The sequence below is a fragment of the Grampus griseus genome (genome assembly GCF_964374135.1).
Source record: "Grampus griseus genome assembly, chromosome: 9".
Classification (NCBI taxonomy): Eukaryota; Metazoa; Chordata; class Mammalia; order Artiodactyla; family Delphinidae; genus Grampus; species Grampus griseus.
This window is the reverse complement of record NC_139003.1, coordinates 6721864-6790077: the sequence shown is the minus strand read 5'-3', so window position 1 is coordinate 6790077 and position 68214 is coordinate 6721864. Positions and strand designations below refer to the sequence as shown.

At 57.0% G+C, this 68214-nt stretch overlaps 3 protein-coding genes across 4 annotated transcripts; 2 read left to right on the top strand and 1 right to left on the bottom strand.

Moving 5' to 3' along the window:
- Positions 1 to 16569: 16569 nt before the first annotated feature.
- Positions 16570 to 24737, bottom strand: ZNF467 (zinc finger protein 467). 2 transcript variants are annotated; one of them, XM_082662348.1, is made up of 5 exons: positions 24483 to 24737; positions 22438 to 22513; positions 21842 to 21958; positions 20913 to 21026; positions 16570 to 18455 (listed from the first exon to the last, which is right to left on the bottom strand). In XM_082662348.1, exons 2-5 carry the CDS (start codon positions 22469 to 22471, stop codon positions 16951 to 16953), a joined length of 1770 nt encoding a protein of 589 aa, XP_082518474.1. In that variant the 5' UTR covers positions 22472 to 22513; positions 24483 to 24737; the 3' UTR covers positions 16570 to 16950. The 2 variants fall into 2 exon arrangements, with proteins under 2 accessions (XP_082518474.1, XP_082518475.1); XM_082662349.1 differs by lacking the exon at positions 24483 to 24737 and adding an exon at positions 22674 to 22753.
- LOC309827770 (SCO-spondin-like) lies at positions 24623 to 52147 on the top strand (the record flags this gene model as incomplete). Its single annotated transcript, XM_082662579.1, is given in 57 exon segments — positions 24623 to 24647; positions 26380 to 26455; positions 27904 to 28062; positions 28451 to 28557; positions 28679 to 28763; positions 28765 to 28777; positions 28781 to 28856; positions 29648 to 29827; positions 30053 to 30293; positions 30782 to 30926; positions 31735 to 31870; positions 32493 to 32923; positions 33121 to 33286; positions 33521 to 33642; positions 33644 to 33756; positions 34555 to 34744; positions 34865 to 34959; positions 35190 to 35327; positions 35329 to 35444; positions 35771 to 35905; positions 36545 to 36657; positions 36659 to 36885; positions 37023 to 37093; positions 37096 to 37137; positions 37483 to 37634; positions 37751 to 37842; positions 37908 to 38077; positions 38284 to 38517; positions 38725 to 38877; positions 39277 to 39609; positions 40202 to 40357; positions 40455 to 40546; positions 40630 to 40861; positions 40993 to 41145; positions 41258 to 41668; positions 41772 to 41881; positions 41885 to 41999; positions 43716 to 43827; positions 44110 to 44354; positions 45222 to 45424; positions 45623 to 45868; positions 45930 to 46014; positions 46150 to 46229; positions 46505 to 46657; positions 47177 to 47346; positions 47907 to 47953; positions 48064 to 48194; positions 49133 to 49257; positions 49874 to 49987; positions 49989 to 50053; positions 50302 to 50303; positions 50307 to 50380; positions 50382 to 50437; positions 50574 to 50690; positions 51190 to 51327; positions 51783 to 51910; positions 52013 to 52147. Coding segments are annotated over 57 exon segments (8031 nt in total).
- A 4110-nt stretch (positions 52148 to 56257) lies between these two features.
- On the top strand, positions 56258 to 67891 carry LOC309827769 (zinc finger protein 862-like; the record flags this gene model as incomplete). Its single annotated transcript, XM_082662578.1, has 5 exons — positions 56258 to 56453; positions 62619 to 62730; positions 63942 to 64046; positions 65544 to 66241; positions 67694 to 67891. The coding sequence occupies exons 1-5, from the start codon at positions 56430 to 56432 to the stop codon at positions 67889 to 67891; spliced, it is 1137 nt and encodes a 378-aa protein (XP_082518704.1). The 5' UTR covers positions 56258 to 56429.
- Between the last annotated feature and the right edge of the window lie 323 nt (positions 67892 to 68214).

The following is a 68214-nucleotide window of genomic DNA, read 5'->3' as shown; positions in this document are numbered from 1 at the left end:
TCAAATTTCCCCAATTGTCCCAATAATGATTTACAATTTATTTTTGTCCAAGATTCAACTAAATGTTATGCATTGCATTTGGCTGACACATCTCTCATCTCCTTTAATCTAGAACCGCCCCTACCCTTTTTTCTTCCATGACATTGACAATTCTTTTTTTTAATGAATGTACGTGATTTACAATGTTGTGTTAATTTCAGATGTACAGCAAAGTGATTCAGTTTTGTGTGTGTATATATATATACATATATATACATTATATATATATATTTTTTCAGATTCTTTTCCATTATAGGTTGTCACAAGATATTGAATATAGTTTCCTGTGCTATGCAGTAGGTCCTTGTTGTTTATCTGTTTTATATATAGTAGTGTGTATCTGCTTATCCCAAACTCCTAATTTATCCCTCTCCCACCACTTCCCCTTTGGTAAGATTTCTATCTCTGTGAGTCTGTTTCTGTTTTGCAAATAAGTTCATTTGTATCATTTTTTTTTTTAGATACCACAAATAAGTGATATCATATGGTATTTGTCTTTCTCTCTCTGACTTCTCTTAGTATGATAATCTCTAGCTCCATCCATCTTGCTGCAAATGGTATCATTTCATTCTTTTTTATGGCTGAGTAATATTCCATTGTGTATATATACCCCATCTTCTTTATCCATTCATCTGTTGATGGACATTTCGGTTGCTTCCATGTCTTGGCTATTGTAAATAGTGCTGCTATGAACATAGGAAGTGCATGTATCTTTTTGAATTAGAGTTTTCTCCAGATATATGCCCAGGAGTGGGATTGCTGGATCCTATGGTAACTCTATTTTTAGTTTTTTAAGGACACTGACAGTTCTTAATATGTCAGAGCGGTTGTCCTGTACAACACCCCATTGTCTGGTTTGGACTCATTGTTTCTTATGACTGGATTCAGGTTCAAGGCTCTCATCAAGACAAGGGAATGCTGAGCGCCTCTCACTGCTTCACTGCGTCAGGCAGTTCAGGGTCCCCAGGTCCAGGGAAAACATGAGGGAAGGAGAGGCGTCTGCCAGGAACTATGATTTCCAGCCTGCACAGCGCACCTCGCTCATGGCTGAGGGGACGTGGGACGTCGAGTCTCCTCCCTGACCCTGGGGAAAGGGATGGAAATCCAAGCAGAGGGGCCGGTGAGGATTCCATAGCCTTTGTCCAAGTTCCTGCCCCCAGGAAGGGAGAGAGGGGACAGCCTGGGAAGAGGGGCCTCAAGCGGCCCCAGGGGTGAGGTGGCCATGGACCACTGCGGAGTTGGCGATGGCTTGGCTACTGGTCCTCATGCTGCTGACCCCACCGGGCCCCGTCAGCATCCTCAGCTGTGTGGGGTGAGCTGGGCGAGCGGCAGCCTCTGTGTCCACAGCCAGCGCAGTGGCAGGAAGGGAGCCTCAGCCGCCCCCTCCGGCGCTCTCCCGCGTGCAAGTCAGGTGACCTACTGTTTACCCACGGCTGACACTTGGTGAGCTCGTCCCTCAGCGCCCACGTGGTGCCCAGCACAGGCGAAGTGCCCGGGGCTTGTTAGGTGTGACCACTCAGAGGGCCTCCCCTTGAGACTGGAAAAGGGAAATTTTAGACAAAATAAAAGAACTCTCCCTGCAGTGGAAGGTGGGGTTTAGACTCAATGTTCTCTGCTATCTTAGAGGTCCTGAAGCTAATGCTGTCAGACCTGACTGCCCCTCAGGGCAACGTGGGCGGCTGTCCTGCACCCACTCCCGGGACGCTCTGGCACTGCCACTGAGCCGGTGTCTGGCCCCGGGTCTGCGAGGTTGGACCCCTCATCTCCTCGGGCCCCGTTGCTCGCTCATCCTCACACAGGAGGCCCTGGTCTCCGAGGTGGACAGACGAGCCCGACTGCAGACTGATTACGTGACATGCGCTTGATGAAAAGCAGCTCTGTTGTGGGGATGAGACTTCATGTTCTCAGCGCTATGAGAGAGGGCTGAGCAGGGGAGAGAGAGAGCTGGAGAGATGCCTACACCAAGAGGGACATCGCAGTGTCAGAGTACTTAGACGGTACACGAACTTGGACCTTGGACGGTGTGACCTACAGTCAGTGCCCCTCACGTGAGCTACATCCCCCAGACCTACACATATTTCTAACAGGCAACTTTTCTCCTAAAATCCATCCTATTCTCGTTACTCTGTCATTACCACGGTTCTTCACTTGGGACCTTGCCACTTTTGCTGTGACTGCTGTTTATAGAGCCGTCCCGGTACATGGAGGAGAATATTCTGGAACACTCATGCAGGAGGCTTTCCCTCCGCTCTGCTGAGCAATCGCGAAGGTGACGCCTGTGAGCTAGTGTTTAAGACAAACAAAAACGACCTGATGCTAACGTTCACCTACAAAAAAACTAAACAGGGCTTCCCTGGTGGCGCAGTGGTTGAGAGTCCGCCTGCCAATACAGGGGACATGGGTTCGTGCCCCAGTCCAGGAAGATCCCACATGCCGCGGAGCGGCTGGGCCCGTGAGCCATGGCCACTGAGCCTGCGCGTCCGGAGCCTGTGCTCGGCAACGGGAGAGGCCGCGTCAGTGAGAGGCCTGCATACCGCCAAAAAAAAAAAAAAAAAAAAAAAATGGTGTAAAGAAGAAAATAAAAATACCCCACAATAGCTCACATTATTAAGTGCTAGTAAATGTGCCCGTCACCACAACAAACTTTACCTAATTTAATCCTCCAATCACCCCCCGCTGAGGAGGGGACTGAGGCTCAGAGAGAGTGAAAGACTTGCCTGCAGTCACACAGCGAGTAAAAGTGGTGGATTCAGAATAAAAACCTACCTCCGCCGGGTTTCCAGCCAGAACGTCTCACCTGCTATGCCAGGGCTCTCGGCTTTTGTATGTTTGAGGCACACTTTCAGACGGAATTCTGACACCCACTTGAAGGGATTTTAAGGTCTGAAACAACGTCATACAAGTCTGGGGAAAAACGCATAATCCCAATGACATTTTACCAACGTCTCCAAGAGTCCATAAAAGGATTCAGCTGTAACGCGATTTACTTGGTGGCCTTGTCTTTCTGTGTTGCTGTTGAAATATAATGATTCCTCGCTGAGCCCACATTCTAATTTAGACCCTGTGTTCTCTAGGAATGTGTCTTTGGCGCTGGCCTGACCTTCGTCCGCAGCATTTATTTGTCACTCGCCCCAGCTCTTTTCCATCACCAACCCAGTGCCCCGCTCCCTTTCCCCTACTGACCAGTTGATCCAGCTTTCCACACAGAAGGTGCCTATTGCGGTGCCTTCTCTCAGGTTAGGAGCTCTCAGCCATCCCTAACCTCCCCTTGCTGGTCTGCGAATTGCTCCCCCTCAAGATGCTCTCTCCCATCCCCAAAGAAGGAGCCTCAGAATCCTAAGAAGATGAATGTGCCCTAAGCCGCTCCCACTTGCCCAGGCCTTGGGCATCTGCTGACTGACTCAGCCCTCCCACCCCCCTCCGGGCTCCTGGGGGCCCTTCCTACCCCCATCAGCATCAATAAAAGCTCCTGTCTCCGATGGGGAAAAAGAAGAGCAACGCTCGTTGCCACTCGCTGAGCACTTGCTATGTGCCGCTCACAGCCATGACGCTCTGTAAGAACCGCGGTTGGAAAGATCAGAAAATAGTCCTTCCCTGGCTGAGTTTTATGCAATAAGATTCAATGTGTCTTTCAGTAGCGTGAGCTAATTTTAGACCCAGAATTCGCCAGGCCGTGTGCTCCATCATGTCATTATTATACACCAGTTCATTTCGTCCAGTGAAGTGTCACTTCATCCTCATCGTGCCGAGAGGAAATGGACGCTTAGAACAGTGAGTCACCTGCTCCGCCGTGTGAGCGAAAGGGCTGCGCTGGTGCCAGACAAGCTCCCCCCGGGGTCCTCTCTTCCCAGTCGTCCTGGAGGTACATTGAATCCCATCCACGTAAGAGTGCAGAGTCCTCTTGTCACGCTCCTGCCAGGGGCTTCCTCTTCCTTCACGGGCCCCACTCCAGGGAACGTGTTCCTCCTCTTCCATTTCTTGCTCGATGCTGCTGGAGCCCAGTCCATCAGAACTCACCTTTCCAAGTCTAGAGGGAAGGCTGCCTCACCAGCATGGGTCTCCCACGTTTGCCTGGAAACGGCTCCAGGTGGTCCAGGAAGAGTGGCATCCCTAGCGGCAGGCGTTGGCCCCGGAGCCTCAGTTATCACTTCTGCCCCTGTGGCATCATGGCTGGTTTGGTCTGGAGGATGGTTCTGGAAAACAGGCTGATGAAGACGACCTTGAAGGGCCACTGCTCCCGCCGCCTTTTCCTTTAGCGGTCAGGAATGCAACGATGCTCGGCATAGTGGCACCACCGGGGATGGTTACCACCTGGATGCCGGGCAAGGTGAGTTGTTAATAACCTTGACCCCAGCTGGAAACTTGCAAGTGTCAGACTCTGACAGCCGCTTGGAGGCCTGCACTGAACTGGGCTCCCTTTGAGCAGGGGTCTTAGGCCCTTCCACTGCTGATTCACCTGGAGGAATGGGGAGGGGCAAGTCTCCATCTTCTGAGAATCAGGGGTTAAGCAGAGAAGGAGTGGATGTTTTCACGGATCTGTGCTTTTCTCTTCCGCTGAACACCACGAGAATGGACTCTCTGGACCACAGTTCCGGCTCCCACCACTGATGGAGGGGGCGCTGGGCTCCAGCCTCCTTCAGCCTGTGGGGAAAAGCCAGGGGCCAGGAGAGCCATTCTTTCAACGAGAAACCAGGTCAGCTGGGTCCTCTGGTGGTGGGAGAAGAATAAGGGATTTCAGGAAGGGAAGGAGATCTGGGCAAGGGGCTGGAGGACCTACGTCATGTTTTTAATACTGTTTGTGTTAAGTCAAGGGTAGAATGTCAGGAAGCTTGTGATTGCAAGGTCGGAAGCCCAACTCAACTAACCAAGATGTAAAGGGAAATGTATCGGCTCATTGAATTCCCGGGAAAGGGTGTCAGATGGGTCCTTCTGGAGGCAGGTAGAGGTAGGGGGTAAGAGATATATTGGGAGGTAAGTCCTGTGAAAGATGAAAAAAGGGAGAAAACAGTCTTAGGCACAATGTGGATCTGACACCTCAGAAAGGAAAGTTGGGAGGAAGCAGAATCGTGCAGGTGGGACTTCAAACCGCGAGGCAGAGAGTCTCGGCTGACCCACAGGGCGCTGCGGAGCAGAGATCCACGGTGGGCAGGGATAGCCAGGCCTGAGTTCCCAGCCGCACTCCAGGTTGGCTAGGGACTTCCTGGGGAGGGCTTGGTCTCGGCTCACAAGCTGAGGTGGACTCTGCAGGCCGACCGTGCCCCACTCACCCACAGCGGAATGGAGTTGGTTTGGAAGGGAAACCCAAGCGGCGCATCTCCGTGGCTGCCTCTGAAAGCCAGGAATGCCATTTGGCCTCGGGAATGTCAAGAATCTATGGTTCATCTGATGCCAAGACTCTCTCCATCTCTCATCCCTGCTTTTCTCTGTGGTCAGCTCCATTCGCCTTCCCCGAAGACTAGCCTCGTCCGCACGATAAGAAATACGGCCTACAAAAGATCCCGACTTTGACAAGTACGGCCTTTGCTCCCCGGGAGGGTCTGACTCACACAGTCTCTGATGCAAAGCTCAGTGCCCTGCAAAGGGCCCCAGCTGGCCCAGCCGATGTTGGATTCTCACCTGGACAACTGGCCAGTAGGGAGGGCAGGACCTTGCGAGCACGTGGCAGCCTCACCCGGCCACGTCGGTGAAGCAGGAAGAATAAGGGGGAAGCTTTTCCCGGAAGGACAGCTGTGCTGGATGAAGAAGAACCAGACGTCTATTCCGAGCAGCCTGCACATCTATCTGGCCTCCACTTCCCCCGCCCCCCGCCTTACCTTCGCACCCTCTCAATCCACTTTCCGCCCCACCACTCTGCCGAAGCAGCTTTCTAAGTAACCGCCAACGATTTCAGAGTTAACCAGCCTGATGGTCCTGGAGGAACTGTCCGTATAAGAGTTGGCACGGGGCTGGATCTGGTCGCAGTGCCCCCGCGGCAGACGCCTCTTGGGCTTGTCTGTCCAGCCTGGGGGCTCACGGCCACCCCTCTCCCTGGGAATTTCCATCTCTCCCATAAACAGGGCAGAACACGACACTCGTACTACAACCAGGTGACCTCAGCCTCCTGGTCACAGCTGACCAAACCTGGCTGAACTTACCTTGAGCTTAGACCGTCCAATGTTCTCCTCTGGGAATTTGGAACTGAGAAAGTCGGTCGGTCATTTGACTGACGGTGACAGTGGGAACTTGGAGATGCAGAGGCTGAGGAGAGGCCGCTTTCACAGGCCACGTGAATAAAGCATCAGGAAAGCTGGAGTAGGAGAGGAGGGGCCAGGCCGACAGCCGGCACCAACCACCAGACTTGTGAACGGGGCCAGCTGGGACCGTCCAGGCCCTGTTGAGCCCCAAAGCCACAAGATGGCAGTGGCATGAAAGACCCCAGGTGGGGCGGGCCCAAAACCTCTTCTCGGGGCCCCGCCCAAGTTGCTAACCCGCAGAACTGTGAGCACGTGAGCGGTGCTTGTTTTCAGTCACTCAGTATCCGGGTGAAGGTCGCGCAGGAGTGGAACCTGGTCCAGTGGAGAAGGCGGGTCTGACAGAATGGGTTTGAACGGGACGATGGAAGAAAAAATAAAGTTGCTTCTTGCTTGCCAGCCACGCAGTGCGGCTCATTTAATGAACCAGTTACATTTGCAAAAGGCAGTCCCCACGGTGACACTGGATAGGTCCTCGATTTTTCCCAGGAATTCTCAAGTACCTACTTGACTTCAGATAGTCAGTTCGAGTTTTGGGGCATCTCCCCTGTCCCGCTCAGCAATGGTTCCCCAAACAACCACTTTCACAGAGCCGTTGAAAGCTCGGAAGATTGCTCTCTAAACCCTGACGGGTAGTGGCTAGCACGGGCCCCAGGAGGAGAGGAAGAGCCTGTGACCTTGACTGGGAATAGAAGTGGGGGTGAGGGGTGAGGACGGCTGCTTTGTTTCCTTCCTGAAACAAAGCACAACAAAGCCAGATGAGGCAGGGGTGTGCCTGCAGCTGCAGCTGCGAAATGAAAAGCCCCGGTCAGACTGTTCACGGGGAGGGGGTACCCCATGGGCAGGGAGGCACTGGGCTTCCTGGTTCCCGCCCAGCTAGGCCCTCCCGGGGGTGAACTCCAGCCCCCAGGCCCAGCCAGGTTGGGGGGCTTCCGTCTGGGCCCAGAGGTGAAGGTGTGTGGGTCCTTTGGCTAATTATGATTCTTGATCTGGTCCGAGCCCTTCAGCTCACTTAGCTGTGGGTTTGACTACCCGACCCTCCCAAGCCTGCTGAACAGGAAGGGGGTTGCAGAGCCCGGGTGTTTCCTCCGGCCCCATCGCAGTTTCCAAATTGCCTTTAGGCTCCTCCTGTGGCCGGGGCAGCCTAGGCGGAGGATCACACGGAGAGCCGGACACCTGCTAGCAGGGCCTGCCCTGGCCAGACCGAGGATTCTGTCTTCCCTTCTCTCCCACCCTCAGTCCCGGGCTGGGGGCCTCTCTCCCTTTCCAGGCCTCTGTTCTTTCATGTGCAGGATGAGGGGTTAAAATTTCAGAGCTTCAGAGACTCTGAAGGCCACGGGTGGGCTTGGGGTCGGCGTGGAGCGGTCCACGTGCCCTCTGAAATTATACGCAAACTGTCATTTCTCTGCACGTTTTTCTGGGGAGCGTTTCAAATGTCTTACCAACCTGCTTGGTGGTCCACAGAAGTTTAGGGACCGCTGGTCTAGGAAATTCCCAGGCCCCTCCAACACCAATGTTCTTGCTTTCCCTTCGCGTCCCCTCCCCCAAGTGAGGCTCTTGCCTCTTCTGGGTCTGTGTGTTTGTCTTCTCATCTGGTAACGTAGGTATAGGTGTATCTGGAGGAAACACAAATAAAGACCATATGTTACATCTGGCTGTTAAAACAGGGGAGACGTAAAGTATGTGAGATATACCTGACATCTAACTCTGAGAGTTGCACCTGAGCAGTCAGTTCAGCCGTAAGCATTCTGGCAGGGGGGTGGGGGTGGGGGGATGGGGGTGGGGGGTGGGGAGGGATGGGGGTGGGGGGTGGGGAGGGATGGATCGCTGAATTTTATTCTCTCTCCAGGATTTATGCTGCGGCCATTACCGTGACTTAGCCCGAAGCTATGACTCTGAAAAGGTGGATTCTAGGCGCCAAGGCTCTCAGGAGGGGAGAGATGGGTGGGCTCCTCTTCCAGCTACACAGGTCAACTAGCACCCAGGGAACTGGGTCCTAAGAGTCCACACGGTAAACAAGACGCCCGACCTGGAGCTGCCCCCAGTCTGCCTGGGGAGACGAGGCCCTCACATCCCTGAGAGCTCAACTGTTCTAAACCTCAGTTTCCTTACCTGTGAAATGAGGATAACCCAAGGGCACTTTGGAGAATTAACTAAGAGCCTAGGTCACGCTAAGCGCTCAGTAAGTTTTAGGTATTTGGAAACACAATGCTGCAGATAGCATCAGATGCGGCCTTGAGTACCTAAAGGAGGAGATCCCTGAGGCCGGGCCCTCGGGAAAGACCACCACCCCACCCGAGGAGGGGGTCTCCATCTGGGCTTGAAGAAGAGGTAGGATTTAAAAGGGAAGTGGAACCTACATGGGAAAAGAATCTAAAAGATTGGATATACACATGTGTAAAACTCATTCACTTTGCTGTACAGCAAAAGGTAACACAACATTGTAAATCAACTATACTCCAATAAAAATAAAATAAAATTGAAGTATAGTTGATTTACAATGTTGTGTTCATTTCTGCTGTACATATAAATAAGTAAATAAATACCTTTTTAAAAGATAAATAAATAAAAGGGAAGTTGAGCTGGGTGGGCTCATGATGGGGAAACCAAGGGAGGCAAAGAGGGGAGGTGGGACAGACTCGGCAAGATGAGGGCGAAAGAACACAAGATCAGTTGAGGTTGGGGAGGGTTTTTACCCAGGAGGTTTGGGAAATAAGTTAAAAAAGGTTTGTTGGGGCCAACTGCAGAGGGCTTTGAATTAAAACCCCAAATATTTATTGAGTGCTGGGGGACGGAAGCCAGGCTGGATGCCAGGGAAGCTCGCAACCCACAGAGGAAGACGGACGCATCCACAGCTGACCTAAGGCAATGCACCAGCTGCTGTGAATTCGGATACGCCTCGTGAAGAAGGTGCGCTTAAACTGTAGGAAATGAATGAAAGTTTTAGGCTGGGGCATAACAAGCTAAAAGCAAGACCCCCCCTACCAGTTGGAGGATACATTGGAAAGTGGGAGGAGCTGGAGGCCAGACGATGAGAGGAGGTGATAGTAGTCCAGGTGGTCGGCAAGCCTGGGCTTGGGCAGCCGCGCAGTGAGGACCAGTCAGCGTGGGGAGCACAAGGGCGCCGCGGATGCCCGGGCTCGCGTCCCGGAGGAGACGATCCGAGGACCAGCTACTCGGAGAGAGTTTGCCTCATCCACAAAAACACAGCCCTTCTGGGGGGAAGCTGGGCCACAGGGCCGAGTCTCAGGGGCCCTGAAAGCCCTCCAGGGAAACCTTGAGCAAAGCAACTCAGTGAGGGAAAGGAGCTGCCTGGCCGGGCTATAGGGGAGCCCAGGTCTGGCATCTGGAGAGCCTAAAGCAGAATCCGCTTGAAATGCCCCTAATGACCTTATGTAATGATGTTACATAAGCCTATGGTGTAAATCCAGGTCCTGGTATTGACCAAGAGCGTCCCTGCCATGAGGCTGACCTCCTCCTAGCCCGGGGCTCTGTTCTCTGTCAGGTAGTTGGGGAAGTGTTTCCGGCAATGCCCTGTCGTGAGGACCCCCAGCTTCTCCACCACCTGAGGCCACAGCACAGCGCTCTGCAGCCTTGCCCCAAATTACTGCTCCCAGGAGAGGATAGGATGTCACCCATCTGCAACAGAGTAGTCACCCCTGATTGTGAAATACAGACTTGTCTCTGGTTAACAAGATACCAATAAGGTAGAGTAGTTTGTTTCTCCCACCCTAAGGTGGGGTGAAGCTCTCCACCAGGTCCTCGGAATTACTTTCCTCCCGAAGGGCATCTGCCGTGCTGTGACCACACTATGCCAGGTCCCACCACAACTCCGAGGAGGGTTTTTGAGTCTCCTGGGGCAGAAAAAATGTTCACTATTGCAGACCAATTCATCCCGCTTCAGTCTGCCCATCCTCTCTCCCTCCAGATGCTGTGCAAAAGCCCCACCCCCACCCCAGCGCAGCCCATTTCTCTGAACTGCACCCCCTGCCCTTCAAACCCACTTACCCCTCAAGGCACACTCAGCCCCATGCCGTTCCTCCATCTTACGTCTCCCCACAAATAAACCCTAGAATAGGCACGTGCATGCGCGCGTGCAAACACACACGCGCGCACACATACACACACGCACACACACACACAGTTTTCAGAGACACTAAACAAAACAGTCACGTTTGAATGAAGACAGCTCAGTTCTCAGCTGCTCCTACAGTCTCCTAAAAGTCAGCTGTGCTCTTTCTTTGTTTACAGTCATGTCAAAGCTACTTTACTGTTTTAGAAGTAAGAAAATATCAATTTAAAACATTACTGTAGAAGAAAGGAACACGAAGAGACATTTCTGTTACTATCGCTGGGCTTTTTTGAACACTCTGATGTTTCTCCAGAGCTAGTTTCCCAGCCTGTCACGTGGAAGGCAAGAGCTCTGGGGAACACAAGTCGAGTCTGATCAGAGCTGTGCCGCTCGAGCCCCCTTCCCTGCGGGGTGGAGCCAGTCATCCCCTCCCAGCACCGGGAGCCTGCATTTCAGTGTGTCCTCCTCCAGGGTTGACACAGTATCTCTGTGAAGTTCCCTGCGATGGGTTGAAACGTGTCCCCTAAAGAGACAAGCTGAAGTCCTCACCCTGGGACCTGGGACTGTGACCTTATCTGGAAATTGGGTCCCTACAGATGCAGTCAAGTTAAGATGAGGTCACTGGGGGCTTCCCTGGTGGCGCAGTGGTTGAGAGTCCGCCTGCTGATGCAGGGAACGCGGGTTCGTGCCCCGGTCCGGGAGGATCCCACATGCCGCGGAGCGGCTGCGCCTGTGAGCCATGGCCGCTGAGCCTGCGTGTCCGGAGCCTGTGCTCCGCAACGGGAGAGGCCACAGCAGTGAGAGGCCCGCGTACCGCAAAAAAAAAAAAAAAAAAGGAAAGATGAGGTCACTGGGGCGGCTCTAGTCCAATATGACTGGGTCCTTCTAAGAAGAGAAGAGGGGCTTCCCTGCTGGTGCAGTGGTTGAGAATCTGCCTGCTAATGCAGGAGACACGGGTTCGAGCCCTGGTCTGGGAGGATCCCACGTGCCGCGGAGCAACTGGGCCCGTGAGCCATGGCCGCTGAGCCTGCGGGTCCAGAGCCTGTGCTCCGCAACAAGAGAGACCGCGGGATTGAGAGGCCCGCGCACCGCAATGAAGAGTGGCCCCCGCTTGCCACAACTAGAGAAAGCCCTCGCACAGAAACAAAGACCCAACACAGCAAAAATAAATAAATAAATAAATAATAAACTCCTACCCCCAACATCTAAAAAAAAAAAAGAAAAGAAAAGAAGAGAAGAGACACAGAGACAGACACACACACACAGGAAAGGCATGTGAGCACAGGAGGCAGTGGTTGGACGGACGAGGCTACAAGTCAAGAATCGCAAGCGTTGCCAGTAACACCAGAAGCTGGGAGGGAGGCCTGGAGCAGACCCACCCCAGAACCTTCGGAGGGAGCGTGGCCCCGCCCACACCTTGATTTTGGACTTCTGGCCTCCAGAACTGAGAGGATACATGTCTGCTGCTTTCCATCCTCCTCGTGTGGTGCTTTGTTCCAGGGCCCCTAGGAAACAAACACAGCGCCTTTGGTGAAGGAGTCCCGCAGCACAGACCCGGGCTGTTCAGCCCCCTACCCCGCCACCCGGCCGTGTGTGCAGGGGAGAGGCCTGTGGGGCAGGGAAGACAGGCAGGCAACAGCCAGGCGATTCTCAGATACTGGGGCCCAGAGACGGGCTGCGCTGGGCGGTGTCACTCAAGCCTGTGATACAGGCTGTTGTCCCAGTTACAAGCCGGTTACAGCCGACAGCCACCCTTCCCTACCGACTCCCATATCCCCGCCGCATGGTGACCCCATAATTCACCATCACTTCTGGAAAGGGAACATTCTGCAACCAATACACGAGCTTGCTTTCAGTTGCTTCCTGCTTTTTCTCAGGGGTCTGCCCCCTGGAAGTGTGGTTTGCTGCCTTGGGCCCAGGGTCAGGAACCCCTTTCCCTCTCCCTGGATACAGACACTCCTTAATACGGTGAGTGAATGTGACCACAGTACCCGGCTGGCCGAGAGCCCAGTCCGAGGAGGTGAGATCTCAGCAAGTCACCCCACCTTCCAGAGACCCCTCCCGACCCTCCACGTGCACTTCACTGCTGTTCACCCCTATCCCATGGCCCTTCGCATGCTTCCCTTCCACACTGATCACTAGATCCATCCACTGAGCCCCTGAGGACCAGGAACGTTGAGGGTCCTCTCTGCAAAGACACCGAGCTTGGTGTTTATACAGGCTCTAGGGAAACGCAAGTCAAAACCACAAAGAGGGCTTCCCTGGTGGTGCACTGGTTGAGAGTCCACCTGCCGATGCAGGGGACATGGGTTCGTGCCCTGGTCTGGGAAGATCCCACATGCCGCGAGCGGCTGGGCCCCGTGAGCCATGGCCGCTGAGCCTGCGCGTCCAGAGCCTGTGTTCCGCAACGGGAGAGGCCATAGTGGTGAGAGGCCCGCGTACTGCAAAAAAAAAAAAACCACAAAGAGAGATCACCGCACACCTGTTAGAATGGCTACTATCAAAAGAACAGAAAACAACCAGGGTTGGCGAGGAAAAATGGAACCCTTCTGCACTGTTGGTGGGAACGTAAAATGTGCTTTTTGAAAGTCCAGGCTCTAGGGTCAGACCACTGGGTTGCTTTCATCACATATGCTGTGTGACTTGTGCAAGTAACTTAGACTCTCTGAGCTTCTTTTACCTCATCAGAAAAACTTGACCAAGGACAACGATGCCCACTCATAGGGTGGCGGAAAGAAAAACAGAGCAACACTTGTAAAGCCCTTAATTTGTAGTGTACTTAGCACAGAGTATTGGACACATTTTAGTTTATAACTACTATTACTATTCCCAGCATCGAACAGTGTCAGACACACAAGCAGGTACTGTATACATGTTTGTTCAATGAATGAAGGAAGGAAGGAATGACCTTGTTCAAATGGCCTAATTGCTCTGTGCTCAGTTTCCACATCTATAAAATGGGGATAATAATGGTAGTTATTGTGAGTTTTGGCTATGTTAATATATATGTAAAGAACTCAGGTCGGGCCCCGGCACATAGCAAGTATTAGGTAAATATTAGCTACCATTACGATTAGCGGTAATCACAACAACCCCTTTTCATACTGCCTACCCTGTCCCTCATCCCTCGATAGTTTCTTCCGGGGTGGCTGACACAGGGAGGTCTTGTGCTGGGACCAGCTCGGTGAAGGGCTATGGGAGAAGGGAGTCCTGAATGTTCGATGCCTCGCTGGCAGAGGACCTGGAACAGGGCGCCCTGGAGATGTGAGTTCTCTCTGCACTGGCCCTGAGCTGGGTGACCTGTTCTCATCTCAAACTGTGTGCAAATACCTGATGCCCTGCAGCCCGGCGCCTCAACATAAGGTTTAGCACTTACGGGTTCCCAGTTCCTCCTGGTTCCTCCCACCTCCTCTCGGTCTCTTCCAGTTGTAGCCGCCTTCCGGACTCACCAGGACCTCCTCCTGGCAAAGCCATCCCTGACTGTTCCAGCCCAGGCCCTCCCCCTTCTCTGAACTCCTCCAATACCTGTATCTTGAAGAATAGAATAGAACACCTGGGCCCAGACCACCACATACGATGGTCCAGGTGTTTTATGAAACTCAAGCCTGTCTCCCTTCTAAGGTTTAGGTTTGTGAGTCAGGGATCTTGGCTTTTTCTTCTTCGGAGTGTCCCAAAGCAACCAGCTGCTTGTCTTATATCTGGACTGTCGATGCCACAACGACAAGATCTTCTGTTCAATTCCCTACAACGTTTACGCAAGGCTGGTTGGACTCCAAAGCTCACCCGTCCTTCTGGGTGGAGGATTGCAATGCCTGTCTCCCTGCCTTCTGAGCTAGCCGGCCGAGCAGGGGGAACATCTGGAATCTTTCTGACTCAAGATTCGCAGGGATGTCCGGCAGGTCACTCTAACTGGCATGTTCTCGTCCAACCCTGCAGATGGAGAGGAAGGAGATACAGGAGGAGGCCACTCGGAACGTTCTTTGTCTTACTAATTATGTGATAGGCAGACTTCACTAAAGCCTGGATTAAGGCTCTAAGTCTACCGACTTCATTCTGCTCTGATTCTATCGCTGCCAAGCAGCCTCTTTATCACTAACTTAGTTGCCCGAGCATAGTGTTACCTAGAAGAAAAATAGGAACATTTAGAGCATCTGAGTATTTTCTGATACAAGGCGCGCCGGCTGTGGGGTTTACAGCGATCTCCTGCTTTTTGAAAGTTCGAATTACGCCACTTCACTTTTATGAAAGACCTACGTTAGTACCTGCTTCCGCTAACTGCAAGGAATCTGAAGAGGAGTTTTGCTTTTATGAAAAGTGAAAATAGCATCTAGCATTTGTTTTGCCCTTATAGAGGCAGCGTACCCCAGGCAGTGAGAGAGACCCTGCAAAGCTCCTTCCTGGGAACCACACTCAGCATGCCAGCATCAAGCCGCCATGGCTTTGAACTGTGTCTGTGAGCATCTGTGCTTCTTCTCTATCTGTTCTGTGTATCCATTAGCAAGATGTGTCCAAAAGTGATTGCTTCTCCACTTTACGATGTTTCAGCTTATGGAAGCTTTCATAGGGACGCCCTACTTTAGGATAGCTGGGGAAACCTGTATTTGAAACACACCAGGCTGGCTCCTTCGCTGACCATTTCCCCTCCTTCTCAAAGTGGAAAGGAAACAACTTAGGAATGGAGCACGTGTGTGCTTTGGGTGCCAGTTCATTGGTGTGGGTGCTTGAAGGAGCCAGCTAAGCCGTGGGGATGCCCGAAGCCGGCAAGAGGCACTGTCCTCTGTTCACTACTGTGCTCTGTTCACTACTGTGCTCTGTTCACTACTGTGCTCTGACTCAGAGGGGCCGCCTGGCTCTTCGTCTTTTCCGCCTCCCCCAGCACAATGGTCATCACCAGAATGGCTGTGGGACGGGTCCCACCTAAGATTTCCCAGGTCTTGCATATTCAGACCAGTTGGACTTATAAGATTGGGATAGGAAGGAGGTGGGAACCCAGGAAAAGGACCAGGAGGAGGGGCTACCCACTTGCTCTTTGCTCCCATCCTTCAGGGCTCACTTTACAGGTGTCCTCATCCCGGGAACCTCCTTTGACTTTTCCTGAATTTGGGATGCCACTCCCAAAGCCCTCTGTGCTGGCCCTCACCCCGCACTCCTTATGTTTCCTGCAAGTTCTGTGAGGGCAGGGTCCTGTCTGTCTTGCTTACTATTGTTTCCCAGTGCCTAGCACAGGGCTAGGGTTATTTTTGGTGATAGTGCCATTAGAATTGGAAAAAAAGCCTCAGCCCTCATCAACACCAGCAATCTTTTTTTTTTTTTTTTTTTTTTTTTTTGCGGTACGCGGGACTCTCACTGTTGTGGCCTCTCCCGTTGCGGAGCACAGGCTCCGGACGCGCAGGCCCAGCAGCCATGGCTCACGGGCCCAGCCGCTCCGCGGCACGTGGGATCTTCCCGGACCGGGGCACGAACCCGTGTCCCCTGCATCGGCAGGCGGACTCTCAACCACTGCGCCACCAGGGAAGCCCCAGCAATATTATTTTAATGAGAAAGCAGAGGCCCAGGAAAATGAGGACTCTGCCGCAAGTCCTACAAGAGGCTGAGGAAGGGTCAAAGGTAAGACTTCTGACTCCAAGTCCAACACGTTCCCCCATCATCCCACCCCTCCCAGTCACTCCCAGCCAGCCCAGCTCTCCTGCCAGTCTAGGCTGGGGAAGCACAGCTACAGAAACGTCTGCACCCATGGTAAAGAGAGAACCTATGGGAAAGTGTGATGCGAAAGCAACCTTCATCTGTCACTAACATCCTTCCTCCTGCTGCCAGGCAGAGTGGCAGGTGGGGCTGCTGTTCTGAGATCCCCTTGGGAGAGCTGCAAACAGAGGCAGAGCCCTGGAGCTCCAGAGCCCTTGGCGGCACGCCGTCCCCATAGGAATGGCCAGGGGCACACTGTCCCCTCTCTTTGCATTCCCTACAGTTCTAGCCTTTGACACCTGGCATGAGAAATGTATATTGATGTTTCTTCCTTGTCAATTTGAGCTAAAGGCAGGGAGCAAGATGGTGATTTAGCAATTAGCTGGATCACATTTTGATTTGATAAAGGCCATTACCGGCAGTTGGCTAAATTTAACTCACGCAGGATAGGAAGGGAAGGGGTATCTGTGTGTGGATTAAGGTGGGTGAGTGGATGAGAAAAGTCTGGAGTTCCATCCCCCCAACTCATTTCACAGCCCCAGAACCTTCAGATTGTAATTTTAATGAAACTTTCAGTACACAGATCACCATTCTTTCCCTCCCTCGTAGAGGTTCCTGACTCAGTCTTTGGTCAGGAGTGGTCCGGGAAATGTCTGCTTTCCGATGGGGTCTCTGGGTGGGAGATTTCCAGGAACTCAGGCCTGAACTGTTCCTAGCAAGGATTCACTCTCAGCACTGTTTTTGTCCCAGAATGTCAAAGCTGGTTATCCTTTCCAGACTTCTCCCCAGCAAGACAGAGAGGGAAGGAAAATGGCCAGAGGCTGTCCAGGCCGTCGTGCTCCTCCGCCCAGGAGATGTCGTCGGGCATGGGTCTCTGGAACCAGGGAACAAAAGAAGGCAAAGGCAGGGTCCGGCCTAGAACAAGGCTCAGAAAAAGAGCGGGGATGCCACCACCTCGGTGGGAGTGGGCCAGACGGGAGCCAAGAGGTCAGATTCGGAGGTCGGGTGGGCGGCGCCGCCGTGGATGCGCTGGTGTCGCGCCAGGTGGGTCTTGCGGCTGAAGCTCTTGGCGCACTGAGGGCAGGAGAAGGGGCGGGAACCCGTGTGGACGGCCTGGTGGCGGACCAGGTTGGTTTTGGAGCTGAAGCTGCGGGCGCACACGGCACAGGAGTGGGGCCGACTGCCTGTGTGCACCGCCTGGTGGCGGCCCAGGTGCGACTTGCGGCTGAAGCGGCGGCCGCACTGCGCGCAGGCGAAGGGCCTGGCGCCGCTGTGGGCCCTGGAGTGGGCCACCAGGTTGGGCCGCGAGCCGAAGCGGCGGCCGCACTGCGCGCAGGCGAAGGGCCGTTCGCCCGTGTGCACCCGCCGGTGCCGCGCCAGGTGCTGCCCGTGGGCGAAGCCGCGCCCGCAGTCCGGGCAGAGGAAGGACCGCTGGCTCGCGGGAGCGCCCGGGGGCGCCGGTGTGCTTCGGGACGCGCAGGCCGAGGGCTCGGTGGCAGCGGCGGGGTCCACGGTGGCGCCCAGTGTGCACTCGTCGCACCCGAAAGGGCGGCCCTCGTCACGGTGCAGACGCTGGTGCATGGCGAGGTTCTTCTTCCAGCCGAAGCTCAGGCCGCAGTCGGAGCAGGAGAAAGGCTTGGGCCCGGGAGGGGACGGAGTGGGGGACGGGGCAGGGGACGTGGGCGAGGCGGACGCGTCGGGGGAGGATGGGGCGCGGCCGGCCGCCTCGTGGACCCTCTGGTGCCGCACCAGGTGTTGCTTGTGCGTGAAGCTGCGCGCGCACTGCGCGCACTGGTAGGGCCTCTCGCCCGTGTGGATGCGCTGGTGGCGGATCAGGTGCGTCTTCTTGCGAAAGCGCTTCTCGCACTCGGGGCAGGGGAAGGGCCGCTCGCCCGTGTGCGTCTTCTGGTGCGAACCCAGGTGTATCTTCTGGCTGAAGCGCTTGCCGCACTCTGCGCACGGGAAGGGCCGCTCGCCCGTGTGCGTGCGCAGGTGGCGAGTCAGGTGGGCCTTCTTGCTGAAGCGCTTGCCGCACTCGGAGCACGGGAAGGGCCGCTCGCCGCGGTGGCTGCGCTGGTGCAGCAGCATGTGCGCGCGCTGCGTGAAGCTGCGGCCGCAGTCCGGGCAGGCGCAAGGGCCCTCGCCGCGGTGCAGCCTCTGGTGCAGCCGCAGGGTCAGCTGGTCGCGGAAGCGGCGCTCACACTCCCCGCAGCCATAGGGCTTCTCCGAGGTCGGAACCCACCCCGCCAGCGCGAGCCCGCCCAGTGCCCCTGGGGCCCCCGGCTCCAGCTTATAGGCGGCGGCCAGAGGCCCCAGGTCAGGTGCGGGAAGGGGGCTGGGGAGTAATGACAGATGCTGGGGCCATTCCACCTCCTCTCCTGCCTCGTGATCTTCCGCCTCCACCTTCACCTGCCGAATCATCCACTCCTCCCCTGAAAGGTCAAAACAAGGTGAGTCTGTTAAGCCCCACATTTTTTTATGCGCCGTTTATCTGCCAATACGACCACCACTTCCTGGAGCCCTGAAGTCTAGCTTCTGCTCTTTCCACTGGAAATTCCTGGGAATGACCAAACCCAAAGATCACTGAAAGTCTTCCTCGCGGGCTCTGCTGCGGGGACGCTTTCGCCCCGGTTTGCCGGCCTCCCTGCCTCTGGACTAGCCTCCCCTTACTCCCCCTCAAGGTTCAGTCCTCAGGTTCCTGTCCTGGCTCATATGTCCACGTGGCCCCCCAGATCTTTCTGTTCTGGAACCTCAACCTCTCATCCCCAGTTGAGCCACTCCCCTGCGTGTCCTGCGAACTGGTTACAGCTCAGCAGGCTTACCGCCAAACACCCCACCTTCCCAGATCTACCCCGCTGATGTCAACAGGAGGTCTACAGCCCCCTTCTCCCAGCGGGCTGGACTTGGAACCTTGACCTTCACCTTTGACGCCCCCCTTGCTCTCTAACTCCTCCCCAGTGGACACTGAGTACCTCTGCGTTCCTTCCTGTGGTTTCTCAAAGTCTCCCCCTGCTCATACGCCCTTCGCTGCTGCTTCTAGGGCCAGGTGGGAAATCCCAGTTTAAGAAGAGGATTGAGTTTACAGGACTTGGAGGACCAATAGATGGTACCACCGCTGGAGAAGCAGGGAGGGCCCTCTGAGGGAGCAGGTTGGAGATGGGTTCCCCTGGAGCTTTGCCCACTCTTGGGCACTGCAATGGCCCGGCCAAGAGGAAGGAGCTCAGGACCCAGACCGGGAGTGTCCCCTTGGGTTCTCCCCTGCCACTCAGCAGCAGTGTGACCGTGGTTGAGTCACTCAATCTCTTTGAACTAAGTGTGTTAGCTCGCTTAGGCGTAAAGGTTGGACCAGTTCACGGTTCCTAAATCTGGTGCCACATCATAATCTCCTGGGCAACTTTCACCAAATGCATCTATGGGAGCCGGGCCCGTGAATCTGTTCTCTTTCTTTCAAGCTCCCAAAGTGATTCTTGTTTGAGAACCTTTGTACCGGCTGATCGGAGGTCCTGTCTGGCTCTAAACGTCTGTAATAGCCTGAGCCTTGGTTACATTCCACGTGCACGATCACAATTAGATTTACTCCTAGTTTCCTTTATCCATCCATCAGTTCCAAACAGCTATTTATCGTACTGTGATGTCGCTTTCATTTTCACTGTGCCACTCTTCTACTGAAGAACCACCCATAGCTCCCTATTATTTAGAGGATAAAGTAAGTTCTAGCTGCATCTGAGGCTCACGCCAACCTAGTCCAACTCTCTTAATACTCCCAGGCATAAACCCCTCACTTCAGGCAAGCTGGTCTTCTGTAACCCCAGTCACATGTCAACTTCCCTAGTTCGAAGTCTCTTAGCCTAGAATGTTTTCCCATCCTCTCCCCTCACCCTCATCCAAGCTGGAGTCTACACCTCTCTCAATATGCAGCACAAGTCAACAAAACCTTTGACAGATCCAACGCACCGCACGAGGATCTCATATAAACACTTAAGTGCTGACACTTTTACACTTCCTTGTGACGTGCCTTTATTGTTATTTGTTCTTTTCATTCTTTACCCTGGCTCACATTGGTATCAGATTTGTTTCTGGAGGGCAGACATCTTGTGTTCTGTTTCTTTACGTGCCTAATGAAAACGAGGATTGCCACCATGTACTGAGTGCCAACTGCAGATGAAGCACTGCATACGCTCTCTCACAAACCTGCACAAAAACCCCTGTGCACAAGTGAGTCTTATTTCTCGTGGACAAGCTGAGGCTCCTCTAGCCTATCCAAGGTCGCTCAGGCAAAAACTGTGGAGCAAGGATTCAAACCAGGACCGTGTCACTCTAGAGCCCCCTCTTCCCGCTCTACCTAACACAGCCTGGACCTAGTGGGCACGAGATAAGCCCCTGTGGAATAAGTGACATCACTCAGGCAGCAGGTGATAAAGCTGGTGGTAGTGGAAGGAAGTGACGGGTAGGACTGTGGAGAGAGAACGAACTGTCTGATCGCCTTGCGTATGGGGGAGATGCGTCAAATACAACAGATTCGGAGCATCTGCGAGGCACCTAGATCAGTGGAGATTTGGGGGAAGGAGCGTGTCTGGGGAGAGACAATGAAAAGGTTGATCAACGCCATGTGTCTTCCTGGGAATCGTATTTCAAGCTGTCAATAGGAATGAACTTTGGGGGAGACAGGCTGGGAAGTTAAGGCTCCTGGAGGATGTTGAGGTGAGAGTGTGTTTCTCTTTGGTGGCCAGCCTCTCTGACTCCTGTTGTCTGTGGACGTAGAATTCCCTCTGCGTGCTGAAGCTCTACAGCAGAAAGGTGCCAGGGCCTGATTCATTTTGGGGTGGTAGGGCCTGGGGGGGCTCCCTCCACCTGGCCCCCTGGTGGGATGGAGCGCTGGGGAGACTCACCTGGGCAGGAGCCCGTGGGCTCAGCCTTCCGTGGTGCACATGCCCGGCCTTCTCTGCAGGGACCTTCAGCTTGTTCAGTGGGGGCACCTTCCTCTGGTCTGGGGGCCTCGCGCCCTGGCAGAGAACAGGCTACCTCAAGGATGCCGCAGACATCAGAGATGGACAGAGCTCCCCACTGGCTCTAGGAAGCAGGGGCTTTTGACACCCCGGTCCCAGCCCCACCGGCAGGATTGCATCCCACATCATACCTGCAGGGGCTGAATTCCCAGCTGCCCCAGGGCAGCCTCAGGCTCCTTCAAGCAGGGCAGCTGCTAAGGCCGTGCAGGTTGCAAGAGCCACAGCTGTGAGGAGTTTCTGGAATATGTGTGTGTAAGATAGTGGAAGCAAGGAAGGGTCCCTGCCCTGAGGCTTACATGAGGCTCCTAGGAGGGGAGATGGGGGACCTCCCAGGCACCAGATGGACTCCAGTTCCAAAGCAAATCATTAGAGGAGATCGGGGTGTCAGAAAGCCAGGTCCACGCCTGCCTTAGGCATCTTCTCCCCGCATCTGCTTAGCTGCCTCCCTCACCTCTTTCCAATCTTACTTTCCCAATGAGGCCTACTTTCACCCCACTATTTAATCCTCCAGCCTGCCCCGCCCCTACCTGCAGTGGTCTCAGGCTCCCTCACCCTGCTTTACGCCCCCAAAGCACATAGCCTCTTCTAACACGGGTTATAAGTACACTTATTTCTACATTTGTTGTCTGTTGACCCTCTGCCCTCACTAGGATTAAGCTCCTGGAAGGTAGGGATCTTTGTCTCCTTGGTCACTGAGGTATCCTGAATATCTAGAATAGCATGGAGCACGTAGTAGGTGCTCAATAAACACCTGATAACAAAGGAAGGAAGACTCTGCCCTGAGCCACCTTCCCTGGTCCCCACTTACTTACCTGAGCATTTGCCCAGCGCTCTCTCTTTCCGGGGAGGGGACATCTGTTCCTGGGCATTCTGGGACTCTTCCCCAGGCTCACTTTGGGGGGCCATCTCCGGCTGTCCCACAGAGAGTCCTGTTACAGGCAAAAGGATGGGTCCAAGTAAAGCACAAAGTACAGAAGAGGTGATCAAAGATGGGGGGGGTCTTCCCCTTCCCAGCCCACCCAATGGGTTTTCCCCATGTGCTCAGGAAGGAAGGGTCTCTAACTAGGACAAGGGACAGCCAGGCCCTGCAGTGGCTTGGCCAGGTATCGACCTCAGCCCCCTTGCACTGCGTCAAGGACAGGCGGCAGAAGGAAGAGAGAATAGATTTAAATATCCTGCTGTTCTGTGAGTACTAGCACAACCTCCAACATGGACCAGGCATTCTTCCTGATGAAACCGAAAAGGATGCTGCCCTAAAGAAAGGCTCCTCGGGTCTCCGGGGTATCAGGGTGGCAACCTCCTGAGGATGCTCTGCTGTCTGAATTAGGGAAGCAGCAGGCGTAGTATGCTCTTGAATCCTCCTATTCCCCTGCCCCCCATCCAAGTTCCTTCAGTTCTGCTGGCTCACCCAGGGACCTGAGGGCCTCGAAGGTCTCTCTCATGGCAACCCAGGATAACTCCTCCTGGGGATCCGGCCACAGACCCTAAGGAGAAATACAACCTTGTTCAGATTCTTCTCAGCTTCCACCTGGGTCCTGGCTCTGCCCAACCTCTCCCCGTCAGCTATCTCCAGGAGCTCCAAAGGTGATGTCCTCAGGTACAGGTGAGGGAAATGAGGGAACGTGGATTTCAGAAAGCAGAGACCTTTGAAGGTGGACCAAGGCGAAGGCCTTGAAGCCGTTTCTGCAAGCTAAGCTCAGGTCAGCTCTGGAAATCAGCCTGCCACCCTCACCTGCAGGTCTCTCAGAGCCAGCACCGGCCCTTCAGCGCTCCCCACCCCCCAGGGCCCTTGCCTGGGGGTGTCAGGAGTCAATCGATTCTCTGGGGAGAGGGTGGAGGGTGGGAGACCGGAGGGGAGAGCGGGAAACTTCGTCTCCTAGGCCCTCCAGCTGTCATTGCAGGAGCCGGTGAAATAGTAGCCGGCCTAGGGGCGGAGGTGAGTATCACTACTGGGCAACTGGTGGGGAGGCTCTCAGAGGAGGGTCCTCACCGGAGGCAGGAATAACTCTGGCTTCACCTCCCCCAAACCATCGCCCCTCCCCCGCGGGGCTTTCCCAGGCTTGGACACCCGGCCCTCGAGCCGCCTTCGCGGCTCCTCCTCCAGCGGATCCCCTGCCCCTCCCCCAGCAGACTCCCCTCCCCCCCAGTCTCTGGCAGCCTTCCCTCCACCCTCCCCTCTCCCGCTCCCTCCGCCTTCCGCCCTCTCTCCCCACGGAAGCTGGCTGGCTCTCCAGCCCCGCCCCCTGCCCCGCCCCTCCGGCTCCTCCCCCTGCCCACAGCCTGCCTGCCAACCCCTCTCGGCCCCCTCGGGTCTGCCCTCCGTAGCCACCGCCCCCCTGACCCTCAGCTGGGGCAGCCTCCGCGGCAGAGCTCCCCTCCCCCTCCCCAGGCTCAGGGCCGCCTTTCCCTCCCCTCCCGGTTCTCCCCCGGCTCCTTCCCTCTCCCCGGCCGCAAACCCTCTCCCTTCCTTTCCCCCTCCTCTTTTCCTTCCTCCCCAACACCGCCCTCCTCCTCCCGGCTCTCCCCTCCCCTCTCCCTCTCCTCCCCCACTCTGGTTTCCTTTCCTCTCTTCACCTCAGTTCCCTTCCCCGCCCCCCCGCTCCCCAGCCCTCCTCCTCCTCTCCCCACACCACCCTCTCCCTCCCTCCATCCTTCCCTCCTGCAGCTCTCCTTCCCCTCCGAGGCCCCGTCTCCCTTCCCCCTCTGCCTCCCCAGCGGGCTCTCGCTTCCCTTCCTTCCTGGTCCCCACTCCCCAGAACTGCTCTTCCCCTCCCCCTTCCAGTCCGCCCCCCCGAGCTCCCGCCTAGTCGCCCGGCCCCCAGTAAGCCTCGGGTCTGAGGCTCAGCGCTCCCTCCGACTGCCCCGCCGGCCCTGCCCCTCCCCGCCCCTGCCTCCCAACCCACCTCCGCGTCCCTCCCCTCCCTCTCCGGGGCTCCGTTCCCCATTTCTGCTCCCCACTGACTTCTCACCCCTCCCAAGGTTTCCTGTCGCCCAGACCCCTCCCACCCCCTTCCCCGCCTCCATCTGTCCCCCGGAGCCCCTCCGCCTGGAGCTCACTACACGTCCCGACGCCCTCCCGGCTCCCGGGCTCACCTGTCAGCGCCCTTCTCGCGCCCCTCCCGAACGCCCGATCCCCGCGCCTCGACTCCCGCCCGTGCCCCTCGGCCCCCTCCCACACTCCCTGCCCCCTCTCCGGAGACGCCCCACCCCCTGCCCTCGGGGGCCTCCCACCCTTTCCCACCTGACTCCCACCCGGACCCCTCTCCCCAGCCCCCGCCCATCCCTCCGGATGCCGCCTCTCCGCTCTCCTCAAAGCCCTGACCCCCGAGCCGGCCCTCCTCCCCGGTCCCACCCCTCCCTTCTCCGGCCCTCGCCGCTCCTCTGCCCTCGCTCCCCTCCAGCCCCACCCCACCCCTGCTGCGCTCCGGGCGCCCGCACCCCCGGGGCTGTCACCTGCGCCGCACGGGCGGTGGCTGCGAGTGCGGGTGTGGCGGGGAAGCGGCGGAGCGCCCGCCCTGGGCGCCTCCACGGTCTCCCCGCTGCCGCCCGGACCCCGGCGCCCCGGCCTCCTGCCCCCGCGGGCTCGGCTCGCGATGGCGCCCGCCGCCTGCAGTCCGGGTGCGGACTGCCCGGAGACTGACAGACTGACAGCCCCGAAACTTCGCGGGGAGGGGAGAGGAAAAGACGCGGAGGGAGCGGGAGCGGGGAAGCGGCGCCCGGGAGGGGGAGGGGAGCGAGGAGGCGGGAGGGGGCAGCGGGGCAGCCAGTGGGGGAGGTCGGGGACAGGGTGCCCAGGAGTGGAGAGGGTGCCCAGCGGGTTAGGCGGGCAGGTGAGGGTCTGGAGGAACGACGGCCCGCAGTAGGTGATGGAAAGTGGGAGCTAAGGACGGGGGAGGGGAAGGGGTGGGGGGAGAGGAGTGCGGGGGGGAAGGGGTGGAGGAGGGAGAGGAGGCAAGGAGGAAGGGCACTCGGGCTGCGAGGGAGGGTGCCGGCAGGCGCGGAGGGAGGAGCCAGGGGAAAGGTGGAGCGCGGGGCGTCGGGGGGCGGTGTGGAGTTGGGGGGAAGAGGAGGGGGCCTGTTAAGGGGAAGGGAGCTAGTGTCTGCGCTGCTCTCTTTGAATCGCAAGTGTCCGGCGGAATGTGTCTGCGTCGCGCTCCCGCGGCGGGATCGAGTCCCCGACTGTCGGTCGGTGGGGTCGGTCTGGGAACCTGCGGCCCTGCCCCCGCTCTCCACCCTGATCCCACTCGGATCCACCCAGACCCGTACCCCCCCCGCCCCCCACCGATCTTAGACCCACCGCGGGAGCCGGGTCCCTTGGGGGCGGTGAGGAGAGCCCGAAGGAGACCAGGCTGGGCCCCAGTGCCTGCTAAGAACGTGACCTTCGAAGTAGAAATTGGGATTGGGGCTTTGAACCAGGTCACCTGGGAAAAGGCAGGGCTGGCGAGGAGGCGTCGGGGGTGAGGCCGGAGTTGGATGGGGTGAAGACTCCCCGGGGCGGCATCCAGGGGAGCCGCTGCTGACGAGAGGGCAGAGTCTCCTGGGCGTGGTGGGGAGCGGATCCTCCCACCCGGCTGGAAACCTCTGCCAGTCGGGTGTGGAGGGGTGCCCTCAGCCCTCAGACATCCCTGCCCCTGGTTGTGACGTTTCTCTTCAGCTTTGCCACTTGGGCACCCCAACCCCTGAAAGCTCCCCGCATCCCGTCCTCCTCCATCTAAAATGTGGGCTGGTTATTCCAGGCCTCCCTCTCTAATCTCTTTATCCAATCTCCTCTGGGTTCTAGCTTCCTCCCTCCTGGCCTCTTTAGAGGGAAGGATGTGACTTGTATTTCTCCCCAATCCACGTGTGGCTTTTCCGGGAGGGGTGGGGATGACTCGGTGTGAAGAGCAGCCTCCCCTGGCTTCCACACCCCATCACCTGGAGGGGACACCAGGGCACAGAGAAGCACAGCATGCAGCAGGGGCACATCAGCATTTGTTGATGCTTAGGATGAGGGGGACAAGAACAGGTGATGCCTGGAAGAGCACAGGGTGCCTCGGAATCAGCTGTGGAGGGCTCTTCTACCTTCTGTATGGGCTGCTTCAGCTGCTCAGTGTCTGGCCTGGTCATCGGGCTGCAGGACGGCTCTGGGAGCAGAACACATCACTGTGTGCCAGGATGGGGCACAGGCACCTCGGTCTGTCCTTGTAAGACCTGCAGTGCGAGTATGTGTTAGGTGCCAGAGGGAGAGTGTCCAGGTGTGCATGTATGAGAGGCTGGGAACAGCTGGGTGTCCACGGCCTGACCCTGGACCTTTCCGAGGACCCCCTCCGAGAGCTCCCTGAGGGATTCACTGCGCCTTCTCCTGGCCCAGGACCAAGGGTCGGCCTGGAAGAATGCCTGGCAGGGCTCTGGTTCCCGGCAGCCCCCCCCAACCCTGCCCACCACAGGTGGGGTGACTGTGTGGGATGCCTGGAGACACGTCAGGATTAGGGGTTGGAGGGTTACAGGATCTGAGGCTCAGGCCACATTCCAGCCTGGGTGTCCTCGCAGCTGGTAACCGGTAACCAGGATGTAACCAGGATTCCCCTGGGGAGCGAGCTGCTGCCCAACCCTCTTCCAACCGGATGGTCTGCTCAGATTATCCCATCCGGTTGCCCTGCCCCAAGGGCTGGGGGAGCTGGCTGCAGGCCCCTCTGCCCCCTGCCCCCACACTTTCTAGCCCAGGCACTCCTCCCTGAAGCTGGCTCTCCTTCCCCTATCTGGGCTTCCTGGTTCTGGATCCCAGGGACCCTAGGAGAGCAGATGGACCCCGCCAGCCACAAATGATCACCCTCAGTAAGAAGTCAGACCGCACAGAGGGAAGGACACATGCCACCCCCCTGTCCGCAAACAGTCCAATCGCCCTGGAAACCCCATTCCTCCTGCTCACTGACCCTCGTTTCTGGAGTGCTTGGCAGGAGAAGCAGGAAAGGGACAGGGGAGAGGATCGTACACTCAGGATTTGAGGGCTGGAAGGCCGTGGCCCTGTGACTCTTAACACTATTGTGGGGTCACGGCCCCCCTTGAGAATCTAATAAAAGTTATGGAACTGTCATCAGAAAAACATGCACACACACAATTTCAAAGTATGCATGGAGCCCCTGTCCCACCTGTGATTCCCCGGGAGGCCCCTGAGCTTTTTACTGGTAAGGAAATTGAGTCCCAGAAAGAGAGTGTGGCTTGCCCCTGTCCACGTTAATTGGTGGTAGGGCTTGATAGTATACTATCAGGGACACACGGACCCCCCCATCACACACACACACACATACTCACTCACTCACTCGCACAGGGAAGGGGATTGTTTCCAGGGAGAGCTGGCCTCAGCTGGCCTCTGAGGGGATTGCGCCATGTGCAGGCAGGTCCAATCTGGTTCTGGGCAGCTGGGCATGGGGCTGAGATAACACCTCCCCAGTGCCACGGGCCTCACGCTCGCTGTCTCAGGCCGCCTTGGACACACTGACCCCAGGCTGCAGTAGCAGCAGTGTGGGGCTGGGGAGGCCAGCCCCAGCCTCTGCTCACCTGCCACAGCATTGGCTCCCCAAAGCCTCACAGCCCCCAAAGGTGACCTGGGGGTCGCCATGCTGCTCCCTGCCCTCCTCTGTGGGACGGCATGGGCACTGGCTAACGGGTAAGCAGCCCACCCTGGGGCTCCTCGGACTAAGGTCCTTCTCCTCCTGCCGCAGGCCCAGGCCCCTCTGGGGCAGCCAGACTCCTTCCCGTACCCCCTTCTCTCAGCCTGCATAACGTAGCCTCCCCCTCAGCTAACTAACTCTCCACGGGGAGTGGGGTCACAGGATAGGGCCTCCCGGACAGATGCGGACAGTGGCCGCAGCTGTCGCTCCCCATCTATGGGCAGGCGGTGGTGTGAGTGGACAGAGACCATCCTGGTGGAGGAGGAAGTAACCCCCCGTCAGGAGGACCTGGTGCCCTGCACCAGCCTCCATCATTACCAGCGCCGGGGCTGGCGGCTGGACTTGACCTGGAGTGGCCGTGTGGGGCTCTGCCCCATCTACAAGTGAGTGACGTGGAGGCTGGGCTACCTGCCGAGCAGGAGAGAGCCGTGGGGTGACATCCTTAGAGTAGGGGAGGACTGAGCGGTGACCTGGAGAAGCGGGCATTTGGGAAGCAGGTCGTGGGTGGGCTCCAGAGGGGTGGAGGGTGGGGGTGGGGGATGAGTGGGCACTTCCGTGGGCAGCGCAGGGAGAGTCATGATGCCTGCTCCCCGTGCCCCGCCTTCAGTCCGCCTTTCTGAGATCATTCTCGCTTTGGAAATGGAGACCAAGAAGGGAAAATTACACGATAAAGCCTCTCAGAGAGTAGGTGACCAGACTGAATGTCCCAGGCCATTCCCAGGGATAGGGCTGAACACTAACATCTCCCCTCCCCCTACCTGGTGGACCCAGGCCCCCGGAAACCAGGCCTGCTGCACGGAACCTGACGGTGAGGGCTTGCTGCCCAGGCTGGGGGCGGGGGGGGGGTGGGGAGGTGGGGAGCACCCACTGCACCCTGGGTAAGCGCCTGAGATTAGCCCAGATCCAGGGTTGCCTGGAGGTGGCAGTCCGCCTGGGGAGGGAAGTCCGGTCCAGGCTGACTGTCTGGCTCTGCCCATTCTCTCTTTCTACCCACCACAGCCCTTGCCGAAGCCAGCCTTGAGGGCCACTGCTTTGCCACATGGCTGTGCCAGCCGAGGGCAGCCTCAGCTAACGCTTCTGTGGGGCCTGGAGGAGTGCTGAGCCTGGCCTTGGGGACACAGCGGGCGGGACGGCCACTCCCAGCCCTGCCACAGCTGCTCCAGCCACAAACTCCCCGGTGGGTCCACAGACCCCAGCCTGCGGGAAAGGCACAGCCCCGGCCGTCACCTGCTCCCCTGACAGGCAGTTAGAATGCTTTTATTTTTTAATTATTTATTTATTTTTGGCTCCGTTGGGTCTTCGTTGCTGCATGTGGGCTTTCTTGTTTTTAGTTGCAGCGAGCGGGGGCTACTTTTCGTTGCAGTGCGCAGGCCTCTCATTAAGGCAGCTTCTCTTGTTGCAGAGCACGGGCTCTAGGCACGCGGGCTTCAGTAGTTGTGGCACACGGGCTCAGTAGTTGTGGCTCGCGGGCCCTAGAGTGCAGGCTCAGTAGTTGTGGCGCACGGGCCCTAGAGTGCAGGCTCAGTAGTTGTGGCGCACGGGCTTAGTTGCTCCGCAGCATGTGGGATCTTCCCGGATCAGGACTCGAACCCGTGTCCCCTGCATTGGCAGGCGGATTCTTAACCACTGCGCTACGAGGCTGCAGCCCAGGATGTGTGCCATCAGTTGCTGGACGGTCCATGCAGGGAATGCCATGTCCAGGTACGGGTGGGGGTGGAGGTGGCATCAGGCACTGGAGCGGTGGGAAGGGGGAGTGCTGGGGAGCTGCCAAACGGGGCACCTGGTCCAGGCACCAAATTGCTTTGGGCCGTCGGTCAGGGCGCCCCCTCTGGGAGGCTCCTATATATTATCTCTAAGGTTCCTTGCAGTGTTCACCTGTTTGGTTATAAACCAGGGCGTTTTGGAAGCAAGAGGAGGGAGGCGCTGATGAGTACTGGAGAAGGCTGGTTGGCTGAGGGGCTGTCCCAGTTCGGCAGGTGCCCCCTGCTGAGTACCACGAGGCCTTCCTCTTTGCCTACCGTGCTGGGGCCCCAGCGGGCAGTGGGCGGGAGGAGCGGCTGGAGGCCGCGTGCCCCACCTTGGCCAGCTACGCCCAGGATCGTGCGGCGCGACGCATCCACGTGCGCTGGAGGAAGCCCGGCTTCTGCGGTAGGGCTCCCGCCTGTCCCTCTGTGCACAGCCTCTGGCCTCCCCGCTCTGTGGAACTGGGAACTGACCGAGGGCCGTCACGTGGCTCCTGTTTCCTGAGGGGTCCGCCACCCCCTGAGCGCCTCTCTCGGGGGGCTGCCAAGGCCTGCTGGCTCTCCAGCGGCAGCGGGATCTGACGGGAGGAGGGAAGCTCCTTGGGCCTCACAGCCACTCCTGTGCCCGCAGAGCGCCTGTGCCTAGGGGGCCGGCTGTGCTCGGACTGCGCCTGGGCCTGCCCGCCCAGCTGCTCGGCAGTGGGCGAGGGGGGCGAGGGGTCCTGCGGGGAAGAGTGCGTGAGCGGCTGCGAGTGCCCGCCCGGCCTCTTCTGGGACCGCGCCCTCTGTGTGCCTACCGTCCGCTGGCCCTGCTACCACCGACGCCGGCGCTACGACCCCGGTGACACCGTGCGCCAGCTGTGCAGCCCGCGGTGGGTCCACGGGCCTTGCTGGCCTTTTCGCTCGGGTTGGAGGCTCCCTGGTCCCCTCTGATCCCTCCCTTATGCTATCTCCTCAACCTGCCTCCCTTCTGGGGCCTCCCTCACAAGAGACCTGTGACCTCTCAAGGCATAAGTGACGGCCCTGCTTAAAAACCTAGCCGGTGACCTCCATCAGTTGATCTCTAGGGCTAACGGGGAGAAGGGGGTGCTGTGGGAGGGAGGGACCAGGGTTTTGTGGGGGTAGGAGGGCGTCTCCAGCTCGGTCCCTCCCCCTCCACCCCCTCCACTCCACCCCCCAGCCCCCCCTCCACGCCCTCCACTCCACCCCCACCCCCTCTCCAGTCCACCCCCCACCCCCTCTCCACTCCACCCCCACCCCCTCTCCACTCCACCCCCACCCCCCCTCCACTCCACCCCCACCCCCCGCCTCCGCCGTGGGACCGATCCGGAGCGCGCTCTCCAGTCCCTCGCGCCCACAGCGTTGGCCAGGACGGCCGCTGGCTCTGCGCGCAGGCGCCGTGCCCCACCGAGGGCGCGGTGGGCGGGGACGGGCATTACCTCACCTTCGATGGGCGGAGCTTCTCCTTCCGCGGCCGCGCAGGTCGCCGCTTCAGCCTGGTGCAGGTGTCCAGAGGACCAAGTCCGGGAGCGGGATGTCGTGCCAGAGCGGGGGCCCTCGCAGGGGTGCTATGGGGGAGAAGGGACTGTAAGCAAACCACTGAATAAACAGAACACACAGTCGTCCGGGGAAAAGCTGAGAGAGAAACGACTCTGGAGGGAAGATGGCAGCCGCAGACCCACAAGCCTGCCCTTTGGGTTCTTGCCTCCTCCTTAGGTTCCTGTGAAAGTCCCGCCGTCATCGCCACCCCAGCCCAGGGGCCCAGAACAAAACCCAACCTCACGGTCCTTTCTCACACACGGGACAGCTGGACTTGTCACACGCTACTTCCTGTAAAACAACCCCAGGGGAAATGAGGGTCCTCCTTCCTCCCAGCCCTCCCCCAATAAAGTTAGGTGACTTCCCAGCTCCAGGCCCAGGCCACCTTCTTACACACATAGGCACAAACAGGAGCTCGCACATGACATGCTCACACGTGTGCACATAGATTTAGCGTGTGTGTGTGCACGGGCACACATAGAGACGAGCGTACATACCCACAGGGAGGAGGGAGAGGAGACATGTTGCCCAAACATGCACACACACACCTCCACATGCGGGTGCACGCGAGCACGCACACGCACACACACGTCACATATGCCAGCCCTTGGTGAGGGTTAAGCCCCTTACCTCACAGAGTCTGGCTGGCTGGCAGGCGGTCAGCGTACGTGCTGCGTGGAAGCTGCCCCAGTGTGTGCCGTTGGTGACCAGTAGAACAGGAGCTGCTCTCAGGGTCTGCCCCACCGCCACCATGTTCCTCACCATCGGCCCCAGGACTTCGTAAAGAGGCCGCTACTGACTGTACTGGAGCACGGGGACTGCAATGCTGGGAGCTGCCTCCACGCCATCTCGGTCTCCCTGGGGGACACCCACGTCCAGCTCAGGGACTCAGGTGGCCTCAGCTCTCAGGGTACCTACCTACCAGGCCTTCTGCTCCCAGCAGCCCTCTGGAGTGTGGCTCAGGCCCCAGGGGCCTCCTGTCATCTCTCCTCTCCCTGTGGACTTGGGCTCTGTCCAGCACCCTCCATCCACACTGCCCTGTGGTTCCTGAGCCCAACTCTCCCGCGACTCCCTCAGCCCAAATCACTGCCTCAACTTCCCCCTCACTCTGCCATCTCTGAAGCAGACATAAAGTCCTGCGGAAATTTCCCAAGCCATCTTCTGCCCCATCCTGAGGGGAAAATACAATTCATAATGTTCTGAGGGATCTGAAAGGCCTCTTGGGGTGAGCGAGGCAGGCAGGCCCCTCCCAGCTCTGGACAGCCAGGGCCCAGTCCCAGCCCCTCCTGCACACTGACTCCAGGGGCAAAGGCAAAGTGGGTGCGAAGGGTCACGTGGGGGTTGTAGGTGGGATGCGTGACCTCCCAGGGGTCACTCCAGTTCCCCTTGCTCAGGGTGGGCAGCCCACCATGACACAGGCCCTCCCCCCTCCTGCCCCAGGTCCTTCCCCTTCTCACAGCCCCATCCTGCAATGTGCCCTCCCCCCACCATCATCAGCCCAGCCCAGCCCTGTGGGGGTGGCCCCCTCACAGACCCCCTATTGCAGGAGCAGTACTGGTGGACGGGCAGGATGTGGTCTTACCCTGGAGCGGCGCTGGGGGCCTCAGCGTCTCCCGGCGCCTCTTACACTTTCCTGCTGCTGCGCTGGCCTGGGGCCCGCATCTTCTGGGGAGCGTCTGACCCTACATCACCCTGGACGCCCGCCATGCCCTCCAGGTGTGCCAGAGGGCGGGTGAGTGGCTGGGCGAAGCCACAGAGGGCCTGGAACCAGCAGGATGACTTCCTGACTCCTGCTGGCAACGTGGAGACCAGCATTGCCGCCTTTGCTAGCAAGTTCCAAGTGGCAGGTGAGGGAAGGTGCCCCTCGGAGGACAGCGCCCCACTTTCCCGCTGCAGCACCCACACTCAGCGTCACATTTTCGTGGAGGCAGCCTGTGCCATCTTGCATGGCCCAGTCTTCCAGGTAGCCAGCTTGGGGGCACTCCTCCTGTTTGCACCTGGAAAATGGGGTCAATACCTGCCCTGCCCTCCTCCTGGGCTACCGGGAGGGCCCTGGTGCCGTGCCAGGACTGCTGAGCACTGGGAGGTGGCAGTGGGGACCAGAGAAGACAGGGGAATCCGTGCGGGAGGAGCCGACCCCCTTCCTCATCTCCCTCCAAGGAGTGCTACGGGCTGGTGGACAGGGCACGGTTCCACCTGCGCTGCTTGGCACCTGTGTGTGGCTGCACCCACGGCGAGGACTGCCTGTGCCCCGTGCTCGCTGCCTATGCTCGGCACTGTGCCCAGGAGGGTGCCCTGCTTTCCTGGAGAGACCAGACCCTCTGCCGTGAGTCTGCTCAGCCGGCCAGCCCCATCCCCAGGCTCTTTCTTCCAGCACCTTCTAGGAATGGCTCAGTGGGATCCAATGGCTTTGCAGCAGGGGAGGGTCCCCAGAAGGACCTCTGACCTCGGCAGTTTGCTGGGTTTGCCTTCTTTCAGAGACGTAGGGACTGGCGGGTCCGGAGGGGTGGGCAGAGCAGCAGTGGCAATGCCCCTGACCTGCATGCATCTCTGTGCCCAGCTGTCCTGTGTCCTGGTGGCCAGGAGTACCAGGAGTGTGCCCCAGTGTGCGATTGGAACTGTGGGGAGACTGAAGGCTGTGGGGAGCTGGGAAGCTGTGTGGCCGGTTGTAATTGCCCCCCTGGGGCTGCTTTGGGACGCTGAGGGCCAGTGTGTGTCCCCCGGCTCATGCCCCTGCCAGCTTGGGGCCCATCGCTATGCCCCTGGCAGCGCTACCATGAAGGACTGCAACCACTGGTAAGAGCACACACCTGTGGGGGGAGGCAAAAAGCTTGGGGGTGAAGAGGTGGAGCTTAGAGAAAAGGGGCCGGGGATGTAGCTCTGTGGATTCCAGGCCGATGGCATGCACGTCAGAATGACAAAATGCTGATAACTTGCCCTCAGTTGTGGAGCACTTCAGGGCCTGTAAAGCGCTTTCACGTATATTACCTTATTTAATCTTACTTTATTCTTACAATAACCTAGTAAGGTAGGAAGAGGAAGAATTGTTCCCATTTTGCAGATGAGGAAACTGAGGCTTGGATAGGCTAAATAGCCTGCAGAGTCACATAGCTTGTTAATGATGAAGGACTAGAACCCAGATCTCTGAATTCCAGGTGAGTGTGGTCCCGAGGCTCTTCAATGGGTTAGGAAGTAAAGGCAAGTTACAGACCTAGAGGGGCTGTGCCGGATTCAGGCTTTGGTGGGTGAGAGTGAGACTTCAGTGAAATCCTTTTCCTACCTGTGCTGGGAGTAGGGTTGTTCAATATCTCTGCCCCTCCCCAGAGCCCAGAGAATGGCCTCTATTCGAGTTGGGGCAGGAAAGGGTGACAGTGTCTATCCCAGGTATGGCCAGGTGCTGGAAACACTTCCTGTGCTTGTGACAACTGGGGTCGGGGGTGAGACGCTCAGGTCTCCAGTGTCAGAGCTGGATTTTCCCTCAACGTTAGGGGCTCCAGACCCCTGGGATCCTGAGGTTCTCCCAGGGCAGGTCAGGGGCCTGGAAGTGAGTCTGGGTTTGGGCCTGGCCCTTACCTGCCTCCCCACCTCTGGCAGCATCTGCCAGGAGAGGGGCCTGTGGAATTGCTCTGCTCAACGCTGCGCCCCACCGCGGGCATTCTGCCCCCGTGGGCTCGTCTACATCCCTGGTGCCTCCCTCCTCACCTGTGACAGCCCCAGTGCCAATGGCTCCTGCCCTGCAGGCAGCATGGGGGGCTGTGTCTGTCCCCCAGGAGCCGTGTTGCCGGTAAGTCCTGGAGGGGGCTACCCGAACCAGAGCCCTGCCCTGACCCCTGCCTGTGTGTAACTGGTGTGGGGGGGATCAGGCAGTCCGCCAAGGAGCCCTTTGTCCCCGGCCTCTGCTCAGGATGAGGGCTGCGTACCTCCCGAGCGCTGTCCCTGCCGTCACGGTGGGCAGTGGTACCCGCCCAACGCTGCAATCCAGGAGGACTATAACATTTGGTATGCCCACCCCGTGACCTGTAACCCTGTGACCTAGTGACCCCTGGCTAGGGGCTAGGGTGATGGTGGGTGGGATATCCAGACTGGCCTGGACAACCGGAGTCCTCAGCATCTCTCCAAACTGAGGGTCTGTCTGGAGTTGCTTGGAATCTGGACCGGCTGCCTCCCCTGGATACAGTTCCAGGTCCCTGTCTTCGTGAATCTGTCTCCCCTCTCCCCGTTGCCCACAGGGTGTGCCAGGGTCGGCAGTGGCGCTGCACGGGCCAGCGGTGCGATGGACGGTGCCAGGCACCAGGTGCCCCCCACTATGTGACATTCGATGGGCTGGCCCTCACCTTCCCCGGGGCCTGCGAGTATCTGCTGGTGCGGGGCCAGCGGCCGTTTCACAGTCTCTGCCCAGGACCTGTCCTGCGGGGCCAGCGGCATCACCTGCACCAAGGCGCTGACCGTGCGCCTGCAGAGCACCGTTGTGCACATGCAGAGAGGTGGCTGCGACATTGAAGGGTGACGTTGCCAGGGAGGGGCACCCCAGGTGGCATCACAGCTGCGTGGGTAGCTGAGGTCTGGGGTTCCCCGTGTCTCCCCACTGCTAACCATCAGTGCAGTGGGGCTGGTGCCTCTTCTCTTGGCTGGGAATCATAATTCCGGAAGGCTCCATGAAATTAAAGCCCAGAGAGGTCTAATGACTAGCCCCAGGTCACACAGCTAGAGAAGCAAAGGAAAGGTTGGAGGGGAGGCTAGGAGGGCCTCGTGGGGATCTTGGAGCCCCTTTATTCCAAGGCTGAGCCTGAATGTCTCTCTCCCTCCACAGGCCAGGCAGTGACAGTGAATGGGGTGAGTGTAACGCCCCCCAAGGTCTACACGGGCTCCGGGCTGAGGCTGTGCCATGCTGGCCTCTTCCTGCAGCTCGCCACCTTCCTGGGCCTCACCCTGCTCTGGGATGGAGGCAGCCCCCGCCCCCAGCCATCTGACCCCCACCCCGAAGCTCCCCACAAACTGTTCCTCCTTCTCATGTGTGGTCAGAGTCTCCAAATTATGTTTTCATAATTATATTTTTCTTCATTATGAAAGCAATACCTCCTCACCAAAGAAACAGTTTAAAAATACCAAGTTTTAGAGAGAAGAAATAAAAATACATTTCCTGACATCCCACCACCCAAACCCAAGCAGTTGGCGATTTAGAAATAACCGTTACTGAGAAATCAAAGGAGATCAAAATAACCCCCATCGTGGGAAAAAGTCGCCTGCACTGAGGCCTCTGGGGCTGGTGGGTGTCACAGGCCGTCCTGGAGTCTGGAATCCTGCCCTTTGGAGAATTTCCCTACCCCCCCAACCTGGGTTTAGTTCGGAAAGTAGGCTCTCACTTCTTGCCCTTAGCCCCGCAAAGGTAGGTCTCTTCTATCCCCACCAATCATCACCCCCGAAAGAGGGAGCCAGCGCCCCCTGGTGGGTGGTGGTACTTACCTGGGAAGGTCAAGCAGGCCCACATAATAGGCACCTAGGTCTTCTCCCAGCCCCCTGCCCTAAAGAAGGCCTCCGAGATCCTGTCTCCACAATCCTTCCCCCTGCTGCCCTCTCCGTCCGGGCACCCGAGTCCTGGTGCAGCTGTCCCCCGAGTTCCGCGGCCGGGTGGCTGGGCTGTGTGGAGACTTTGATGGAGACGCCAGTAATGACCTTCGGAGCCGCCAAGGAGTCCTGCCTGGAGCCCACGGCTGAACTGGCTGCCCACTCCTGGTGCCTCAATCCTCTCTGCCCCGAGCCAGGGGACCTGCGGCACCCCTGCGCCGTGAGGATGGGCAGGAAAGGGGGAAGCGAGGAGGGGCAGCTGCGGAAACCCGGGGTGGGGGGGTTCGAGAGGCTGGGTGCTGCGGAGGAGTCTGGCTGGTCCACCGTGGTGTGCCCGGCTGGGCCCGCGCCCGCTGCGGGGTGATGCGGCAGCCGCTCTTTGCCCGCTGCGGTGCGGAGGTGCCCCAGAGCAGCACTTCGAGTGGTGTGTGCGTGACACCCGCAGGTGAGAGGAGCAGGCCTGGGGAAGGGCTGGGCCCGAGCGCTCCCTCCCTCAGACGTGATTCAGGGGGCGACTGTGTGTGTCTCTGCTCGGCCATCGCCACCTACGCAGACGAGTGTTCCCGGCACCGCACGGGATCCACGTGCGCTGGCGCAGCCAGGAGCTCTGCCGTGAGTGCCCCACCCTGGGTCCCGGATGCCCAGTCCCACCACACGTTCAGCTCCTTCTAGGATACTTCTAGCCTGAGAGCCGGCCATTCATTCATTCAAGGGCGAATACGTGTGCAGTGCTTACTGTGCGCCAGACACAGTTCATCCCTAGATGAACCAAACGCGATGAAATTGCGGCTCTGTGGAGCGCGCACGTGGCACATAGCCTCGGCAGGGGCTCGGCAAGGGTCTGCGCCACGCACCCCCGTGCCCTCCTGAGTGTCGCCTCAGGCTGGCTCGCCTGCTGCTGTTGCACCCTGGTGCCCTTGCACCTCAGGGACCCAAGCCTCTCTCCCCTCCACCCAGCTCTGCAGTGTGAAGGGGGCCAGGGGTATGAAGCCTGTGGCCCCACGCATCCCCCCCCAACCTGCCATGACCACGGTCCTGAGCCTGGGTGGCACTGCCAGGCCGTTGCCCGTGTGGAGGGCTGCTTCTGTCCTGAGGGGACTCTGCTGCACTGTGTGTACGGTCAGAGTGGGCAGAGGGCAGGGGCCCACAAGGCCATGGTGACAGGGCTGGCACAGAGGGCTGCCGCGCCCCTTTTGCCAGAGCCCTGCCCTCTGTGATCTCAGGAGGAGTCTGCCTGGAGCCGGCTTCCTGCCCCTGCGAGTGGCGAGGCAGCTTCTTCCCCCCGGGCACCGTACTGCAGAAAGACTGTGGCAACTGGTTAGTGGCGGGCCTGGGGGAAGCCCTGTGCCCTGGGCTGGCTGAGCCCTGGACACTGTCCTCAGCACGTGCCAGCAAAGTCAGTGGCTTTCTGGGGATGACGGTAGCCGCGGGGAGGAGCCGGTGTCTGGCTGTGCGGAGGGAGAGGCCCCATGCCAGGAGGGCGGGCACTGTGTGCCCCACGGGTGGCTTTGTGACTACCAGGATGACTGTGGCGATGGCTCAGACGAGGAGGGTGAGTGTCCCGGGTGGCAGTGGCCGAGTGGCGGGTTAGTCCTTGAAAGTGTAACGGAAGCGTGCGTCCTAGGGCGACTTCCTAAGCTGCCGCTCCTGTTACCAGCAGCTGCGACTTGTGGGCAGGGCTGTTCTGGTTTCTGGGTTTGGGGGCTTCTCTGGGACCCTCTGTTGGCATCCTCAGCCTGCCTGCCCTCCCCACACCAGGCTGTGACACCCCAGGCCGTGGGGAGGGGCAGACGTCTTGCAGCTCCGGTCACTGCCTGCCCCTGGCCCTGATCTGCGATGGGCAGGACGACTGTGGAGACGGGACGGATGAGCAGGGCTGCCCGTGCCCCCAGGACTCATTGGCCTGCGCTGATGGGCGCTGCCTGCCCCCCACCCTGCTCTGCGATGGGCACCCTGACTGTCCGGACGCTGCTGATGAGGAGTCCTCTTGGGGTTAGCGGTCCCTACCCCGGACTCCAGTCCACCAGGTGTCCCCTTCCGAGAGACCCATCTTGTGGGTCCCCACCTGCCTGCCTCCCCTCCTTCACCAATCCAGCTTCCAGCTGAGAAATGGGCACCTGTGGGTGTGTGAGTGAGGGCACCCCAAACAGTGAGGAGAAGGGGCAGCGCCCTGGGACCAGCGCCTTTCTCTGGCTACAGGGCAAGTGAACTGCACCCCTGGGGAGGTGTCCTGCATCGATGGTGCCTGCGTGGGGACCATCCACCTGTGTGATGGAATCTGGGACTGCCCAGATGGAGCCGACGAGGGGCCAGGGCTCTGCCCGCTCCTCTCTCTGCCCACTCCCCCGGCTGGTACCTTGCCTGGCCCCTCTGCTGTCTCCAGGGAGACTGCACCTACTCCCCAAGTCAGCGTCAGCCCCGGTGAGTCTCCTGGAGGGAAGGGGGTGAGAAAATGGGGTCTGGAGGCCTGGAAGGGAGGGGACAGCGCCTCAGAGGGAGGCCTTGGGGCAGATGCTGGGGATGGGAAGGAGCAGGGCCCAGACTCAGCCTCCTGGAGACACCGGAATGAAGGAAGTGAAGAGCGTTTGCCGGGGACTGAAAGAGTCCAGACTTTATTCCCAGAAGTTCAAGGTTCCCCTCTAAACCGACTGGCGTCTAACGGGAATTCTTGGATGCGGCGGGAGAGCTTTTGGAAAACCAGTAGGGCAGCAAAAAGCGGGAGCGGCTGGACTTGGGGAGGGCCGGGCGCAGGTAGGGGGCCGGAAGGGCCTGGAAGGGGAGCGGAGCCGGAGGCGGTGGAAGGGCCCGGCGGCCTGCAGGCATCCCCGGGCGCCCGGCCGGGGTGGAGCGCGGAAGCCCCCGCAGCGCCGCCCTGCGGCCTCTTCGCGAGCGGCGGCGGCAGCGGCGAGTGCGCCCCGCGGGGCTGGCGTTGCGACGGCGAGGACGGCGAGGACAGCCGCGACCGGCCCTGCGCGCCGCACCTCCCGCCCTGCGCCCGCGGCCCGCTCTGTGTGGCCCCCGCGCAGCTGTGCGACGGCGCCGCACACTGTCCCCACGGCTCGGACGGGGACCCCGGCGCCTGCGGTTCGGGGTGGCGCTCTTTAGAGAGCGACTTAGGTCTGGGGGCCGCCGAATCTGAGCGAGTTTTGTCCTCCTTGAATCTTTTCCCGGAAACTCTCTTTGAACACTCTTGCCCGCCCGCCCAGCCCCGGGGGAGAGAAGAAAGGGCCTTTGTCTTTGCCCGTGTGGAGGGCTGCTTCTGTCCTGAGGGGACTCTGCTGCACTGTGTGTACGGTCAGAGTGGGCAGAGGGGAGGGGCCCACAAGGCCATGGTGACAGGGCTGGCACAGAGGGCTGCCACGCCCCTTTTGCCAGAGCCCTGCCCTCTGTGATCTCAGGAGGAGTCTGGGCTGGATGCATCAGAGGGTGGGCAGTGAGTGGCTCTGCCGCAGGGGGTGAGGGACAGTTTGGGGGGTCTCCCCCAGCTTCTCCCTACCAGGCCTGGGGGTCCCCTCTGTGTCCCCGCGAGTCAGACCTTCACGGCCTGGCCACCTGGTGGCAGCTGGGCGCTGTCCACAGGCCCCATCTCCTCCCCTGTGGCCTGCCCCTCCTGGACCCCTCACAAAGGTGTCTGAGCCAGGCTGTGTCCCCTGAGGGTTTTGCCTCATACCCCCAGCCCGTGCCTCCGGCTGCCCCGCTCTCCTCTGCGGCCTCCTGCCCCCCTGCGGCAGCCTCTTCCCCTGTGGTTTGGCTCCCCAGCTGTGCCTGAACCCTGAGCGGCTCTGCGATGGGCTCCCCGACTGTCCGCAGGGCGAGGATGAGCTGGGCTGTGGTAGGCACCCTGTTCCCCTGATGGAGGCCACGGCTGGCGGGGCCCTGGGAGGTGACTCTCACTCCCACCTACCTGTTTTCTCTCCTCTTCCCTTCAGAGGGGCTGCCAGTCCCAGGAGGCCCCAACAGGACAGGGCTTCCCGGCCCAGAATACTCCTACCCGGATGGCCTCTGCCTCGGTTTCCAGCTGGTGAGGGTGGGGAACGGGTGGTGCGGAAGGTAGAGCCGCTGTGCCCCCAAAGCGAAAGTCGCCCTGACCCCGTTCCCCCCCAGGTGTGCGCCGGGCAGCCTGACTGTGAATTGGCGGGGGAGGCAGGGCCCTCCTGGGAAGAGCAGTGCTGTGAGGCCTGGGGCCCCTGGAGCCCATGGGCGCCATGCAGCCAGACGTGCGGGCCCGGGGTGCAGGGCTGCAGCTGCCGCTGCTCCCCGCCCAGCCTCCCGGTGCTGCGGCACTGCCCGGGCCCCGAGCACCAGACTCAGGCCTGCTTCACGGCCGCCTGCCCAGGTGTGGGGTCCTGGGCACCAGGAGGCCAGTGGGGTGGGCAGGGCCTACAGAGAGCCAGCGGGAGGAAGGCACTGGTCCCCGGCCCAAACTCACGGCCCACCTCCCCACCGGTCGGCCCTTTCTCCTCACAGTGGACAGTGAATGGACCTCCTGGTCTCCCTGGTCCCCATGCTCTGAGCCATGCAGGGGCACCATGGCCCGGCAGCGGCAGTGCCGCCCACCCCGGAACGAGGCCCACACCTGTGCCGTGCTGCCTGGGGCCCCTCCCAGCACCCGCCAGACCAGTGAGTGGACGGGAGGAGGGCAAGGTGGGTGAAGTGTGGAGGGGCTGCTGGTGGGCGGCTCGTCCCTGAAGGGGACCCACCCTCGATGACCTCTGGTTCGGCTTCATCTCAGGACCCTGCCCTCAGGACGGCTGCCCCAATGTCACCTGCTCCGGGGAGCTGGTGTTCCATCCCTGTGCCCCTTGCCCTTTGACCTGTGATGACATCTCTGGTCAGGCTGAGTGCCCCACTGACCGCCCTGCAGCAGCCCAGGTAAGGGAGCTCTGGGCCTGGGGTACGGCAGGCATGTCTGCCGGGACCGAGCTCTCCACAGAGAAGCCTCGCTCTGGGCCTTCCCTAGGCTGCTGGCGCCCCACAGGGCAGGTGCTGGGTGACGAGGGGTGGTGTGTGTGGCCGCGGCAGTGCCCCTGCCTGGTGGACGGCACCCGCTGCTGGCGCGGGCGGCGCGTCGAGGCCGACTGCCGGCTCTGCATCTGCCAAGATGGACGGCCCCGGCGCTGCCGGCCCAGCCCAGATGGTGCCGGTGAGGCCCCCCCGGCCCTTCCTGAGGGGTCTCTGGTCTCCTCCCAGACCAGCCGGCGGAGCACCCTGCCCTGCTGTGGCCCTGACTCTTGGCCCTCCCTCAGCGAACTGTGGCTGGTCATCCTGGTCTCCCTGGACCGAGTGCCTGGGCCCCTGTGGGAGCCGCAGCATTCAGTGGTCCTTCCGGAGCGCCAACAATGCCTGCCTCGCTGGCTGAGGTCGCCAGCGCTGGGGCATCCACCACAAGGCCCGCAGCTACTGCACCCGCCAGGGACCTGCGGGGACCTTGACCTCACCTCCAGCTCCCACGTGGGAAGCCGCCTGTGCTCAGGGTGCTTCCCCGGGCACCACGGACCCCAGATAAGGACCCCCACACTCTGTGCCCCTATTAGTCTAAACACCAGGACTCCCAGCGCATCTTCGGGGATCCCTGGCCTTCTCCTGCATCAGCTTTATGCCCTGAAGGTCCAAAAAGGGGGTGCAGGGGGCCCACAAGTCCAGGGATGGGTATGGGCCCTCTGGTTGGCACCCTGTGCCTCTGGAGGTACCTGGGTGAGGCTTGTAGGCGGAGTAGCCACATCCGCCTGTCCAGTCCCCTCTGGGGCCGCTCCACTGGCATAGCTTCTTCCATACCCCTCGCTTGGGCCAGCTGCCGTTTCTCGGGTTTGGGGTGGGATCAGGGTGACGGGGTGACCAAGTGTCCCCGTTGGCCCAGGACTTTCCAGGTTCTATCACTGAGAGCCCTGAGTCCTGGGAAACCCCTCGCTCCGGGCAAAACAGAATGGGGTGGTTGCCTAGCTGAGCCACTCAGCAGGTGAGGGGCGTCCCTCCCTCCCCAGGTGCCAGCCGAGGCCCCGCGAGGGTCCGCCGAGTCGGGGATCGCTGGCGAGAGGGCCCCTGCAGGGCTGCCCGTGTCTGCACGGCAGCACGTCACGTAGCTCCCACTACTGCCCGCTGGGCACCTGCCCCCAGGCGAGGGGGGAACAGGGGCCCTGGGGCCAGGGCGGCGGGGGCGGGGCGAGGTGTGTAGAGGCCAGGGTCGCAGGTCGGGCCAGGTAGGTGGCCAGTTCAGCACGTCTGGCCTGACTCTTGTGCCCGCAGGACTGGGTTCTGGTGGAGGGATTGGGAGAGTCATGTTGCCACTGTGTCCTGCCTGGTTAGTGGGTCTGCGGGGTAGCAGAAGGGCCCCAAGGGGAGGAGGGTGGTGAGGACTCAGAGCGAGCCACAGGTGACAGCGCCGAGTGGGGGGCACCGGCTACCCAGCCTCAGGGTGATGGGAGCCTGGGTCCTGGATGCTGGGGAAGGAAGGGGCCCTCGGGTGGGACTGGGGGGAAGAGCGCTCGCTTGTCTCTGCTCTCCTAAGGCCAGGCCTCAATCTCTGCCCGCCTCCTCTGACCTTTTTGGGGTTTTGCGTCCCCTGTGAGGTCACCCTTGAGGACACTTTCTTTTCTCTGGTTCTGCTGGGCCAGATCTGGTTCCTTCCCTGTTCCCACTAAGAGCAACCATGACAAAGTTGGGCTTTTCAAGAGCATCTTTACTTGGAAACTGAATTATAAATAAAACAGGAAGATACAAAGGCTCAGAAACTGATGTGCCTTTGGGTCCAGATTCCATATCTTAAAAGTGCACCCATAGGCTGCTGAGGTTAGGAGAGAGCCCGCACGCACAGTTGTACAGGTGGTTCACTGCACAAGTTACGTGGCGAGTGGGGGCTAGGCTCTAGCCTGGAGGACCGCTTCCATCCAGAGATACCCTTTTCTCGTGCCCACAAGGGTACCCAATTAGCGACAGCAGCCCTGGATTAGGAACTGCAGCCGCTCGGTCCTGGCCCCTGAAGTGGCTTTGGACTGGTGGTTTTATTCTACGTTAAGTATTCAGTGGAAGTGAAAACCCCCAACTCACAACAAGGGAAAGAGGATGGGCTTTTCCAGCTGGGGAGCTGTTCTCAAAGCTCCTGGGAAGTCGTGGGCGAGAAAGTGCCCCAGGAAGTGGAGAGAGGTCAGGGAGCTGGACCAGGGGCTGGTGTGAGCCTGAGTCTCCCCACACAGGAGACAACCACACGGTCCGCCACATGGCCCCTCCAGCCCCAAGCCCCCAGATCGGGGCCCCTCTGATCACCTACATTCTGCCTCCCCCCAGAGGCAAGGGCCACGGGCTATCGTAGGGCGGAGGGGGGATGTTGCCCAAGGGTTGTCCAACCTGGGAGGGCAAACAGGATCGCTGGGCTATACCTCTTGCTTCCAGGGGGAGGATGGTTTGCCTAAGCATCTAGACGTCATCCCGGCCTAAGTTGCCTCTGCATCCCTGCCTTTCCGGAACCAGCCTTCTGTCCCTGTTGACACCACAAGGTCAACTGTGTGGGCCCTTCAAATCCCCCAACTCCCCTCATGCCTTCCTAACTATGACCCTAGCAGGCTCCTGCCAGCCTCTGCCCTCCCCCAGCTCCAGCCCCTCTCTCATGCACCCAGATCCCTGCTATTCTCCCCTGGGCCTGGCCCAACGCCCCGAGGGGAGCCTGCATGCTTCTCCCCAGCAGCTGGAGCGCCCCACCTGGGCTGCCATCCTGAGGCCTCCCACGGAGGCACCTGGGCAGCAGGGCTGGAGCCCCGCAGAGGAAGCTTATACTCAGTGGCACGCCCAGCCCCCCTACTTGCAGCTGGACCTGCTACGGCCCTGGAACCTCACTGGTGCGTGGGGAGGGGGCAAGGGCTGGGGGAGGAGGTGGCAGACGGTGGATGGAGGTAGCGGTGGCATTGGAGGTTGGTGGGCTGGGGTAGTGTTCACTCTGACCCCTGTCCCTCCCCCCAGGCATCGTGCTCATTTGACTGATGGGAGGACTGAGGCTCAGCTGGGAGAGGCGATTTATGATGGAACTAGAGCCTGGAGTGGGGGCGTTCTACGTTCTCCTTCCAGTTGCCTCTTTGTCTTTCCTGAGTGTAATTCACTTCCTGGGGTGCACTTGCTTTCTGCTCAGAAGCCTTGAAGCACCCAACACTCAAAGCTGATACCAGGATCTGCCAGTAGAGGGCGCGCTAACCCCGTTCCCTCTGTTTTTTTCAATTTTCCGTTCTTTTTTCTTTCCTTTCAGTTAATTTTCTTCTTTCTTTTTATTTTCTGTCCCCTGGTCCTCCCCCAATTCCCTCCTTCATTCTTCCTCTCCCCCTGCCCCTTTCTCTTTTGCCTTTTCTCTCTTAGATTTTTTTTTTCTGGAATGTCCACAAATTTGACAAGTGGGCTTTAAAATATTTTTATTGGAGAAAACTAAAAGGGAGGAAATACTCAAGAGAAAGATCCAGGAGACTCAAGCTAGTGTCTACTCCTTCTGAACAGATGAGGCACCCAACTCTTCCTCCACGCCCTGCCCTCACTTCTCATCCCCACACCACCCACGGCCTTGTCAACCCCTCCCTGTCACCCCAGGGACCCTGCTCCCTGAGCTCCCATGCAGCCCCACGACCTTCCCAGCCGCACCCCGAGCTGATGCCTCTCCCAGGTGGGACCCCAGGGGAGAAGTGAATGTGCCTAGGCTGAGCTGTCAATCTCTGTGTCCCCAGGGCCAGTGCCTGGTGTGTGTCCCTTGGGCAAGCAGTGGCTGGACAGTGCACAGGGCCCTGCTTCCTGTGCAGAGCTCAGTGCCCCGAGAGGGACTGACCAGCCCTCCCACCCTGGCTGCTGCTGCAGAGCACTGAACTCAGGGCGCGTGGCTCTGCTCTGCCAGCCCCGTGACCAGCACGTGACCCCAGGCAAGTGGCGTTCAGTATGGGCCTCTGTTTTCCTGTTTGTAAAATGTTGATTGGTCTGGAAATTCTTTTTTTTTTTAATTTTAATTTATTTATTTTTGGCTGTGTTGGGTCTTCGTTTCTGTGCGAGGTCTTTCTCCAGTTGTGGCAAGCGGGGGCCACTCTTAATCGTAGTGCGCGGGCCTCTCACTATCGTGGCCTCTCTTGTTGACGAGCACAGGCTCCTGTGGTCACCCTGGACCCCATGGAGCGAGTGCTTGGTCTCCTGTGGCCCTGCCCGACACCACCGGCACCGCTTCTGCACCAGGCCCCCCGGCGTTACACCGTCCAGCTTGGCACTGCTGCCCCCACTGGCTTCAGCCCCACCTCCTTGCCCAGGCCCTGAGGCAGAGGAGGAGCCTTGCCTCCTGCTGGGGTGTGACCGTGAGTCCCGTGGAGCCCAGATGTGGCCTCTGCGCCCTGTGGATGCCTGCCGCCTTGCACCAGCCAATCCCCCGCCACTCCTGTGTGGGCGGCCTCCAGAGCCGGACCCCACCCCGGGGCCTGGGGGATTACTGCGAGGGGCCTCGGGCCCAGGGCGCCGCCTGCCAGGCTCTGCCATGCCCAGGTACCTGCTGGCGATGGGGCTGGGTCAAGGGGCAGAGGTGGGAAAGCTGCAGGGAGCATGACGGGGAGAGGGGCCTGGGTGGGCCGGGGTGGGCGACCCACCCAGCTCTCTGCCTATCCTGTCCCCTCCCCCCAGTGACCAACTGCACCGCCATCCAAGGGGCCGAGTCCAGCCCCTGTGGCCCTCCCTGTCCTTGCTCCTGTGACAACCTCGTGGTGAGTCTGGGTTCCTGAGGGTCACTTTGCGGGACGGCAAGGTGTGGCTTTGGGGTGTGGCCCCTCTGACCTGGGATTGCCTCGCAGTGGTGAAAAGGGGCGGGGTCAGCGCCCATCAGGGTCCCACTTGCTCCAGAGAGAAGTGGGAGCGAGCCTCACCCAGCAGCCCTTGCCTTCCTTACCGCAAACATTTCTCAGTTTAAACGTTTTATGACAGAAGCAGCATAAACACATAGGCAGGGGCAATCATCCCGTTATAACATCGTAAACCCCAGGGGCGTATCGGCGCACAGGCCTTGCCTCCGTGCGCGCGCCTGTGCGCCTGCGCCTGCGGGGGTGTGGGGCTATCCTCTGAGCGCCCGCCCAGGACCATGGAGAGGGACACAGGCAGGCCGCCGGGGTCTCTGTCCAGCGGCGCCTGCGCGGTGGTGAGGAAGCCGACCCGAATCAAAAATGCTGAGAGAAGGGCTGGGGAGAAGGGACGCGCTTTGAGGCCCTGCTCGGACCTGTCCAGGGAGGTCGGGAGGCTCCCACACGGGGGCAGGACGAGGAGGCGGTGCCTGGTCCCGGCCTCCCCCAGGGAGCCCCAGCGCCTTCCCAAACGCCCCCCTCCCCCCAGCTTTCCAGTCGCCTGCTCCCTACGTTCTAGGAGGTCTGGGAGGTGCCTCGGTCCCCACTCATCCCTCCATGGGGTCCACGTTTGGAGGCCACTCCGCCCAGGGAAGCTCCTCTCAGGCTCTCCTCTCCCTCCCCCTCCTCCCCTGGAGGAGAAACTCCGGTGGACGCGCGGCGTAAACTGAGTGTAGAACGTAGCAGTTCTGAACTGGAGCCTCGCACCTTTCCTCTGCCCCCCTCCCCCTCCACTTCATCTTCCGTCCCGGGCGCCCCTTCCCGGTGCCCTCGGCCCTGCTTTCCGCTGACCGGGGCCCTCCCTTGCTGTCCCCCAGCACTGGGTTTGGCACTGCCAGCCAGGCGGTTACTGCCCGCCGGGTCAGGGGCTGAGTGCCGACGACGCTGTCTGCGTGCAGCCCAGCCACTGCAGCTGCCTGGGCCTGCTGACCCGGGAGCGGCACCGTCCTGGCGCTCAACTGGCGCCGCCCGATGGCTGCAACTGCTGGTGAGGCGGGTGTGCAGGCAGGATGCAGGGGTGAAGGCACCGTGTGGGTAGGATGCAGGATGCAGGGACAGGTGCAGGGGTGAGGACAGGACTAGTCCACTTTGTGTCTCGTGCACCTGAGCTCTCCCGGTCTCAGCGGATGCACGCTAGGCTCCCACAAGCCCTGAGGAGGTGTGGCAGGCTCCCTAACCCCTTGTCTGACAGGTGGGGAAACCGAGGCAGGCAGCTCCGCAGTTCTGGGGGACTTCGGAGGGCTGGGCGTGTGCTGTGAGGGGCAAGGGGGCGGCGGTGTGGTGTTTCCTCCTACTGTCTGGCCCCTGTCAGCAGCAGCGACCTGTGATCATTTCCCCATAAGACAGAGTCCGCAGGACACCTGAGAGGGCCCTGAGTGGGTCAGGGAGCAGGGGCTGGAGGTGCTAGAGGACGGGGAGGGTGACTGAGACCTCAGAGGGAAATGGGGCCAGGCGGATGGAAGGGAGGGCCGATTGGGAGGGGTGTGTGCGGAGGACCCGGCGGGACTGAGCTGCCCTCTCCCTCCTGTGCCTGCGTGCCCCGCCCAGCACCTGCTCAGAGGGCAGGCTGACCTGCACAGACCTGCCTTGCCCAGGTATGCACCCCGCTCCGGGGAAGGTGAGGAGAAGCAGCCCAGGGGCGCAGAGAGAGTTGGGTCCAGGGGAGGGATGGCTGCACCCCAATGCCCGCCATTCACCTCCACAGTGCCTGGAGGCTGGTGCCCGTGGTCAGAGAGGACGGCGTGCTCCCAGCCCTGCCAGGGCCAGACGAGGACCCGCTCCAGGGCCTGCACCTGCCCGGTTCCTCAGCATGGAGGGGTCCCGTGCCCTGGGGAGGTAGGGGAGGCAAGGGCCCAGCATCAGAGGGAGACCTGCGCCAGCCCCCCTGAGTGCCCAGGTGACATGCCCCACTAGGTTGCTCCAATCCCCCTGACGCGGGTGAACAGTCCCACTCGCTGCCGGAAATGCTCTCCTAGGGCCCAGGGCCTCACCCCTGCCCCCTACCGTCCTCCCCTACCCGCTTCCTTCTCCCCACGCGCCTTCCGAGGATGTCCACAGATGCGGAGAGCTGGCACCCGGCAGGTGGCTCCAGCCTGTGCCACTGCACTTTCTCCTGCGCTCCCCGCAGCAGTGCTCCTGTGTGCTGACTGCCTCGCTGCTGCAGGAGCTGCGAGCTGCCGGCACTGACCCGGGGGCTCACCTGTCCATTCTGGGAGAGGGGGGTCAGCCCCTTGGGCCTGGAGATGAGTTAGGCTCAGGTCAGACCCTCCATACAGGCTGCAGCAACTGGTTTGGACCGTGGAGAGCCAGGGAGCTGCATGGGGTTCGGAGCCTGGCACTGGCAGGTGCTCCAGGGATTGGCAGATGGGAGGCAGAGGGGCAGAGACAGAGGGCAGCTAGGGCAGGAGGTGGGCAAGACCCACTGTGCCTGGGGGCAGCTACAAGCGGACACAAAGCCACAGCTGGGCCTGTGGCTGCCAAGTGGGAGAACCGTGACGGCTTGGGGGCGGGGGGCCGGGGAGGAGCTGCAGGAGGAGGGGCCCCCTGCCCACCCCCACGCCTCCTTCCCTCCGTGACGTCCAAGATGAACCCCTCTCCTGCAGACCTGCGGTACTCGGGGCCTTGACAGCTCTCGCATTCTGCCTCGTGGCCGCTCACCCATGCCCTGGCTGAGCACCACACGCGTGCAGCTGCTGTGGGCCCTGCACGGCGCTGGCACCAGGATGACAAAATGATTGCCACACAGCCCTGTCCTTGTCTCCCCTTCTGCACAGGGGCTGCTGGAGCAGGCTGGAGGTTGCATTCCCCCAGAGCAGTGTAACTACCAGCACATCTCAGGAGAAGGAGCTGGGGTGACCCTGGCCCCCGGGGACCAACTGCAGCTGGGCTGCAAAGAGTGGTGAGTGTTGGGGGCGGGGAAGGTGGCACCAGAGCGCTGGGACCAGAGAGTGGAACAGGGACGGGGAGGGGTTCCCCAGGGCAGCCGCGCAGAGAAGGCCAAGCTAAGCCCCACGGGCCCGGTCCCAGCTTCCTCTTGCTCCAAATGAGCCCAGAGCCCAGGTTACCCCTACGTGAGCTCCCTGCCCACGGCGCTGGGCTGGGTCCTGCCTCCTGAGCCCACCCTGACTGCCCCCTCCCACAGTGAGTGCCAGCATGGGGAGCTGCAGCGCACCAGCCGGGGCTGTCAAGGTAACTCGGGACCAGGGGGACCAACTGTCCCCGTTTGCCCAGGGTGGAGGGGTGGGTTTCTGGGACTTGGAACTTTCATTTCTAGGACAAGGACGGTCCCAGACAAACCAGGATGGTTGGTCACCCTGCCCTGGCCCCCTACACCTCCCTCAGCCTCTCCTGTTTCCGGACCTTCCTGGTCACAAGCTGAGCCCCTCCCTCCCTATCTACTGTGGTCTCTGGGTCTGGGGGAGGGTCCCGGGAAGGATGCTCATGTGCCGCCCTTCCTAGGTCTTCTGCCTCTGAGCCGCTGGTCCGAGTGGTCACCCTGTGGGCCCTGCCTCCAGGACTGCCCTAGAGGAGCACTGGCCCAGGGACCCAGCTGGCCTCTCCTCCACCTCGGTCCCCACGCTGGCTTCAGAGCAGCACCGCTGCCGCCTCTGTTTGGACCCCGAGACGGGGTCCAGACCTCTGCACCGTGCCACTCAGCCAGCAGCGTCTCTGCCCAGACCCTGGAGCCTGCCAAGGTGATGGGAGGGGCGGAGGCCACAGGGGGAGGGGCCTGGAATGCGGTGGAGTTGGGCCTGGCCAGGTAGGGCTGGGCCCCGTTGTTCACGTCAGCGTCCCAGCAGGTAGCTGGCCTGCTCGCCCTCCGGCTAGTCCCCAGGGCCTGCTGGATTTGAGGCTGGAGGGTCAGCAGCTGGAAGGTGAGGAAGGGGGCTCAGCTGGAGGCAGGAGGCGGGCCTTGGGACCGACTTCCGCTTCTTCTCCCCAGATTGATGCCAGTGGAGTCCTTGGGGGGCCTGGAGCCGCTGCCAGGTACCCTGCAGTGGGGGGTTCCAGCTGCGCTGGAGGAGGCTGCCAGGGGCCATGGGCTCAGACTGAGAGCTGCACCATGGGGCCTTGCCCAGGTAGCCGGCTCCAGCAGCGGAGGAGGGGCCAGGGGTATGGCACCTGAGGGGGATGCTGCCTCTGGCCCTGGAGGTGCCCAGGGAAGGCTCGGGACTCACGAAGTCCCGACACAGACTCCTACCTTCTGGTCTGCAGGAGAGAGCTGCGAGGCCCGGGACCCTGTGCCCACCCTGGACCGTGCCGACCACTGCCCAAGAAGCTGTGCCGACCTCTGGGTCCGCGTGCAGTGTCTGCAAGGACGGTGCCGCCCAGGTGGCGGGCAGACGGCTGGGCCGTGAGTTATAGGGCAGCCGAGTGGATCTCTGAGTCACTTTTAGCAACCGGCTGGGGGTCCTGCCCGAGTGAGCCTTAGTCAAGACAGGCTGCGTCCTAAGGATGCTCTCAGGAAGCCTCAAAGTTTCCCAGGGGGTCTTCCCTGGTGGCGCGGTGGTTGAGAGTCCACCTGCCGATGCAGGGGACACGGGTTCGTGCCCCGGTCCGGGAAGATCCCACATGCCACCATGGCCGCTGAGCCTGCGCGTCCGGAACCTGTGCTCCGCAACGGGAGAGGCCACAACAGTGAGAGGCCTGCGTACCGCAAAAAAAAAAAAAAGTTTCCCAGGGTGGTGCCCACACCCAGGGCAGGTGGAGAACAGGTCGTGTGGGGGGAGGGGCGGGAGGAAGGGCGCTCCAGGGCTGCCTGAGGCTTTGGACTCCAGCTGGCTAACAGAGGGATCCGTCACGTGCGCCCGCCCCAGCCCCGCTCTCCCAGGCTGCCGCTGTCCCCCTGGCCAGCTGGTACAGGATGGGCGCCGTGTGCCCATGTCTTCTTGCCGCTGTGGCCTCCCCAGCCCCAGTGCTTCATGGGTGCTGGCTCCGGCCGAGGCGGGTGGCTGGACTGCAAAAGCTGGTGTGGCTGCTGGCCGGCGGCCAGGCAGGGACATGGGGAGCTCTGGGTGGGAGGCTCGGGCCAGGTCAGAGTTATGGGACTTGCTGGGGAGCAGAGGCTCTGTTCACCTGGCTCTCAAGGGTCTGAGCCCTTTCTGCACACTGCTGGCACAGCACCTGTGTTAACGGGTCCCTGGTGTGCCGCCCCCATGAGTGTCCAGCCCTCGGGCCTTGGTCAGCCTGGAGCAGCTGCAAGGAAGGTCCTGCGGGGGCACCGTGCCAGGCCCAGGACACGGAGCAACGGCAGGAACGTAACCTGCAGCCCTGCCCTGGTGAGCACCCAGGGCGCTGGGTGCCTGCTGTTCCCTGCCGTGCTGCCGAGCCCAGGGCCTGTCCCGGCTGATCGCCACGGCCGGCGGAGGGTCCCGAGGCAGCCCCCTCCCTGGGACACCACCTCACTCTCTGCGCTCCCCCCAGAGCGCCCACCTGGCCAGATGCTCAGCCCCTGTGCGACCTCGTGCCCGCGCCTGTGCTCGCATCTGCAGCCTGGCACCCTCTGCATGCAGGAATCCTGCCAGCTTGGCTGTGACTGCCCTGGAGGGCAGGTGGGTGTGGGCACCATGCCCTGACTCTCCCGTGAGGGAGCAGGCAGGTGGGGGGAAGGGGTGATGGTCCAAGTGTAACCGGCGCCTGCCCCGCCCCGGCAGCTGCTGCACTACGGCACGGCACGGCATGTGTGTGCGCCCAGCTCTCTGCCCTGGGGCCTCAGCTTGATTCCTGAAGGGCAGGGCCGGGAACTACCCCCAGGGACTCTGCTCACCCAGAACTGCACCCGCTGGTGAGGGCTGGGGGCGTGGGTGGGGATGGAGGGCGGGGCTGCTGAGAACGGGGGTGGGGAGGAAGGCGTGGCAGGCATCTGAACAAGAGCAGTGTCTTCCCAGTGTCGGCCAAGGCTGAGCCTTCAGCTGCCCCGTCGCTGGCTGTCGGGGTGAGATGTGGGCTGCCCACATCCCTGCTGGTCCCTCCAAAGCCAAGGTCAGGCTGGCCCTGATAAGGGGAGAGGGGCCTGCATGTCCTAGGCGGTGCTACCTCCACTTACCAAGCTGGGCCCCACTAGTATTTGGGAGGGTGGATAGAGCAGAGAGGTATATTCGGAAACCCAGAAGTCTGGAGGCTGCTGGAGCCGAGTGGGCAGCGCTGGGGACAGGAGCAGAGACCCAAGGGTGCCCAGTGTGGGAGGGGGGAGAATCGAGGCTGCACCCAGGGCTGACCCGAGTGGTGGGCTCGGTGGTCTTTCCTGGCAGAGTGCCCCCCCCCGGAGAAATGTGGCAGCAGGTGGCCCCCGGGGAGTTGGGGCCCTGTGAGCAGACGTGCCGGGAGCCCAACGCCACGGAGACTCAGGGCAGCTGCAGTGCGGGGCAGGCCCCGGGGGACCCTGGTGCGTGCACACCACTGCGAGTGCTGGCACCACGGGCGCCCCCGCCCGGTGACACCACAGCCCTCCACGCCCCCCGGCCCTTTTTTTTCTTTTCTTTTTTTTTTTTGCGGTACGCGGGCCTCTCACTGCTGTGGCCTCACCCGTTGCGGAGCACAGGCTTCAGACGCGCAGGCTCAGCGGCCATGGCTCACGGGCCCAGCCGCTCCGCGGCATGTGGGATCTTCCCGGATCGGGGCACGAACCCTTGTCCCCTGCAACGGCAGGCGGACTCCCAACCACTGCGCCACCAGGGAAGCCCCCAATCATTCATTCTTAATCACATATATCCCTCAATGGGGAACGACTGTCAGAAATATTGAGGAAAGGAAATGTGTAAAAGGATTGAAATTCCTGATGATAAAGCAGCTATTATAATTTGATTGTCCACATGATTTCTGTCCTCGCAGATAGGTTACACTTGCTATGCAACCTGTGCATTCAACTGCTGACTAGAACATCAATTTGAATATCACTTAGATACTTAAAATCATCATGTCCCAAACTGCTCATCATCGTCCCACAAGTCCGCTCCTTCTAGTTACTCTACTTATGTAATCCCTGTTTTATCCACCCTCAAAGTCTGTGGAGCCAGAGAAAGCAGTTGGCCAGAAGCCACACTGCTGAGCTAGGCATTTGGGACAACACTTTTATTATTTTTTTAACATCTTTATTGGAGTATAATTGCTTTACAGTGTTGTGTTAGTTTCTGCTGTATAACAAAGTGAACCAGCTATATGTATACATATATCCCCATATCCCCTCCCTCTTGAGCCTCCCTCCCACCCTCCCTATCCCACCCCTCCAGGTGGTCACAAAGCACCGAGCTGATCTCCCTGTGCTGTGCGGCTGCTTCCCACCAGCTATTTCACATTTGGTAGTGTATATATGTCAATGCCACTCTCTCACTTCTTCCCAGCTTACCCTTCCCCCTCCCTGTGTCCTCAAGTCCATTCTCTAGGTCTGCGTCTTTATTCCTGTCCTGCCCCTAGGTTCTTCAGAACCTTTTTTTTTTTTTTTAGATTCCATATATATGTGTTAGCATACAGTATTTGTTTTTCTCTTTCTGACTTACTTCACTCTGTATGGCAGATTCTAGGTCCATCCACCTCACTACAAATAACTCAATTTCATTTCTTTTTATGGCTGAGTAATATTCCCTTGTATATATGTGCCACATCTTCTTCATCCATTCATCTGTCGATGGACACTTAGGTTGCTTCCATGTCCTGGCTATTGTAAACAGTATTGCAATGAACATTGTGGTACATGACTCTTTTTGAGTTCTGGTTTTCTCAGGGTATATGCCCAGTAGTGGGATTGCTGGGTCATATGGTAGTTCTAATTTTAGATTTTTAAGGAACCTCCAATAGTGTTCTCCATGGTGGCTGTATCAATTTACATTCCCACCAACAGTGCAAGAGGGTTCCCTTTTCTCCACACTCTCTCCAGCATTTCTTGTTTGTAGATTTTTTGATGACGGCCATTCTGACCGGCGTGAGATGATATCTCATTGTAGTTTTGATTTGCATTTCTCTAATGATTAATGATGTTGAGCATTCTTTCATGTGTTTGTTGGCAATCTGTATATCTTCTTTGGAGAAATGTCTATTTAGGTCTTCTGCCCATTTTTGGGTTGGGTTGTTTGTTTTTTTGTTATTGAGCTGCTTGTATATTTTGGAGGTTAATCCTTTGTCAGTTGCTTTGTTTGCAAATATTTTCTCCCATTCTGAGGGTTGTCTTTTCATCTTGTTTACGGTTTCCTTTGCTGTGCAAAAGTGGGACAACACTTTTATGATAGTCATTTCCTTACTTTCTGTAGTTTTACCCCTATGTATACATAATGGGAGGGCCACAAGGAAACTTTCTGGAGTTCTGGAAATTTTTTATATATGATCTGGGTGTTGACTACATGGTACACATGTAAAAATACATTGAGCTGTACACTTAAGATTTCTGCACTTTACTGTCCATTATTTGTATTATTATTATACACATTACATCCATATATATTACAAGCGAAACAACACATTGTTACTATTACTTTATATAATTTTACAACTTTTAAAGAAGATGAGAGAAGAATGGAGAGTAAATATATGTATTTAGACTTTGGTTTTCTCTCTTCTATCTTTCCCCCTTTATATTCACCTTCCACTCTTCAGTAACTAAAGTGCAATTTGCCCACACCAGTCACCAGCTAAAAACTTACTTCCAGCCCTTAAAGGCAGCACACAATGCCTTCCACATCCATCCCTCGTGTCTCTCCAGCGTCATTTCCCACCACTTCCTGTCTTACACACCTTCCCTACACACACTGTTTGCTCACCTCCCTGGCTTTGCCGAGGTTGTTTCTCATGCACAATTGCTCTTCCTAGCAACACTCCTCTTCTCCTCCCGTTTTAGTTGGCTCAGGTTGCCATAACAAAATACCATAGACCAGGTGACTTAAACAACAGAAATTTATTTTCTCACTGTTCTGGAGGCTGGAAGTCCAAGATCAAGGTGCCAGTATGGTCGGGTTCTGGTGAGAACTTTATTCCTGGCTTACAGACAGCTACCTTCTCTTTGTGTCCTTACATGGCAGAGAGAGAGGGCAAGCTCTCTGGTGTCTTGTCTTATAAGGACACTGATCCCATCATGAGAGCCCCACCCTCATGATCTCATCTAAACCGAATTACCTCCCAAAGGCTCCACATCTAAACACCATCACATAGGGGTTAACACAGGAATTTGGAGGGGACACCATAGCACCTTCTTTACGTGGCTAACTCCTACCTCTTGTTTTAATTCAACTCAGGCAGCATTTCCTCAGGAAATCCTTGACTAACTACCCCATATCGTCCCACCACCGCACCCTAAGGTGACAAAGTGTGCTTTAATAGAGTCTTGTGTTTACGTCTTTCGTTGCACTGTCTCTTCATTTTGTAGTTATGTTTATGGTCTGTTTCCTCAATAGACTACGAATTCCTTGGAGGCAAAGTTTCTGTTTAACTCAACTGCGCATTCCCAAACCTTTGCACAATGCCTGGCAACATGACAGGCAACCAATGATGTTTTTTGAATGAATGCTACAAAAAGTATTTACCTCCTTGATTAGATACAGTCTGGAATCTTCAAGGTTGACATTCGCCCTAAAAATGCGAGGGAATAGACGCAAGCACGAGCAATCTTATAGTCCAATCAGAGTACTTTGCCCTTCCTATAGGGCCTGGGAGAGCGTCGTGGGTACGCTACCTAGTAACCATCGCCGGGGGAGGGAGGCGGGAAGAGCGGAGAGCTAGCTGCTTCGTCCAACCGGGACCCCGTATTCCCGGAGCAATAGCAGCCTTGGGAGCCGCTTACCGAGCCTGGACCGCGCTTCCCATGATGCCCCGCCGCCTCGGGCTAGGCTGCTGCCGTAAAGCGGCTCGCTCGGCGCGACGCGAGTACCAGCTGCGCGCCTCTCCTGGCTCCGCGAGCGTCACCGCCCCCTCTGACCAGGGACGGCCGGTTCCGGGCCGCGCTCCCTCCCCGCCGGGGCGCCCTCCCTTCCGGGGGTCCGGGTCCCCAAGGTGGTCGCGGCTACGGCATCCTCAGGCCAGGCCGCGGGGGGAGGGGGCGGCCTGGAGGCCGTGGCGGGGTCAGCACGGGCCACCGAAAGCAGGGCCATGGAGCCCAGGGAGTCGGGGAAGGTAGGCCTGGAAGGGCCCTGGGGCCGCCCACTCCCCTCCCGTAGATCCCTGATCTGGGCGAGGCGGGCGGTACGGGCGGAGTCCTCGCAGATGAGCCAGCCTTGCAGGGAAGGACTCGCCCGCTCGCCCGCTTCTTCCTCTGCACTTGGGCGGCCGACTCCGGGCGAGTCCCGCGCAGCCTTCCGCTCCCTCCCCACGCGGCTGGCCTAGCAGCCCTCCGCCGAGCCCGCCGCCCGGTTGACGCTGGCTGGGTGACCCGCCCAGTGTAGTAGTGCGAAAGTGCTTCCTATTTTCCCACACCACCACTGGCGTTTGGAAGAGGCCCAGCGTGTTTTAAGGCTTTGAGGCTGGATCGGACCCCACTGGGAGCCAGGCATAGGGATCACCGAGAGGCAGGATGAGGTGAGGGCTTGGCCCTGCCTGGATCCCCCCTTCCCAAGAAAGGGCTGAGAAGAAAAAGACAAGGCATCTGGCACATTTCTTGCCGATTTCTGTTTCTAGCTTATCTACTTCGTGGAGTTTCTGAGTATTGCTTAGAAGCATATTTCATAAACTTGCTTCAGGCTTTGAGCAAGAGGCTGTGAATTGGAAGAAAAGGTGGGGAAAAGTGCTTGAAGGTAGAGTTAAGTGGGTTTGACAGGATTGCTAGAGCTCGGAGTCAGTGTCAGCAAAGACGAGCGTGGTCGCATGCACTTGATTCGGAGACATTGGCAGCCTTTGGGGACCGAGATCTTTCTGGATGTTATTTGATACCAGTTCTTGAGGATTGTTTCTTCTTTGGCACAAAGGGAACCTCCTCAACAAACGTTTTCGAGTGCATACTGAGTCTCTCCTTAAAAAAAAATTGTTCATTTAATAAACATTTGTGATCCATGATTTAAGTTGATGGAGATGCTGGAAGTACATATGAAATGACTACTTTCCTCCAGGAGCTTTCCCGCAGTTTTCACTTCAATAACATGGACAAGCCTGGAAGGGTTGTCCAACAGACAAAAGACAGAAAAGATAGTGAGGTTATTTTGATGCTGTACTTTTTCCTGGAAAGACTGGGAAGGACTCTGAATTACAAAAGAAGTTACTCCTTGCTTAATCATCTCTTCCGTACTCCATCCTCTCCACAAGTTACCGTGATGCATTTTCCAGATGAAACAACCTATAAACAGTCCAAGACAATAAAGCTCAACAGAACGTAACCAGAGAAAGATTGAAGGGGAACTGCATGCCAGCCTCATGCTAAGCACTTTAGGGGATACCAGAAAAGTAAAGGAAATGGCTCACACCCTCAGGTAATATCCTGAGGTTTCGTTTAGACTGAACCTGAATTTGGACAGAGGGGGAGCAAAATGCAGTAGCAGAAGGGCTATACACAATTGGCACTGAAAAGTGGAATTAGTGATTTGAGGTTGATTTCAAGGTATTCTGTTCAGTTGTAGGATTTCTTAGCCTTTGGTGTGAGAAGAGTGAAATACAGATATTTGGGGAGGTGGAGGAGAAATTTTATGTCCTTTTCAGGCCCAACCACTAATTGAAAACACTGGGGACTAGAAATTTCACCCTTGATTCTAATCGTGATTGTAAGGTGTCTCAAAAGGACACCCTTCCCAGCTACATCAGTTTTTTAACCTAGGGAATGAGGATGTTATCCAAAGATGAAATAAAGTAATTGCAAAACAAACTAGCAGTTTAAGAGGTATTGCAGATGAGTGACAATAACTAAGGCCTGGGTGCAATAGCTGTGCTGTTCTAAAGTTCCATTCTGAATATCACTTTTTTCTCTCAAAGCTGGAAGACTGGGAGGTCCACCTGAGGTAGTAGCTTGGTGTATTATTAGAATCTTCCTTAGATGCTATTTTGTGATATTTATTAACTAAAAGCAGTCTTAGCCTATTGGATTAAGTGTGGGGTATCTTGCTTGCCATTGGCAGAATAATGGATAGAGGACAAAGACCTTTCCCCATCACTCTAACCCGTTATCCTGTTTTATTTTCTTCGCAGCCCTGTCACTATATAAAATTCTCACATTTATTTGTTTGCTGACTTCACTCTATCCCCAGCTAGACTAGTGGAGCAGTATCTGGCATGTAATAGGTTCTCAGTATTTTCTGAATGAATGACTCAAGATAGCATCTCATACAGAAGCCCTTTTGTTGTAGGTATGGGTGCTGTGAAGAACACTGCAGTCTGACACCTCATGTGCCCTCTGGGAGACTATTGTCGTTGCTGCCAAGTAGGAGTATTTACTGTGTATGTATTTATTGCTTCATACACATTTACTGTGTATGTATTTATTGCCTCAACATCTCTGGTTCCTAGCCACCACTGGCACCCCACCCCCCCTTAGAAGTTTTATTATTGCACTTATATCACAGTTGTCTGTCATCTCCTGATGGGTTTTTCTCCTTGACAAATAGAGATAGTGTCTTTTATATCTTAGGATCTCCAAGCACACAGAAACAAATAGAATATGTTGAATGAAAAAATGAATTAAATGCCTATGAAATATTTTCTGTATAATGTGCTGGTGGGGAAAGGGGTGGTGATGGTGAAGGGGGTTATAAAATAAGATGATCAGCATAGGCTTCCTGTGGACCAGGCACCACGAGGGGTATAAAGCCTTCCTTGCTCGGGAGAAGTAGAAGTGCTTGGGCTAGGTGGGCAGGAAGTCCCTTTTGAGAAAGAGATGGAATGTGAGTAGGAACTTGATGAGTGAGTGGGAGGAAGTAGGCAGAGTCAGGGAATGTAAAGATTGGGTGTGAAGAGGGAGGAAAGGTACAAGATAGGTTGAGTGGCTGCAATTTAATGTTTTATTTTTTTAATTTTATTTTTGGCCGCGTCTGGTGTTAGTTGCAGCACACGGAGGGTCTTCATTGAGGCATGCGGGATCTTCCGTTGCGGTGCACCGGCTTCTCTCTAGTTGTGGCGTGAGGGTTTTCTCTCTCTAGTTGTGGCACGTGGGCTCCAGAGCATGTGGGCTCTAGCTTTTGGCACACGGGCTCTCTGGTTTGAGGCGCACCAGCTCAGTAGTTGTGGCACACTGTCTTAGTTGCCCCTTGGCATGTGGAATCTTAACGTGCCGACCAGGGATCGAACCTGCGTCCCCTGCATTGGAAAGCAGATTCTTTACCACTGGACCACCAGGAAAGTCCCTGAGTGATTGCAATTATACTAATCTGGCTGTAGTAGAGATTCCAGGTGGGGCAATACCTAGAGCTGAGGTTAGGAAGGTAAGTTAGGTTCAGATCCAGGGGACTTGGTGCTGGGCTGAGAACTCGGAGCTCTGCCTTATAGACAGTGGGAATCAGTAAAGTTGAACATCCAGAGATAGTCCTTGCTTTCTGTGTAGGTAAGAAATTCCTCTTATTCAAGCAGATTTGTGTTTCCTTTACATTGCAGTCATCTGAAGGCTCTTGCCATAATACTCGTTAAAAGAGAGGTTCAAGGCTTAGCATAGTTACTCGTTGGGAAGACAGTTCTTCATTATCTAAACATTCAGCCCTGGCCATACTCTTCATCGTTGTGGCTCTCATGAAGTGATGGGTCTGTTGGCTTTCATTATGCCCACCTGTCCCCTCAGGAAGACAGGGTGGGTGGGAATGAATAGGGAACCCTGCTTGCCCTTGGTCACAAACTCTAACCTGCCCTGATCAGAACAGCTTGCCCTGTAGTCCTAGTATACGGTCATCCTGCTAGGATCTGCCTTCAGTATAATCTCAAGGGTTTTCTTCCCCCCTCCCCACATTGGCTCTCCTTAGGCCATATGTTGTGTGTACCTCTTTGCCGTCCGCCCGCCTGCTCTTAGTGGAGCCCATCCTGCAGCAGGTTTTTGCAATTATAATCACATTTTGCTTTGGAAGACACTCTGAGAGCAAATAGTTATTTAAAATACACATTGGCATACTATTGGCACATACACATTGGCAGTACAATTCCATGTTTGTTTTTAAGACTGTTCATTTATACATATTCGTAGACAAAAGACTGGAAGGTTACATACCAAATGTCAATAGTAGTTGTTTTTCAGTAAGGAGATTGAGGGTGATCTTAAAACATCTTTTCTGCTTATTGTCTAAATTTTCTGCAGTAAACATATATTGACTCATAAGAAAAATACTCAACTTACTTTAAAATATACAAATCAATAGTGACTGATAATTATCTGTATTGTTTTTCTCAAGAAGCCTCTATGTTGAAGTTAAAGTAGATATTTCATGTGCTTTAAGTTTGAGTATAAAATTACAGGCGATTTTAAACAAATGTACTAGAACTTGTTTCAAATGGAAATGACTGTGTCCCCTTCAGAGTTGTCACGTTGGAAGGACATCCTTATGTCACAAGGATGCTGTTTCCCAAAATGTTGTTTTTTGGGGGTTCGGGGATTTCCTTTTTTTTTTTTTTGCAGTACGCAGGCCTCTCACTGCTGTGGCCTCTCCCGTTGCAGAGCGCAGGCTCCAGCTGCTCTGCGGCATGTGGGATCTTCCCGGACCGGGGCACGGACCCATGTCCCCTGCATCGGCAGGCGGACTCTCGACCACTGCGCCACCAGGGAAGCCCGGGGATTTCCTTTTTGTTGATAGTTTTATTTTTTTTTATTTCTTTGACTAGCTGATAAGTGTTGGTGGTATGAAATTTAAAAGGGTAAACAGCAACAGATTCTGTTTTCCGATTATTTCTTTTATAACCGCTTTTTTCATGGCTGCAATATCTTACCTCTCTGAGGCTATTGATGATAGTTTTGTTTTTTAAAGGTTTTTTGCTCCATGCCCCACTTCCATTTCCTCAGTTCCTCCTCACTCTTGCTCATCTCCTGTCTGTTTTGATCTCTGTCAGACCTGTTAGAGCCTTTCCTCAGATGTCTGGTAGTCCAGTTGTTTGCTGACGCTTAACAGTGGAAAACCAGAAATCTAACTGGAAGCTCTGAGCACGTGGAAGGGAGGGACTTGCCAACTTGGAGCCTGTGTAGGGGATCTGGGCAGGCATTTGTTCCGAACAGCTTCCCCCAGATTCTTATTATTTTAACCTCGCTGCATTCACTCCCAGGCCAGAGGTTCCTGGGGCTGCCAGATCCTGAGTCTTTTGAGGATTTAGCAAATGTAAATTGGGTTGTTTCTCCATTTGCCCACTGCTGGCTGAGGGTATGATTTTCTTGGATCTGCTCAGTTATTACTTTTTCATCTGCTTTTCAGTTAACAAAATTGTATTGCTATTGTTCCCTTGTTGTGTTGTCCATCCCAGAGGGTGTTTTTTTTTTAACAATTTTTAAAAACATTTATTTATTGGCTGCATTGGGTCTTAGTTGCGGCACGCAGGATCTTTCGCTGTGGTGTATGGGCTCTTCGTTGCGGTGCGTGGTTGTGGTGTGCAGGCTCAGTAGTTGTAGCTCACGGGGTTAGTTGCTGCACGGCATGTGGGATCTTAGCTCCCCGATCGGGGATCGAACCGGTGTTCCCTGCATTGCAAGACAGATTCTCAACCAGTGGACCACCAGGGAAGTCCTTAGAGGGTGTTTTGTTTGGAGTTTTTTTCGGGGGTAGAGTGTCTTTTTAAACTCACAGGAGGAAGCAAAATTCAGTGTACGTGTTCAATCTGCATCTTAATTCAGAACTTCCTGAAACGTTTTCTGAATTTCCTCGCCCTTCTTTGGTGAAACAGAGAGAGCTCCTTTATAAGCCCCATGGAATACAGTTCTCAGCGCTAAAGCTTTGCCTATCTTGATAATTGACCACATTCACAGACATAGTTCTCAGTGACGGTTGACTACTTCCAGAAATCAGATACATCTTCCTAAGTGAGGATTTACCACGTTGAAGATTTTGCAAAAGAAGTGCTGTTGGTTGTTGCTGACGCACTGGCTGAGAAGTAATGGATCCCGTGCGAAGGCTGGTGAGGAGTGTGCAGGGGGACGAGTGTGAGAGTCCGGAGCTGGCCTTCGTTATGACACTTCTGTTGCAGTGTGTGGCTGTTCCTAGAAGAATGGGTCTCATTCCCGCCGTGACTTGCACCCAGGGGGTGAGAGTAATGCGGTGCAGGTCTCGTATGTAGATTGATAACGCCCCCTCCCCCAGTCTGATCTGTTCCCAGAGTAGGGGTGTCCTCAGTGGTTGTGAGCTCAGGTGTGGAAGATTAAGGAAGAAGTTGGTGCTTAGCTGGTGTCATTTTTCCTTGCAGGCTCCTGTGACGTTTGATGACATCACGGTGTATTTGCTTCAGGAGGAGTGGATGCTGCTGAGTCAGCAACAGAAGGAGATCTGTGGTTCTGATGAGCTGGCGGCACCACTGGGTATGGGCTCCTGTTCACTTCCCCACTGCCTGAATCTAGGTCAGCATTCCCAACCATGTCTGACTATGACATACTTGAGAATTTTCTGGAATCCGACCATTTTTTTCCAGGCATCTTTATACTATTTATCCACTCAGTCCCATATCTGACTTAACTGCACACGGATTCACACATCACCCTTTCTCTTTTCCACTGAAATTAGCCAAGAGAAGTGGGGAAATTCGACGTGTCAAGGCTAGACCTGGATGCTTCAGAATATCCCAGCGTGCCAGAAGGGAAGCCCCACCTGTGGACTGTGGCACTGCGGGGTGGATTTTGTTTCAGTGCCCAGAGGACATTGGAGGTGGTGGGTGGTGGTGGAACGAGCATCAGATCTGCAGCCTGGAAATCTGGTCTCAGTCCCAGCTCTGCCACATGGTACTGACCAAGCCCATTAGCCTTTTCAAGCCTTGGCTTCTTTCTTCACAGGCTTGTCATAGAGGTTCAATGAAATAAAACAACTTGAAACTTTGTGCCCATGTAGGTAGTTTTCATCTTTTCTATTTTCTGAATGTCCTTTCTCTGCTTCTATGGGTAGACTTCCTAGACCATGGACAGAGAGGAATTATTTCATCATGTGCACATGCACATGTACTCTTTTCGGATTTCAATTTGATGACCATGCGCCGTGCCTTTCTCTGCTTCTTTTCTTCTTGACCCCTCAGGGTTCTGGGGGCAACAGTCTCAGCTCTCTGTGGATGGAGGGGTTGTGGTCTTACTGTCTACTAAAAATGGTTTGAAAACCAATGATTCTTTTAAACCAGAAGTTGCAAAGTAGCAGCTGTGGGCCAGATTTGGCCTGCACCTTTTTTTTCTTTCTTTCTTTCATCTCTTTTCTTTGGCTTTAAAATATTTAAATAAGTTGTCAGTATTTCGCCATGGGGGGGTTTTCATATAGAAATATGATTTCTGGCTTCTGTTGGAAACTGGGATGGTCTAGAGGCCATGCTGACCCTGTATTCAGCTGGCGGCCCCTCCTGGACTTGAGTAGCTACCGCACACCTGGGTTCAAATCCACAGCCTCCCACCCCTGCCTGGTTTCCTCAGAGTATTGTCTGGTCCCGCTCCGCATTTGAGTTTGAGCCTCTGTTCTGGACCAGTAGTTTTCATACCTTCTTAGCCTGTGTGACCTGGATCCGACCTCACAGTGCATCTCTCTGTTCCTGACTCAGGACCAGCTATTGCCAACCCAGAGCTGTTCTATAAATTTGAGCGAGGGCCAGAGCAGTGGCTAGCCAAGGTCCAGGGCCAGAGGAGTCTCTTGAGCCTCCACCGAGGTGAGTGCGGACCTGCCCCCGGGAGGAGGGGTCCTTAGCTGGAGGGAGGGAGCAGGAAGCTGGGTCCCAAGGCTCCAGTCTCATCCTCTGCCTCTCCCTGTTCCCCACCAATTACACACGAATGCTGTTCTTCCCCCAACTGTCACCCCGTCTAAGATATACACACCTCCCGCAATGTTGTTCTCCAAACTCTCATCTCCCTTTATTTTATTTCTACCTGAGAGTAGATATTTATGTATAATTATATATTCTAAGTTCCATGAAGGCATGACTTGGTCTTACTTACTACTGTAGTCCCAGTACCAAGAACAATGCCTGGCACGTGGTTGCGTAGTAGACAATCATGGAATGAATGGGTGAATAAACAGATGGCTGCTAAATCCTAGGGACTGATGTTTGCTTTCCTCCTTTGATAAGCATGTCCTGTTCAGGGATTGGCTTGCCCAGAGCCAGGCCAGATGGCCTCTGTCATTGTGTAAGACGAGCGCGTTAACCCAGCCCCTTCTACAGGAGAAAAGGGAGGTGGAATGAGTTCCCCGATGGATCGAATTGTGGACGTTTGCTCTCCCTTGTGATTTATCTCAGATGGACCGCAAGGAGCCCTAGACGTCACAGATACTAATTTGTTTCGGTTTGTTTCTCCTGTGCTTGGCTCTTAACTTTGAGCCCATTGACTCTTTACTCGTAGCTTTGTGCTTCCGGGGTTGGCTACAGTTTCGTAGACTGACTGGTCCATTGGCGGGGAGAAAGTACTGCTGAGTCCTTGCCCACTGGGCATCTGAACTTGTTGGTGCATAATAAATGGCTCCAGAGGAGTTAGAGTTGTCTAAGCTGCATTTCAACCAAGGAGTGAATAAAGAAACTGCTGGTTTAGCTTAAAGAAGAAAAGTCTTAGTGACGTCATGGGATTTTTCACTTCTTGGAAGGGTTGTGGTGTGGGAAGGGCTGAAGTAGCACTCCTGAGGGGCAGGTACTCAAAGATGGATTGCAGCTCAGGGAAGACTCCGGGGACCAAACTGCCTGCCCGGAAGGTAGGTTGCTCTCTTGCTCTAAAGGTACATGAGCAAAGTGCAGATGCCTGTCTGGCAGGAGTACCAAGGAGGGGGGTTCCTGCCAAGTGTGCAGTTGCAGTGTTTGCTTTAATTACCTTTTTAACCCTACCTTCTCTTAGTTCAGTGTTCTTATCCATAAATAAGTCTGCTCTCCTGAAGACTGTGCCACTGTTTTAGGTTGCAGAGATCTCTTTTTTGCCAGGTATATCTGTCCTTTATATTAAAAAAAAACAACTGTTTTCTTAAAGCCCATTTGGTTTCTTCTGGGTTAGGCAAGGTGGACCTGGGGGTTGGGGGCTGGAGAGAAGAGAACACGGGTGCAGGCTGTCACTTTGTGGGTGTGGTTGCAGCTTTGATAGTCCATGGATCTAAGCACCTCTGTGAGTTGCAGTGACTCGACCTATAGGATGTCAGAGAAAATTCCATGTGTTTCTTTTTTCTAAAGGAAAAAACAAGATGGGCTTCATGGAAGAAATGGACATGCAAAGTCCCGCCAGAGACGCTGGACTCTACCTGCCTCCTCAGAAGAAAGCCTGTCCTTCGCATTTCAGCTCAGAGGGTGGCAGCCTCCAGGGGGACTGCACAGGAGGAAGCAGAAAACCGTTGAGACCCCGGTCCATCCAGAAGGCATGGTTTGCGCAGTTCCCGTGGTTGGCCATGAACGAGGAGCGGACGGCTCTCTTTTGCTCGGCTTGCCGGGAGTACCCATCCGTCAGAGACAAACGGTCAAGGTTAATAGAAGGTTACACAGGACCATTCAAGGTGGAGACTCTCAAATACCATGCCAAGAGCAAGGCCCACGTGCTCTGTGCCAAGGCCTTGGCAGCTCGGGACCCCAGCTGGGCAGCCCGTTTCCGGAGCATCCACGATGTGTCCAGAGAGGTGCTGGCCAGTCCGGGACACCTCTTCACTGCAGATTACCCCATATGTTACCCCCCAGGGCCTCAGGGGATCTATGATAACATGGTCCAGCTCCTGCCCAGCTCGAGAGCTGCACTGGAGGACCCTGGAGGGCGTGGAGCAATTCCTGCATTGTACCTAGACTGCATTCCTGATTTCAGGCAAAAAGAAATTGCTGATGACATCCACAGCTCCTCAGACGTTAACATTTTGTGTAATGACTCACCTGAACCCCATGGCCAGGTAATACGTTTATAATGATTGCTCAAGGGAAAGGATTCTGTATAGCGTTACCATAAGCTGACATGCTTGTAATGTGCTGGGTGTTGTTTTAAGTGCTTTGCATGTATTAATTATCTCCTTTATTTGTGACAACAGCCCTACTCTAATCATCTCCTTTTGGCAGATGACAAAACATAATTAGTGGACCAGAATATTCTAACTTCTGATATAAAGAGAGCACCTAAATTCAGAACAGTAATCTTTATCCAGAATCCAGAACGACCACAGAACTCAGGAAATTGTCCACAGCCACAAAACAGCCACAGAGCTCTTAAATAATCAATGTAAACAAATTTTTTAACGTTAACTTCAAAATCATGTAGCACTTTTAAACACTGCAAAGTTTCTTCAGACGTGTCCTTTTATGTAGTGTTTTTAATGCTGCTGTGAGGTGGGTGGAGCAAACCTGGTTAAACTCATGTTGTTGGGGAACAACTAAGACGTAGCGGGGGAGTGATGTAGCCAGAGAACGAGGGCTCTTGCGGCAGTGACCTCCCCTCAGAGCCCTTGACCGCCAGCCCAGTGCTTTCCTTCTACTCCCTGCAGCACTGGTGGGCCCTCAAAGACTCTAGTTCTCACCTCAGGTTTATTTTGTAAAATAAAATAGGTTTATTTTCTAATTCTTTGGAAAATTGTCCTGCAAAGAAACTGTATTAATTGGAATCTTCGAGTAACCAGATCTGGCCCCTTTTCTCAACTCTTCCATGTAAGCGGGATTTTGCTACAAATCACTTTGAGCAACCCCTCTAGTGTTCCGATGAGAAGAGCTCAGACGTTCCGCGTGCCTGACATCATACGTAAAGTTAGTAAGCTCGAATTTTTATGGAATCCAGAAAAGTGACAAAGCTCATTTCCCTTCATGTTCATGTTCCTTCTAGTTTTTAGTATTCGAAGCTAATAAACAGGTCTAACCTTTTACAATCTGAATTCCTTTAACAGTAAAGTGTGTGTTAACCTAGTCACTGAATATGAGCATCTTTAGTTCTTTTTCACTGCTTCTTCCTTCCCATCCTGGTGGGGAACCTTAGCAGGGGCTGCTAGAGGCAGCTGGCTACCTTTGCAGTCGTGGATGAGTAGAAGGTGCCCCTTGGGGCTGTAAAGAACAGGGTGCAGCCATGAGGTTCTGCAAGACCCCTGTTCCTCAGTGCATTTTCCTTTCCTTCCAGGAAAGAAGAGGAAGGATCATTCCTTCCTTCTAGAATAACACTGAGGTTCGTTTGGTTTTTACCTGCTAATTCTGGGCCACACACATTTGCTTCTTTGACTTTTGGTGAATAAATGAATTCCTCAGAGTGCATCGGGGCCTCTTGGCAGGCTTCCCAGGAGAAAAAGGCCTTGAGCAGGACCCCGGAAGGATCATGCTGGGTGTCTGACGTGAGAGGAGTATTGAGTGACTGCTACTCTTTGTTGCAGGATCCTTCTGAAGAGGGGCTGTTTGAGGAGGTTCCCGTGGTGTTTGAGGATGTGGCGGTGTATTTCACCCGGGAGGAGTGGGGCACGCTAGACAAGCGGCAGAAGGAGCTGTACAGAGACGTGATGCGGATGAATTATGAGCTGTTGGCATCCCTGGGTAAAGATCCGTGTAGACCTTTGTTTGCCACCATCACTTGACGTGGGGACCCACGAGGGCAGCAGTGGCTTGTAGTCGTGTTCCCATTTCTGCCCTCACTGTGCATAGGCAGAGAGTGCTTATATCTCTGCGTCTCAGAACTCTCCCTGCTTTGGGATACTGTGCTTTATCTCCTCTTCATCCACCCACCCATCATCCATCTTCCACCAAACATTATTGAGTACCTACTACGTGCTGGATGGGCGTGAATGAGTCACGGTCTCTGCTTTCAAGGGGCTGGCAAGTTTGTGGGAGAGACAGACACTATAATAAGAAAGTATGCAATAACACCAGCTCCATTAGAGATTCAGGAAGAGTGTCCTGG

Bases quoted from the DNA above. Each gene is read 5' to 3' on its own strand.
- ZNF467 (XM_082662348.1), bottom strand. From the start codon at position 22,471: ATGAGAGAGACCTTCGAGGCCCTCAGGTCCCTGG. The intron at 21,959-22,437 runs GTGAGCCAGCAG...TGCCTGTAACAG, and splicing joins CGAGGCCCTCAGGTCCCTGG to GACTCTCTGTGGGACAGCCG. The intron at 21,027-21,841 runs GTAAGTAAGTGG...GTTCTCTGCCAG, and splicing joins AGCGCTGGGCAAATGCTCAG to GGCGCGAGGCCCCCAGACCA.